Below are 66972 nucleotides of genomic sequence, written 5' to 3'. Positions count from 1 at the left end.
TATGTCATCTGCCACCTCATTTATTTTAATTACATAATTTGTTATATAAATAAAAGAATTTCACACCGCAAAAAGAAAAAAGAAAAAAGAAAAAAAAAGAAATTCTTTTATTTATATAATAAATTATGTAATTAAAATAAATGAGATGGCAGATGACATAGGTTGCCATGTCATGTGCCACATGTGTTGGTATCCAAAAGTTGATAAACAAGTTGGTGCCCGTAGCGTTACTCACATGGGGACATGAAATTTGGAGACAGCACATCCCTCGATTCTGTTTTTCACTTTCCCTATAACTAATTTGGCTGATGTCATGGTCTTTTGTTATAATTTCTCCACTAACATCAAGGGAAAGGGATGCACTCTTGATACCTTGTCAGGTAAACAAAATTTAGAAAACATTGATCTCCTCTTTCTTTTTTTTCGTTTGTTTATAGGTGCTTAGCTATTACATGAGATATTTAGCAGTCTTAGCATTGACTGCATGGAACTTCCAAACAGAAAGAGAGAGAATTGGTGTTCCTTTCCATCCAACAAGAAGGCCTTTTCCTTTAGTATCCAGTGTGCAACAACTCCCACAAGCAAACTGTTTAGCCACAAGGTCTGCTTGGTACAAGGATAACAAGCTGAGCTCTGCTTCCACCATTCCACTTTTTGCAAACAAAGTCCTCCAGGCATCGATTTTCATGCGCCGGATTATCCTCTCTTTGCCTTCGCTCGCAATGATATTTTTTATCTCAAGGCTCAAATATGTTTCCTCCAATTCCATCCTGTAGGCGCTGCCCCTGTCCATGCAGACATCAAGGCACTCAAAATAAGCACTATAGTACAAGAGTGCTTCATTGAAACGGTTCGTGAAAGTTGGTGAGTTGTGATTTGCTTCGATTTCGGTGATCACCATCAGATGGGGATTGAGGTTTCTGAGTACTTTTATTAGAGATTCTGAGCAACTGGGTTGTCTCATTGTGCTGCATAGCAGTAGAGGGCAGTAAACTGCAGCTGCTTCGCCATCCTCTAACTCAAAGGTGTCTTCATTGACATCTTTGATATCTTTCACCATGGCTACTTTGAAGGAAAATGGTAATTTCCAAGCCTCGGCAAACTGTGCCAACCTTCTGCCAGTGTCCTCAATCTTTTCTCTTGATGTCACTCCAACAGCAGTAACTTTTAGCAGCTCGATCGGGCATTCGTATCGAGTTGCAAGAGCTTGCATCAACACTATGCAGTGCCCCCCAGTTCTGATTGCAAGGTCAATGAAGTGAATCTTTTTGGCTGATGCTACACTTTCAACAATTGCTTGTATCCCTGCAAACTCAGTTATTTGATAAAAGGGAACTTCTAGGAAGCATGCCATTAAAGCAGGAGTCGAACTCGCCATTGCTTCTTGGAAATGCATTGCAAGTACATCTCTGCTTTCTGAGCCCTCAGATGCGTTTCTGCCAGTTTCTCTATCAGTCTTCTCCTGAAGAGCTTTGGCAAAATAGTAAACAACTCTTTGAACTGAATTTCCACAGCTGGAAGATAGGAAATGGCATAGGTTCTGTAGTTTTCTTGCACAACCATATTGCTGCTTTGCAACCTTTTCAGCAAAAGCTAAAAGAAGGTGTGCAAGCTCAACATCTTTGGTTTCCTGGTCCGAGAGGCCAAGCGGAGCACTGCCTAAAACACGAGCAGGCATGCAGTCATCAGCGGATCTCCGGGAAGAGAACTGGATGAAGCTTGCTCTTGCTACTCTCATTACTTCAACAGTTGACAAGCCAGGTACACAACTCATGGTTCAAAGTGTATAAAGCTGGGGTTTTTTCTTAATGTTAAAGTGTAAGGGTTCTTCTCAATTCTCATCCTGTGTATATATAAGCTGACCTCTTGGTTGTCGAAAGCTAAGCTATGACTTTTGACATGGTTTGACAAAATTTGTAGGATATTCCTTTCAGGTAAAAACTGTCAACAGCTGTATGGAAAACTGAAATGGTTAAGTAACTTGGTTGGATTGGACAGGTTTACTAAAACAAAATTAGTACAATACAAATTATTCTGGTTTTCACCAAATGATTCTTGTTGATCCACAATAGCCTGGCCACAGTTTAATACATCCAAAAGCTACAGACAATATTATTTTTGCAAGGAATATGGGACGACATAATCCAAGCGGCTGGCTAAATTATTCCTTTTGCTGATATAGTTTTCTCCATACCAGGGATCTGGTATATCTTTAAATAAATTTGCTTAGAATGTCAGCCGGCTTATTATGCAGCAAAAGAATAAGGGAATAAAGATAAAGAATAAGACAAGCTAGAAAACCACACAACAGAGAGAAGAAAGTACAAACTGGAAGCATGTTTTATCTTGTATTTTAACTCTTAGATGAGAAAATGTGATCTGAAGAAAAATGAGAGAGAGAGCTTGGGGAAGAAGAAGAGCTAGCAGAATACTAGCCCAGCTCCCACGCAAAACATACGTATATTGCATCTGACAAAACCGTTAGGAATTAGAACATTCCTATTACATCATTTACATCTCAGCCATTCATTTACTACCCTATGAGATAGAGACACATGGCATGCACAGTTACATCCTAACTGCACAGTTGGACTGTTATCCAACGGCTACATTTTTCAAACTGAAATAATAAACTATCTCAGCAGCAGCACTTATAAACCAACACTCCTTTCTAAGTGTTGTGCTGAGATAACACCTAAAGCCTTCCTTAGATACTCATACCGATCCCTTGCAAGAGGCTTGGTGAATATATCAGCAACTTGTTCTTCAGTCTTGCAATTAAGCAAATCGATCTCACCATTCTGAAGAGCATCTCGAATGAAATGAAACCTGCGGTTGATGTGTCTAGTTTTGTGGTGATGAATTGGATTCTTTGATATAGCAATAGCCGAAGTGTTGTCACACAACAACTGAGTTGGTTCTACCTGTTCTTCACCAAAATCAGATAGCACAAATCTGAGCCAAACACCTTGAGTAGTTGCCTCTGCTGCGCTCATGTATTCTGCCTCTGCTGTGGAAAGAGCAACACTGCTCTGCTTAATTGAGGCCCAAGAAAACACTCCTGACCCCAAATTAAATGCATAGCCTGATGTGCTTCGCATATCATCCTCACTACCACTCCAATCACTGTCACAATAGCCAATTAACACAGCTCCTTTTCCTTTCTCATAAGCAATGCCATAGCTTATAGTACCTTGTATATATCTTAGCACCCGTTTTGCTGTTCCCATATGCTTCTTTGTAGGATTGTGCATGAATCTGGCCAAAAGACTAGATGCAAACATAATATCTGGTCTTGTAGCAGTTAGGTAGAGCAAACTTCCTACCATTTGTCTATACAAAGTCTCATCAGCTAAGTCACTGCCATCCACTTTGGACAACTTCTCATTCACTGCCAAAGGTGTTGCAACCGATTTGCAGTCCTTGAGTCCAAACTTGTCTAGCAAAGTCTTTGCATATTTCTTCTGATGCAAGAAAATGCAAGAGTCAGTTTGTAAAACCCCAAGGCCGAGAAAATGATGAAGCAAACCAAGGTCTGTCATCTCATATTGTCTCATCATCTCATTCTTAAATTCAAGCATCATCTCCTTTGAGCTCCCTGTATAGATAATGTCATCTACATAGAGTGACACAATAAGAATACCACTTGGAGACCTCTTAGTGTATAAAGTAGCTTCACTCAAACTCCTTTGAAAACCAACTTTAGTAAAATAGGAATTTATCTCTTCATACCAAGCTCTTGGAGCTTGTTTCAAGCCATACAAAGCCTTCTTAAGCCTATACACCTTATCTTCACTTCCTTGAATCACAAAACCAAGTGGTTGATCCACATACACCTCTTCACTTAATACTCCATTGAGAAAAGCATATTTCACATCTAATTGGAAAAGCTTCCAATTTTTCTGTGCAGCCAATGCTACCAAAGCTCTCATAGTGTCAAGCCGAGCCACTGGTGCAAAGGTCTCATTGAAGTCTATTCCAGGCTTTTGGGAATATCCCTTTGCAACCAGCCGAGCCTTATTCTTCTGCACAGATCCATCTAGATTTAGTTTAGTCTTATAGATCCATTTGACTCCAATGATTGGTTTATCAAATGGTCTAGCTACAAGCTCCCATGTATTGTTCTTTTCAATCATGGTGATTTCATCTTCCATTGCTTTCTTCCAAGAGTCATCCTTTGCTGCCTCTTCAAAACTTTCTGGTTCTATAATGCACATATTGCATTTTTCATAAATTTCTGCAATGCTCTTGTATTTGAGAGGAGTATGATCAACATCCTGCGGACCTGTGACCCTTTGTTGATCACTGTTTTCAGTGTTTAAACTAGGCACCTCATTCACTTCCAATTGTTCTTCAAATTCACAAGAACTCCCTTCTTCTCCTTGTGCTTCTTCTCAGATTCCAGTGAGCTGAATGTTCACACTAGTTTCCTTCTTTGCATTCCAATCCCAACACACATTTTCACTAAATATTACATCTCTTGAAACAATCACCTTCTCAGTTTCAATGTTGTACAGCCTGTAACCTTTCTCACAGCTGCCATACCCCAAGAAGATACACCTCTTGCTTGCAAGATCTAATTTCTGTCTTTGTTGTTTTGGTACATGAGCATAACACAGTGAGCCAAATACCTTTAGATGCTTAACCCCTGGTTTCCTTCCACTATAGGCTTCAAATGGTGTCTTTTTGCTCAAAGCTTTAGTTGGACACCTATTCAAAATATACACAGATATGTTGACTGCCTCAGCCCAAAAATCAAATGGAATTTTCTTCTCCAACATCAAACACTTAGCCATTTCAACTATAGTCCTATTTTTTCTCTCTGCCACACCATTTTGTTGTGGTGTGTATGGGGTTGTAAGTTGTCTTTCAATTCCTACATCTTCACAGAAACTGTCAAACTCCAATGAAGTGTATTCTCCCCCTCTATCACTTCTCATCTTTTTCAGTTTATAACCACTTTGCAATTCCACAGTGGCCTTGAATTTCTTAAACACGGTTAGAGCTTCAGACTTGTGTCTTAAGAAATAAACCCAACACATCCTTGTGCAATCGTCTATGAAAGTGAGAAAGAACCGATTTCCAGCTTTGGTAACTGTCTGCATAGGACCACAGATGTCACTGTGAATGAGTTCTAGTGGAGTTTGTGCTCTAGTGGTAGCCTCTCTTGGAAATGCTTCTCTACACTGCTTGCCTAAAACACATCCCTCACACACCTCTTTAATCCCTTTAATTTCTGGTAGTCCTACTACCATATCTTGTTCTTTCAACAATTTCAGACTACTCATATTGAGATGTCCAAATCTTCTATGCCAAAGTTCAGTGGAATGATCTACACTTGCTATATAAGCTAAGTGCATCTCAGCCTGCAGTTTCAAGGGAAAGCTTCTATTACCTCTCATTTGTACCTTTGCAACCAGATTTGAATGAGAGCTGTCATTGTAGATTTCCACCTTGTGATCTCCAAATACCAAATAGTAGCCATGCTCTATCATCTGACCCACACTGAGTAAGTTCTCTTTCAGTCCAGGTACCAGCATTATTTCTTTGATATATCTCTTGCCTACTTTGTTTTCAACCACAAGAGTGCCTTTTCCAGTTACATCTACAAGCTGTCCAGTTCCCATTTCAACCTTTGCAGTCACATTTCTGTTAATATCCACTAGCAAGTCCTCTTTTCCTGTCATGTGATTGCTACACCCACTGTCCAAATACCAGATTTCTTCATCTCTTGTTATACCAGCACCAACTGCATTACCAGCATAGAACATAGTTGGTGCAGCTTCCACTTGAGTAGCATAGTTAACCTGCTGTGGTGATTTCTTGCTATAGCAATCCTTTGCAATGTGGCCAAACTTATCACAGTTATAACATTTTGGTTTGCCCTTGAATCGACACTCACCAAAGTGTAACTTACCACAGTGCTTGCAGGGAGTTTTAGTGCCATCACTTGTCTTGTTATCCCATTTCTTGCCTTTGGACTTCCAATTTTTATGCTGCTTATTGTTCTGATCTCCATTTTTAACCTGTTTAGCATCTACACTAAGGCTAGCAAATGCCTTCTCTGTTTTGTTTTCAGAATGTCTATCTAATCTCAACTCAAAACTCTTTAGTGAGGCTACAACCTCCTGCACCTCAATCTCATTCAAGTCTCTCGAGTGTTCAATAACTGAGCAGATAGAGTCATAAGCAGATGGTAGGCTAATCAGCAATTTCTGTACTACTCTTTCTTTAGGCAATATTTCTCCATAGCTACGCATTTGATTAATCACATCAAATAGTTTGGTAATATAGGCAGACAAGGATTCATCATCTCTCATTCTAGTGTACTCAAACTCCCTACGCAGACTCTGTAATTTGACACTTCTTACCTGTTTGTCACCTCGAAATTCCTGCATCAAGAGATCCCAAGCTCCTTTAGAAGTTTCTTCATGGGAGATCCGGGAAAAATCTCATCAGATACTGCCCCTTGAATCAGTCCCAATGCCTTTGCATCTTTCATCAGCTTCTCTGTTTCAGAACCGCTTGAAACATCCCTTTTCATCTTCTGCTCACCAGATTCACCAGCTCCCTTTGAGTCTTCCTTTTCCTTCTTCTTTTCATCAGAGTCATCAGCTCCTTTCGAATCTGACCACTCTAATCCCTTTTCAACCAGATCCCATAATCCATGAGACCTGAAGATGGTTCTCATCTTTATGCTCCAAAACTCATAATTATTTCCATTGAAAATTGGCGCTCTCACCTCGCCTCCAGATCCAGATCCAGCCATGGTAGACGCAGACCTTCACACACTAGTTTCAAAACGCAGCTTCCTTTCTTCACAGATACAAACGCCCAGCTAAGCAATCAAACCTGGCTCTGAGGCCATGTTAGAATACAGAGACTATTATCTTGTATTTTAACTCTTAGATGAGAAAATGTGATCTGAAGAAAAATGAGAGAGAGAGCTTGGGGAAGAAGAAGAGCTAGCAGAATACTAGCCCAGCTCCCACGCAAAACATACGTATATTGCATCTGACAAAACCGTTAGGAATTAGAACATTCCTATTACATCATTTACATCTCAGCCATTCATTTACTACCCTATGAGATAGAGACACATGGCATGCACAGTTACATCCTAACTGCACAGTTGGACTGTTATCCAACGGCTACATTTTTCAAACTGAAATAATAAACTATCTCAGCAGCAGCACTTATAAACCAACAGTTTTCATGAAGCACCACAGCGTGGCATCAAGTTGATGGAAGGGAAATAAAAAAGAAATAGTAGAATTATAATAGTAATAATACAAATCGAGAGCAAATCGACACCATCTAGTTTGAGTAATATGCACAGCACAATACACTCAATACTAGTTTGACACAGAAGACATCAAGAACAAGACTGATGTTCACAATTCTTGCAGGGTAGCTTTCATGATAGTTGAATTTAGATATTAAGTTGTGCAAAAATTTATAGAACAAGTGTGTTATGAACTTATGATCCATGGCTGGAGAAACATGTTTTGTGGTTGCCCTTGTACAGCTCCAGTGTGATGAGGACATATGTCTGTAGTTGAAATCTTTCACTAACAGTTGCCTCTCTTAATGGCTTAGTTTTCTTCACACAGGAATCCATCAGTAGATAAATAATGCAAAGTGATCATCTCCTTGCACAAGGAAGACAATTCACAGAGTGTCATAATTTGGACTTAATCTTAACATATCAAAGTGAAGTTCCTCTTTAGATCATGACCTGATATCATTGAGGCAGGAATTCACTCATGAGAACTTGTGAGACAACGTGAACTTCAAAAGAGTAAACAAAACAGCATGAGAACTTGTGGGACAATATAATCATCACTCATGATTATGCATCATATGTGCCAATCAAACATTTCAGTTGAATAAAGCACAAGGTTAGCAATGGAAATGTGAGGTGGGGCTATGCATGAAGCATGCTTCAATCAGAAACTGGGTTGTGATGAACGCATCGATGATGATTAAAAAAATTAATAATAATAATAACCCATAAAGATCCTGATCATAGTTATAAAACAGAAACTAAAGTTTGAAGCTCAACCAAGAAAAGAATTATATATGAGGGATATAAAACCACATGCCAACTCCATTACTTATTATTATCAAAGAAATTTCCAAAGAGAAAGAGACTGGAGAGGTGTGCCCTTCCATCCAACAAGAAGGCATTTCCCATCCATATTGACTGTGCAAGAACTCCCACAAGAAAAATTCTTAAGCACCAGGTCTACTTGATACAAGGATGATGGGCTCAAATCTATTTCCTCCATTCCATACCGTGCAAAAAATGCCCTCCAAACGTCAATCTTCACATTTCGAATCTTCCTTTCCTCTCCTTCAGCTGCCACAATGTTTCTAAGTCCATTCCCAAAGTACAGTGATTCTAAAATCATTCTGTTTGGATCATTTCGTTCCATACAAGTTTCCACACAGTCGAAGTGTGCACCAAAGAAGAAAAGGGCCTCAATAAAACGGGTCACAAAGACTGGAGAGTTGTGATTTCCCTCAACTTCAGTGACCACTGTTACACATGGACGGATGTTTTTGATTACTCTCATTGCAGATTCCAGTCGATCTGGCTGCGCAACCATGCTCCTCATTGCGAACTCAGAATAGACAGCAACAGTTTCTTCAGAATCTAGCTCAAACATATCTTCTTTGAGATCTAGCATGTCTGGTACCATCACTAATTTGAAAGAAAAGGGTAAGTTCATGCTTTCGGCAAAACTCTCCAACCTCTTACCTGTTTCCTCAATTAAATTTCTGGAACTAGTTCCTATAGCACTTATCTTGAGAAGCTCAACTGGACAATCAGAACGAGATGCTAAGGCTTGCATCAGACCTGTCCATTGCACCCCATTCCTGATTTCCAGATCAATTACATGTACCTTCTTAGCCTCAGCCACATTTTCCACAATGGCTTGAATTCCAGCAAATTGTGCAACTTGGCCGAAAGGAATCTTGATTTGACATGCAAGGGAGGTCTCATTTGGCCTCTTCATTGCCTTATTAACATCAAATGAAGGCTTGTTCCCCAAACCCTTTGGTGTGACTCTTCCAGTTTCGCGATCAATCTTCTCTCGAAGAGCTTCAGAAAAATAGTAAACTACTCGTTCAACTGAATTCCCGGTACTGGAAGACAACAAATCACATCGATTAAGCAATTTGCCTGCACGCTCATACTGCTGATATCCTACTTTCTCAGCAGAAGCAAGAAGGAACTCAACAAGCTCCACATCTCTAGTCTCCTCAACTGAAAGGCCAGAAAAGGAGAATTCATAAGGATGGCTAAGCATGGAAGCAACACCAGACGCTTGGGAAGAAGTCCGAATGAACCTTGCTCCTGCCACCCTCATGATTTCTTCAGTTGATAACTTCCTGCCTGCCACCTGATCTGTGCATGCTGTGTAATTGCTAGACTCAAAAATCCTTTCCCCATTCAACCGTTTAAACCCGCTGCCGTAGTTGTTCAAGAGATCAAGCCCTGCTAAGGAGGAGAAATCTCGCTTCTCTTTCTTGGGTTCAACATGTGGAACCAAAGTTGGGATATCTTCAAGCTTTCCAATCTCCTCTAAGCATGCTTGAAATGGTGGAAAGAGAGCATCAAACTGCATGGCATCAAATAATCCATAGTCTGAAACCAATGGTTGCTGCTCTTCTTGTTGTTGAAACTTGGGGAAAAGGAGCTCTGAGGAGTAGTGATTATTGCCATAAAATCCATAATCAGAACCAAGGGAACCAAATCCTCCTGAGTCCCCCCAATTGTCAGCTTCATAAGAATGAACTTGTTTCCCAATTTTTTTCACCTCTTCCATTATAATATCAGAACCTTTATCAGTGGAGCTAAGTTTATCCCGAACTCCACCGAAATTGAACTCCCCGAAAGAAAACATAGCATTCGTCATCTCGAAAGGGAAACTAACACACACACAATTTGGGCTCCAGGTTCAGATATTGAGCAATAATTCAAGATAGACATGAACAAAATTAAACATCTTCTGAGTTTCTTATTCCAAGTTGGTTATATATGACAATCACTTTGTAAATAGAATTATATTACTCCTTTTGACAGAGTCGCACATGGCTCATCATCAAGTACAGAACAACGATATTGATGTTTTTGATGCTATCAAGATGGCCTGCATCCCATAATCCAAATATATGAATGCCATTTGGATCAATTAACAACAATAAAAGTATAATATAATTCCTTTCAGGATCCAAACGAGGTGTCAATGACAGCCCCCAATCATCAAAACAATTATTATACAAAGTTCATCAAAACAATTATTATACAAAGTTCCCAAACAATATATCTCCTAAGAAATTCAGCCAAGAGAGATGAAACAAAAGGAAGACTATAGAATATTATTATAATCAAGGGCGAAGAAGATAATGCATTACAGGTAAGTTAGTTGGGAGCTTACAAAGCAGCCTGCCATGTACAAAGCTTGTTGTGCTTTCAATCCAAAGAGCTGAGGAGGCTCTGAGAGCGACAGCCGACAGAAGTTGGATGTTACTGTGTTTATATTTTACCTGTCATTAGCTTATAACAGTACCTTGTATGATTCGAGAGCAACAGCGATGGATTCTACACATTTTTGCACAGACCTAATAGCTGGTGCAGACCGTGGCCGGGCAGGCATGCACGCCTTGATGAGCTCCAGCGGCTGACCAAAGCAACCCCAGTTGGGTACAGGCGAATAGCATGGAACGCAACACAAGTAGCCGTTTAGCCCTTCAAATTTGTATGTGTATATACATAAACCATCAAATCAAAGTATATATTTATATGTCAAAGAGAAAACGTACTCTTTCTCTTCAAAATGTTCAATATCAACCACCAATTCTCTATGAATGCAAAGCTTAACAAAAGAAAGAAAGAAAAGAAGAAAAAGGAACATTAACCAACATGAGCATCAAGTATGAGTGAGAAGCAGTTTCGTCTTGTGATATAGTCGATTATAGGTAAGATTCTATAATCAAGTTCTTTTACTTTTGTGTTGGGAAGGGGGAATTTATAATGTTGGGCTTAAACTTCTTGATTTTGGAGTATCAAAATCATCACCTGAAATAAATTGAAAGGGAAAAAATTTAACAATACCCCTTAACTCCGGACCTTGTGCCACTTTGTTCGTCCGAACTTTTAATTTGATTTTGAGTCTCCCTAAACTTGCATTACGTACCAATGTCCCTCCAACCTGCGGGAATTGTCATTCACAATAAATAACTTAAATTAAGGGCATAGACACCAATTGAGCAGGCTTGGACTTGAAGATTTCTGAAGTTGAGGCCCTGTATGGCATAAGGCCGAGTGGTGTGCGATGGATTTAATTTACCCAATTAATCCAACAAGTCACTTTACCATAAACAAAGTTAGCTCCACAGTATCCAGTAATATTATGACACGTAACCAAACGCACATCAGAAGACGTGGCGAAGAACGAACAAAAATCAGCGAGTGCTATCTCAATCACACCTATAAACACCGGCAGGTCTCTTTCCTCTCTCCGCTTCGTATCATAATTGTAAATTTAAAGTTTTGTTAACCGGAAGAGGTGGTTGTGGATCGGTTCAGATCTGCGCAGATCGAACAAAATCGAATCGAATCGAATCGGATCGGATCGGAGGGTGATGGCGGAGGACAAGTACAACCTGAAGAACCCAGCGGTGAAGCGGATTCTACAGGAGGTTAAGGAGATGCAATCCAATCCCTCCGACGATTTCATGAGCCTCCCCCTCGAGGTTATTTTTACTTTTCCCATGCCCTTGCATTTTTATTTTATGTAATTGATCTTTGACTCAAGGTTTAATTTCACTTTGATGGGTAAGTTAAGATTTTGATAGATGAATTTCAATTCTATTTGAATTTTGAGTATTGGGTTCGAGCTGAATGGGATTTTTAGCATTCGAATTTGTTCTAAGATAATTTGTTGTGGTTTTTTGAAGAAGACATTGGGCATAATTGGTCACTTCGTTTCTTCGCTTTTCCGCTATTGGAATTGGGCATGTTGTTTGGCCAAAATGCTAATTATCAATCTGTCGATATCTGTAGTTGTTAGCTCATTGGTATTTGTTTTCAGGAGAACATATTTGACTGGCAATTTGCAATCAGAGGCCCTAGTGAAACCGAATTTGAGGGTGGGATTTATCATGGGCGGATCCAGTTGCCGGCGGAATACCCATTCAAGCCTCCTTCATTTATGTTGTTGACGGTAATAGGTTCTTGCTTTTTGAGGTTTATGGGCTCTTTTGCTGATTGGGTTAGTTTTCATTATTAGGGTGTTGGCTTATTTACTTTACTTGCAGCCAAATGGTCGCTTCGAAACCCAAACCAAGATTTGCTTAAGCATATCGAATCATCATCCCGAGCACTGGCAGCCATCATGGAGCGGTGAGTTTCATTCTTTCTGAGGGATTGTGTATGCTATTAGTAGTGTATAATGCAGACAAACTTTCATATGATGTTCAAATTTGGAAGCTGATTACTAGGTAGCTAAATGTGGTTCACTCATGCCGGATAGGTTTAGCAATTTTCCAATATGCATTTAGTAAGGGGCATCCAAGCTTAGCCCAATCATGCACACCTGAACTCATAACATTTTAATAGATAGATACACCACTAAACCATGATTGGCTTGAAATGGAGTTGGAACTGGACTGCTTAGTCCAATGACCAAATCACTATAAGTCCATGCCGCAACCTGAACTAATTGTCTTGGCTTCATCCATTGTTTTCTATAATGTGACGTGTTTTGATCTCTTCCTATTTTTATTCTTAGTGTGTATTTATTCAGTTATTGACATTTTAATCGGGATTGGGAATATGGTCTGCGTGCTAATGGGAAAGACAGCCGAAATTTGAGTTGTGACATTTTATTTTCATCTTGCTAATGTACTGTTGCTGTTTGCAGTGCGAACTGCTTTAGTTGCACTTATTGCATTTATGCCCACCAACCCAAATGGTGCATTGGGTTCAGTAGAATACAAGAAGGAAGAAAGGCGTTCCCTGGCCATCAAATCTCGTGCAGCAGCCCCAAGATATGGCACTGTTGAACGTCAGAAGCTAATTGATGAGGTACATACCTACTGAAAGTTTCATTGCAATCAACATAGACTAGCATTTCATGACGAAAACTTGCTAACGGATATGTTAATTTCACAGATTCATGAATGTATGCTAAGCAAGGTACCACCTGTTCCTCAACTGAGCCCCTCACAGGATTCCAAAGAGCATCCTTCAAACAGGGAAGGCGAGGTTCAGGTGAGTTCCCAAAATGATGGAGCCACACCTGCTGGGGAAGCTGCTGCAGAAGGGTCTCCAAACCCAGCAGTAGGGGACAGGATTGTTGAAGAAGTACAGGAAGCCCCTTTGAATGGTAACCGAGGCCCTGAAGTAGCAAGGACATTGAATGCAGCTCCTTCCGGTGGATCAAGTCAGCTGCTACAAAGGCAAGAAATGAAAGTACAAAAACCGGCCGATGATCGCTTGTTCACATGGGCTGCTGTTGGACTTACCATTGCAATTATGGTTCTTCTATTTAAGAAGTTTATGAAATCTAGCGGACACGGTGCTGTTTTCATGGATGGATCTTAGATTTAGAGATGATTGGTACTGCCTTGGTAACAGAAGATGCCTTTGCCTTATAGTAGCTAAAAGACTTCTGTTTAAAGTTTTACATCTATTTGGAGAATTTGTGATCTATTATCTATTATGATCGTCTTATTGTATACAATTGTAAGTAAACTTAACCTGTTTTGCATTTGTAAGCTTGGTCATCCCAGAAACATATTCATGTCACAGAAATTGACAAATCTTCAATATATGAAAGTCTCTTTGATATATGAAAATTCTGGTGACCGGTGACCACCTTTATGCATACGATGCATTTATTCATTTTGGCCAGACCTTGTAGTTAAGGTTACTTTCGATTTCCCGAGTCTTTTTTGCTTTAGAAAGATTATCCTTGTCTTTGTTTATGTCTCGGGTTGGAACAATTTATTATAATTCGTCCCTGCCTACGGATCAATCGAAATTTTTCATCTTATTTATTTTCAATTAACGTACTCATTTTCTCCAGTAACAAAACAACTAGCACAAGACTTTGTTATAAGGGCATGGGAAGTCAAAACGTTAACACGGTGGCCATGTTTTTGTTTGGCAACAGAGGTCCACGTGGATTTTTGGTGGTGCATATGCAGTCAGAAAATAGCATTATTTGATTTAAACATGTTTCCCTCGCGCCAAAATTAGCACAAGCCACTAATTATAATGCAGCATTGAAACACATCCGTTTTTCATATAACTACTCTAATTAATTGCACTTACAGCATAATTTGCTTATCCTAACAAAACATTAGTGGTTAGTGGACAATTTGAAGGGGATGATCTAGCGCAATTCCAGCATGACTTCAAAATGATGAGTTTCCATTATCCGTCTGCCTACATCAAACATATTAATTGGTTCAAAATGATGGGCAGGGGGAGATGATATCAGCAAGCAATTAGAGGCTGCATCATTTCTTGTATTGCCCTGTAACAATGAAGACTGCACAGAGGAAGCTTCGACTTGGAATCCCGATACTTGTATGCATTCGTGCAATTTGGACCCGCACATTTTTCACGTGGGGGAGGATAGCTAAATAACACAAATCCCCAAATCATCAAATTTACGTGCCAGTTACATGAAGCAAAAGCAACATTTAAAGATTTTAAAAAAAAAAACTGGGGATGGTAAGAAGGAAGCAAATGCAGTACCTGCAGGGCACTGGACTGAATATACCCGGCAGACCAATATCATCAGAAAATGTAACGATCGTTCCGTTAGGACCGATGACCCATCGGACAGTGTTCGGTGCCAGTGTGACAGCACTGCCAGTCCTTCCCTGCATAATATTATAGTCAACACTGCATCATAACAAATTCAAACAGCCATGAGAAAAAGAAGACAAATATTCAATAATTTCCAAATACCTGAATCAATTCATCCCTTTGCTGCTTCAGTTTTTCTTCCTTCTTCTTCTTCTTCGAATCTTGACCAAGTATCTTTCTGATTGCCTCAGCCTAAAAATTAGAAGTGAGACTGTTTCTACATTTGTCACCTGAGATAATATTATAAAACCTGATATAAAGGCCAAACCTCAGCTTCCCTAGCTGCCTTCTCTGACTGTACTTTACGTCTCTGTGTAGCCTCAGCTTTCTTTAATTGTCGTTCCACTTCAGAGACTTTCTCCTTTCCTGCGGTCAACCAGCCAACAGAAAAACTGAAAACAAGTTTAGTACACATATGCATATAAATATAACCAGAATTACGCAATAAACAAAGAGAGAAGATGCGCACTTTTAGATGGGGCAGGAAGCAAATCAGTTGCAAGTTCATGAAAACCTGAACCAGCACCAGTTAAAATATCTTTTCCGGACTGGAGGGCACGGTTACGTGTAGTTGGGGGTGATTCTTTCCACCCTTCTGGAGGTAAACAAAGAGATCCCTTTTTCAGCTTCTTCCCATTTGGTTCAGGCTCATCATCAGATGCCAGTTCTTCCTCTTCTTCCAAATAGTCTTTGTCCTTGTACTTTTTCTCTGATCTTGACTTGTTTCTCCTATCTTTTCCCAATCTTGATGATTTATATTCTCCATTAGCATCTCCATGAAAGTCATCATTCATTTGAATTCTCTCTGAACGAGCAACCTTAGAATCACTTAGTCTTCCAAGGAATCGGATTTCCTCATCTTCATCATCATCCTCATCCGCATCTAAGACACATCTCTTAGGAACCCGCTTGCTCTTACGAACTGGTTCATTATCCATTGGAGCACTTTCCTTAAAGATTTTTCCTTTTGAAGAATACTCCTTTCTAGAACTAGAATCAACTTTCAAGTGGTCTTTTCGTTTAACTCCAAAGCCATTTCCCCCATCAGAACAGAAGGGACCTCCGCCTACATCATCCTGCATCAACAATATTACTAAACAAGCTCTCATCTGGGTGAAAAGTAAAATGACAAGGCATCCATATTTTGGAAACATGAAAAACGGAACAAGTCACATACAATTCCTTCTAAAAATGGGGGTATTTCTTTCTATAAAGTAACTTGTGAAACCAAAATAGCCATCATTGGACTACAAACGTTTTAAAGAGTTCATTGTCATTACAGTTGTGATTACACAGAAGAAAAATCAAATTCATTGGAAAATCAGACAGGTTAAAAAAATAAATTCCACTTATACAGGTGGTCCAAAATGAGACATATTAACAGTTGCAATAATTACAAGAATCAGAGTGAGGAACCTGAGGAAGGGGCTTCAGTTGGGGTGTGAAGGCATCGATCGAGCTTGAAGATTTAGCGATGGAAGAGCCACCACCACAGCCAAAATCTGCTGTATACTTGGTGTGGATTGTATGAGTAACACCTCCAAGCTTAAGCTTTAACTTCTTCAGCTTGTTCCCCCTTCCCAATCCATCAAAAAGAACTACTTTCTCCTTATTATTCTGATCCTTATCAATGTTTCCAAAGGGTGGAAAAATATTAGAGCTCTGTGAAAATATGGGGGGATCTAAGCGAGGTTTTTGTGCTACAACACTCCTCTTCTTCCTCACAATGCAACATCCAGGTGAAAGCCCAGCTCCAACGAAACTTTCCATTTACGCGCAAATAGCTGCAGTGCTCTTATGCTTTTACCTCAAATATAAAAATAAATAAATAAACAAATCCCTGAGTAAGAAATAAATAAATATGATAGCACAAATCTAATGGCACCAACAAGTGGTTTATGACAGAAAACGAAAACCAGCAACATACTGAAGCTTAAATATTTTCATTGCCGTGGTTTCGCCATGGATTTTTAAGTTCTTAGAGACAACATTTTCGTTTCTAAGCAACCAAACGGAAAATTAAGGCCGCACCAACGTCCACTCTTACTCTACTTTCAAGCTAAGAAGAAGAACCAAAAAAAAAGGTACCTCCTTACAATTTAGCTTCTTTTCTTGAGTTGGTGTTTCAGATTTTCTGTCAAACCATTCTCCGTGGAAACGAACAGAGAATTGAAAAAGAAATGTGGAAACTGGAAACGAAGACGACATGAAAAGCACTTACTTACATTGAAGAAGGCAGGGAGTAGCACGAAGCATAAGCGATGAAGCGAATAGAAACCCTAGGTTGCTGCAAAGGAAGACTCCAGGAGTTAATGCTCCGAGTGTGAGAGAGTGGAGTTTGCCATTTTGGGACTAGTTTTGGTAAAGCATGAAAATGGAACTCCATTATCTGCTTCATTTTCCTCCATTTTTGTTTTTCCTTCATTTAATTAGTGCAGATTTTTAAGCAGGTCATATGTTGATGAACCAGTCATGGGCTTGTGGACAGGCCTCAAGCCCAAACAGAAAAGGTTGTTGACGATAAATAACAACCAAAGGTTTGAGACACCATTTCTTCTTGATTATTTGAAGTCCATATGATCTTAAATTTATAAAGTAGTGAAATATATGTGGATTTGATGAACCGATTAGTATTTCAAAAATCTCATAACACAGTCTTATAATAAGGGAAACCGTTATTCGCCATTCTAGAAAAGTCATCATGCATTCCTTCAAATGTAATTTCTTCCTTTTATTTTTACAAGACTTTAGAGTGCCAATAAAAGCTCCCTAATACAAATTCAAATATTCAAAATCCTTGGTTTGAATGCAAAGATGCAAATTTATGAGTATTTGCATAACATTCTTTCATAACCAAGTATATATATGTCTATACAAGTAATTCCAAATGATACATGCTGGTACTTGTTTAACATATTCCTACATCTACTCTTCCCAATTGTCTAGCTATATATATTTTATGTTTCTCTTTTACAAATTAAAAGAGACAGCACAAAAGCAAAATGGAAGCAATTGAAGATTTATATATCATGATCACTTGATCAAGGAAGCAATGGCAAGGCAATTGCTGGCCATCTTGTGAAGCTTGTCATCATAATCCCCTAACGGAGAATTCTCTCCTTCAAACCCATCCCCGCATGTCACAGCATCTGTCACCACCCCGCTGAGCATGCTATTGATCGTGCCAATGTCACGGCTCTGGATTGCATCCATTGCACTCTGAAGGCCATCCAAGGCATCACCGTACATGTCCTTGCAATCACTGAGCGCAGCGGCTGTGCCACGGGCAATGTTATTCATCAGCACAAGTTTTGAGGCCGCGGCTAGCGACAACTTGGCATGCGTCGTGGCTGCCTTGATTGTCATCTCAAGCACAGCTACAGGGTCCAGCTTGGGTACTAATGGTAGGAAAGGGGCCACAGATGAGACGCACATATCAGGGTAGTCAGTGTTTTTGCATATTTGTTGGATTGCTGGGTTAGGTGGGACAAAAGATGAAGCTGATTTGGGATATGTAGATTGTGTGAAGAGGTTGCTGCGCGGGCTGTCTTTGGGATTATCAGAAGGGTGGCGAAGAAAGGATGTGGAGGAAGGTGAAGGAGACATAGAATTGCCAGCAGGAGGTGGTTTTTCTGGAGGCTGTGAAGAAGGGTTTGGGGCTGATGCAGTACGGCTTGGTGGAGGACCTGTTGGGCGCCATGAAGGGAAGAATTGACCCGGCTGTGGCTTAGTAGGGGACATAGCCGGCTGCGAGTTTGAAGGAGAATTTGGTGATGTAGAGGGAATAGTTAGGTACCTTAAATTTAAATTCCGAGGCTTGCAAACGGCTTGTGCAAAGTTGAAGCAAAAGAGGAAGAAAAATAAGATGATGAGAGGTGATTGAGTATAGTACTTTGGCTCCATTGTTGTTTCTGAGTTGTTTGCAGGGTGGGAGAAACTAAAAGAGAAGAAAATGAAGGAATGAGAGCTTTTGAAAGGAGATTTATGTTGGGAGTTGGTTTGGTTGGTCATTCATGCAGAGGACTCCCATTAGCTTGGTTTGCGGATTTTTTGGCTATGAATGGGATTCACTTCTTTTAGCTCATTCCTTTTTTCTTTTTCTTTTTTTCACCATTAGCTTTAGAATGAGAGGACTGCAATTCAATCTCCTATAATAGGTGGATGGTCTCTCTCTCTCTCTCTCTCTCTCTCTCTCTCTCTCCGCATACCGCAAAACCTGATAAAGGCTAATCTTCTAAATGATCTATAGTTTAAGCTCTTCAAATAAAAATAGAAAGTGGACATTCTAAAATAAAGGGAGAAATTAATGTTGACGGTTGAGCAAACACGGATTGGTCATCTTTGGCCTTTCTTGGTATTGCTTAATATTAATCAGAGCATGGAATGGATTGTCAATCCAAAAGTTTTAGTTTTTTTTATACAAAGGATATAAATTCTCTTAGCCACTTGAGCTACAAGCACTTGCACACATAGGTAAATACCCTCTCTTCCAAAAGCAAAAGACTCTTCCCCTGAAGTTCCAACCCAGGTGCATGGCAATGGAGAAACCTTGTATACAAGTTAATTAGCCCTTGAATTCTAAGAACAAAATCACCAATATCGGCCACATGCTGAACTCATATATACGCTATACGCATACACAAACTCCAGCATATACATACATGGAATCTGTCCAACTTCAAGATACAGTAACAAACAGTTGAAAACATAATTTTAACTAAATCTTAGGCAAACTAAAAACGGCTTGCAGTTGCAGGAAAGGAAGCAATTGAACCAGAGGCAGCATTGCACTTATTTACCAAGCAAGGCATTGGGGGACAAAGGATTTAGCTTTCCTGGTCCGCATTGTTCTTCACTACAGTAACTGGACAGGAAGCATTATTTACCACATGGTTGCTGACACTGCCCATGATGACTCTGCAAAACAACAAACACATCCAGATCCAATCAAAACACAAAAGAAATTAGATGAGGATTTTTTTATTTTAATTATCCAAAGTGGTTTGATTCACAAACCCACGTTTCATAACAGTACAAACAGTATAACTGTGAAGAAAAGTCTATGGTAGCCATTAGATTATTATTTGCCATCATGGGCCCCAAGAAGTCAATAGGAACTTGATAACCAAAGAAAGCAGCCAAGCACGAACTGGAAAGCAATGGCAGCCTCCCTCAACCAAACTCAAAAATTCCAAAACAACAAACATGTGGTTGTAACACAAACTCAAATTCATGCATCAAGAAATAATTGATTTGAGTTTGTGATTGGTACCTCTTGAGCTTGCCAAGGCCTCTGTTTCCAATAACAAGGAGGCTCAAGGGAATCTTGTCAATAGCCTCAATGATCTTCTCACGCGCATCGCCCCAGTAGATCTTCATCACCACCGTAATCTGCTCCAAATCACAAGGTCACAAAACACCACTTCATTATTCAATTGTGCAAGAACATCATTGAAACAGAGCTCAATTAGTATGATGAGCTGAATAATTAATAAAACCAAGTTGCAGCCAACCTCTTTCTGCTTAGCCGCAGTGTTGGCGATGTCCAAGGTTTCAGGGTCAGGATTCACTTTATACTTCTTCATAACGTTGGCATCAGAGAACTCAACCACAGGGATCAAAGCTGCAAAGTGAGTCAATTTATCATGCATCCACTCATAACAAACAAAATCCAGAAATCAAAATTAAAACTTTAAACCAAATAAGCAAAAGAAACAGAAAAGTTTCAAACTTTAACCAGGAAATCTTGATCAGAGCTGACAATTAACAGAGGAGAGAGAGTTAATTATAAAAGACCTATAGATTTATATGACACGGAGAGAGAGAGAGAGAGAGAGAGAGAGGGCATACGGGAACCGGTGACTCCCCAGAGCTGCATCTCGCCTTGCTCATAGTTCTCTTCAGGACGAACGACGACCAGGATGAGGAAATCGCCCTGCCGGGCAACGTTGTCCACTGCCCATTTCAGGGCTGCCCGGCTGCCAGCCGAGAAATCCACCGCCACTCCAATTCTCCTTTCTCCCATCTTTCTCCGTGTTTGTGGGATTTTCTTTATCTGAAAAGTTGGTCAGAAGAAAGAACACCGAAAGTTCAAAGGGTGAGAAAGAAGAGCTCTTTATGCAATTGGCTATGGCCACCAACATGATAGAAAGTTCAAAGGGTGTGTAGTGATGTGATGTGCCACTTGTTGTGATATTTTGTTAGTTTATGTGAACCGTTGGATGGTTCTCCGGGTGGGGTCCTGAGGCTAGTGATGACCATCCGACGGTGGATGTTTAGGAGATGTGGTGCTCATGTGATGGATAGGAGGTTTAAGTCTTTGCTTTGAATTATTAGCATAAGACACGACAGAGTAATGCCCGGGTCAAATATGCAGAAGGGTACGTGTGATGCTCTGCGTGTCACTCTGTCTGTCGGGTCTGTTGGCCCCAAAATGCGAGAAAAAAAATAAATGAAAATCCAGACAGTTGAAAAAATAAAACGCTTTATTAGATGGGATGGCTTTATTCCCTTCATGAGGTTGAGATTGAAGGCAAGATACAACTTGATCTAAAGACTTTACCGACTGCTCTTTTTTTTCTTTTTTTTTTCTTTTTTTGGGGCCAAATTTGATGTTTGATTATAATGTGTATAGCGAAATTTATGTGGAAAGCATTTGCATAGCATTTATTTATTTCATTTGTTAGAGGCATGATGAGTAATGTAATTAGTAAATATGATACAATTACATTATATTTTTTTGTAAATGCTATGTTATTTAAAGTTATAATGCATTATTTATTGTTCAGGATATATTAAAGAAATACTGAACCCAAAATCAATCATTGTGAAATCATATTATTAATTGTGTATTGAACAATCATATAATATATAAATTTGGTTTCATCAAGTGTGTATAGATTAGGGGTTGTTTGTTCTAAACATGGTGGAGAGCAAAGGAGAGTATGGAAAAGCAAGCTCCAACAAAGGTGAGAAGAAGAAGCAAAATTGCAACAACAAACACCATAACTGAAGTCGGAGTTTTGAGATGTGTGTCCAAATTCTGCCGCTTTTCATGCCAACTTTTGCTCTTGTACTCAGCCACATCTTGAAAAAGCCTCCCATAGTAGAAATCCATCAGCTTGATCTCCTTGCAAAGCTTCTCGAACATTTGAAAAACCTCTTTATCCTTCTTGTCATCGTGGATGAGAATCTGTCTCCGCCGAAGTAATTTCACATCCTTCTCGGAGGTGATGAGGCACCCCATGAGGAAGGCATAAGATGTGACATGCTGTATGGTATCATCAAGCTGACGCTGCTCAAGTGCAATGAGGTTCCTAAGAAGTGTTTCTGTGCAATGATGGACTTCAAGAGGTGGGATTTTGAAAACACCATGAGCAAACTTGATGTCCAAGAAACTTTGGCTTGTAGCCGTCTTGAATTTAATGCCAGCACTTTTAAGCTTTTTGGCACAATCCAAATGTTTTTGAGGCACATTTTCTTTCAGATGCAATTTCGGATTTGTTGGGAGGATACAATGCCGAATTAGATCAAGTAAATGATACCCTTCTTGATTGAATTTGTCTTTGATAACATGCTCATCATCTCCTGGTATTATTCTTCTGTAGAACCGGGACGCGAGCTCATTGAGTGGCTCGTTGCATTTTGGAGGAAGTGGTACTAATTGAAATAGCCTTTGAACAACAAAGAAAGGAATTTGGTTTTCTAGTAATGCCATGTCACATCTCAGTTCGAAAAGCATCCCAGGCTTGGTGAATATAGGGTCTCTCCGGGACCTAAGGCTCTTGTAGGCAAACTTCAGAAATAGCTCAATGATGAAGCAGCCATCAATTAGCAACAATTGAACAAAGTCATCACTGCTGCTGATATCAATCTCTCCCTCATAGCATCTTCGTGCTTTGTGCTCCAACTCTCGAAGAGCTTTCACGCAGATGTTCAAGGTTGCTTCTAAATTCGGTTTTCGATTGAGGAGTGCATAACAATAGCGCCACTTATCATCTTGCGGCACTCTAGTCTGTTTTGCACGGTGCAAAGGACCAATGGAAACATGATCAGGAGTATATTTCTTTTCGTTATGCTCGCCAAGTTCCTGGGGGACTCTGAAGATACAGACTGATACAGCAATGTTTTCCATCTTTTCCTTGATAGAAGATACAAGTTCATCATGCTCAGGAGTGATTTCAATCGAGACATGGTCTCCTAATTTTGGCTGTCTCCCTGATATCTGGTTGTTTTCCATCTTTCAAAGAGAAGTTGTGGTTTGTTCTATGCAAAAAGAAAAGCCCTCAATTTGAGTATCGGGAACTCTCAACAGAAAATGCAATGCCATTCTTCTCTAGATCAATACAAGCATGATACAGAACTAGAGTCTCATATGTGAACTATTCATGTTAACTTTTCTCTTTCTCCGGGGAGAAAAAGGTTTTTAACAAATTCCTTCACTTTGGTTTCACAATGTTGGTATAAAACCTTGAAATAGCACAACAATTAGGCAAAAATGGGTAAGGAGGGTCTGGTATTGTTTATCAGATAAGATTGAGAAGCAGCAAACATAAGATATCTTAATTTAATTGTAACCCGCGTAGTGCCAGTTTAGCATTGCTTATTTGGAGTGAGAAGTGAATTTTTTTTTTAAATTTGGGAAGCCCAACCAGTTTGGTAAACTATAAGAAAATCACTTATTGTTAAAAATTGATGTGAGAGAAAGCTATAAGGAAAAGCAGCTAATGAGGTGCTTTCATTTTTTGATTATGTAGGAATCAGTTTTGAAGAGGTATTGGGTTTAATGATTATGCAGCAATCATTTTCTGATTATGCTAAAATCAGCACCAACAACACTTTTAACAAAAAGTTTACCAAACGCTAAACTGTTTTCTCTCATAGCAAATCTGACAACGATTATTTTCATAGCACAGCAATGCCAAACTGGCCCGTAGTAAATGTGGTAAAGTCTTGGATTTGTTCTTCGAAATATTTAGTTATATACCCATTCTTAGCACTAGTGATATAGATAAACCTTACACTATTTAATTTCTATAAACAAACCCAAAGAATGACAGCTGGCCCTATTGAATTTAATTTTGGTTATTAAATTACTTTGATGCCCTATTGCGTGTTTTGGGTTTATGAAGTTTTTGAGTTGGGCTTATTTTAATAAATTGATAGCAATGTTGTAATTTTTAGGAAGTTCAAAACCTCTTTATTATGTTGTAAATGAGCTTTGAGTGTATTTCTAAAGTCCATCTCATGTAGAATTTTTTTAAAAAAAAAAATTTGGGCCCTATATTAAGTATAATAGTGATCTCCCTTGTTGTTCCCCTGCCTTCCCAGCTTACAAGATATGAGTAAAACTGGAAAATATTGGGAAATGATTTACAACCTAAGCATGGAAAATCACAACATTTTTTTACACAGTAAATTGAGTAAGACTAACTTGAAAAGCTAAAGTCAGGAAAACCCATTTTCTTGATATATAAAATGAGTGTTTCTCTGACCTGCAGGCAGAACAGATGCCACAGCAGAAACTATTATATTTGGCTCTTACCACTTGGATAGAATAATTCCAATATAATGTACCTTGTTCATATAGATATACATTCATGGCAAACATTTCTAAGACAGAATATACAGAGAAAATAATAGCAGAATGGTTCAGGAATCAGTGTACCTTGCTGTAATCAACAGGAAAATGTAGCTGAGCTGCTCAGATGGGGCTATTTTGCCCAGTCGTTAGCATTTCCATTGTTTTCACAACAAAACTTGATGAGCATTTCATGGTTGCAGGAAACCAAGGAGCTACTTATATGTAAGCCCAAAACTTTCACAACTAATAAAAGAAGACTCAGCTTGTGGAGGACCAAAATCTGGGTAGAAATTTTTGGTCTGACGGTACAGGAATCTATGTTAACTTGAGCAGTTTGTCAAACAGAATGCAATAAATTACAAGGAACTGCACTCCGCAGAGCAGTATTCCTTCTGAAAAAAGAATTATGGAAACCAAAGCATAGCTTTGTCCGAAGGTAAAGCTAAATATAATTGCTTAAAAGTAAATTTAAGTATTAGTTATAGTAAATTCACTGTGGCTTTAAATATGAACGCATCATCGAGGTCTCTCTCTACTTTGTTAGCTTTTTGTTTTGGCTTATTGTCATGAGACTATTGAGGAGAAACACTTGTATGAATCGGGAATAACAATATTTTGCTATTCTTAATCAATTACGACATGTTACGCGTGACAACTTTTTAACATGACAATTTGTAACAATATAATTAATGAATAAATAGTTCTTGTAATCTGATGAATTTCCGTTCACCTTACGTATAAAATTTTTAGTGGTATTTTTCTGTGTGAGAAGATATCAATTCCAGTATATAGATTCTTACCCAAAAAAACAAAATCCAGTATGTAGATTTTAGATATCACGTGCCATGCCATGGGATGTCACGTGATTGATCGGATATACACGAGAAGTTGTAAAACTAAACAAACTACCCCTCGTTTCTCTCCCTCACTTCAGTTCAGTCTCAATCTTCACTCGAAACTTTACATCATTATCTGAGGAGATTGTCTTCAAGATGCCATCTTGGCCGTCCATATTAAATTTCTCGACGAAGAAAGTGGAATACCCAATAAAAAAGTAGAGTAAAGTCCGAGAATCTGTTTCCATTGCTTTTGTTTTTATTCAGTTTTCATTTTTGTTTTCTTTGAAAACAGAAGAAAGAAACAAAAAACGCAACTTTACCCATCAGTCTTCTCTTGAGCATTGTCTCTGATTCTTATTTGCAAGAACACTATAGGGGTTCAGCAGAAAAAAGGTTTTTGATTTGTGTTCTGCTTCGAAACGATGGCGTTTTGGTGGCCTCTGCTCGTCCTCGGATTCGCTTACGCCATTTGCAAATTCCTCTTTATGCTCATTCCCCCTAATGTGCCTTCCATCGAAGTCGACGCTTCTGATGGTACCTCTCTCTCTCTCTCTCTCGCCATTTATATGTTTCTTTTGTATTGGTGATTGATTGGCGCGGTTTAATCAATGGCAGTGTTGGATGATGATGGGAACCAGACGCAGGAGAATGGTTTCATATATGTGAGTTTTTCTCAAAGCTTTTGTCTTTTGGTTGTAGTTTTTATTAAAATTTGTATCTTTTTGTAAGCATTTCTCTTCAATTCTTGATTGTAGTTAAATTCTTTGCATTTGTCGATGTTACTTACTTTCTTATCAGTTAAACTTAGCTAATTATAGTTGTGGATGTACTTAAATTGCTTATAATTAGATTCAAATTTGCTTTTCACTTTGTACTGTTTCTTGCTAGTTTATGGGTGCTTAAGGTTATTACATTGTTTGAGTTGTATGAATGTGATTATGTGCAGCATCCAATTGGCTGCCTCTCATTGGTGTTTAATGTGCAGGTACCTCCGAGGGGAAGGACACCGCAAGCTGAGACGAAGGTTCAGTGCTATGAACCTGCAACCATGAAATACTTGGGATATTTCCCTGCACTGACACCAGATGAGGTTAGTCATGTTATGCATGTTTGGATTTGGGGATTGGTGAATTGAATGTGTAGGAAACTGTTGCATTGTACTCCTCTTTGCTGCATTCTAAATGGATAGGATCTTTGTTCCATTTGGCATTAAGGTGATGAAATTGATTTTGTGCCTACATAGCACCTGGTTTGGCACTTTGGCACAGAGCTCAAATGATATATCACAACTATTGGGAAATTCGCTTTGTAAATGTGTATTCTCAGGTCAAGGAGCGGGTAGCACAAGCAAGGAAGGCACAGAAAATATGGGCAAAGAGTAGCTTCAAGCAAAGACGCCAGTTTCTCCGGATTCTTCTAAAGTATATAATTGAACACCAAGAGCTTATATGTGAGTAAGTACTCTATTCTCTCTCTCTCTCTCTCTCTCTCTCTCTCTCTCTCTCTCTCTCTCTCTCTCTCTCTATGCATGAGCCTGTGCATGCTAATTTGAAATCTACTTTTCATCCTTACTGTGATCTGAAGTATTATGTAGGGTTTATCTTTTGTTAAAAAAGTTAGTAATCTATTTACATGGATTCAACCTTTATCGTCTTTTTCTATATTATTTTGTGTACTTACATATACCATTTTCGTTAGAATATCTTCACGTGATACGGGGAAGACAATGGTAGATGCATCTCTAGGGGAAATAATGACAACATGTGAGAAGATCACATGGCTCCTTTCAGAGGGTGAGCGTTGGCTAAAGCCTGAATACAGGTATTTGCTTGTTCCTTATTGCATTTTCTATATCTTATGTAATCACTATTAATTCAACTGACATAACAAGGTGTTGTGACGTATATCTTGTTGTCTTGATATATCTCAGTGGCAATCTACATTTTAATATTTGCATTGCTTGAGCTCTTCTACTGTACTCTTTTCTGGATATGCACCCTATCATTAAATAAGTTTTACCGTTTCCTATCCAATTTTTGGTTTTCTTTCCCGATAAAGAGTGTTTACCTTTCCTTACTTTTCTCAATACTGTATTGTGATTATATTGTTCATGAACAAAATTTCAGATGTTCTGGAAGGTCAATGCTTCACAAGAAATCCAAAGTGGAATTCCACCCGCTTGGCGTTATTGGTGCCATTGTGTCATGGAATTATCCATTTCATAATATCTTTAATCCAATGCTGGCAGCAGTTTTTTCTGGAAATAGTATTGTGATTAAGGTAGTTAATGTTGGAATGTCACTGTTGTTTACTTTAATCACTATCTGTACTTTGTGTCTTTCGTCAGAATCAGACACCATTGCACCTGTTTTATATCCGTAGTAACTTATTCCTTTCAGTTTTGGTAGCTGTTGTTGGTTGTGTGGATTGAGGCTATGTATCATTAAAAAACTGGCTTCTAAGGATTTGTTGTAAAGCTTGTTTTGTTAATTTGTCAGAAAACCATAAACTTCTAATTGTAGGTTTCAGAACATGCAAGTTGGTCTGGTTGTTTCTACTTCCGAATAATCCAATCAGCCCTTGCTGCTGTAGGAGCACCTGAAAATCTTGTTGACGTAATAACTGGGTATTTAATTTTTTATTTTTTATTCTTTTTTGGGTGGGATTTCTCTCTAGTCTTGTTTATTTTTCTCCCTATAATCAATCCTTTTTCCTCACTAGGTTCGCTGAAACTGGAGAAGCGCTGGTTTCTTCTGTTGACAAGATAATATTTGTCGGATCACCTGGTGTGGGTAAGATGGTATGGTCTTCTTTTGGCTGATTGGTTAGATTTCTTGTTTTTGTTTAATTCCTGAAACATGCTTCTTACTTCCAAACTTCTAATCCTTCTTTCGCTCTAATAGCTCTCAAATTATTAGTTAATTTGTTTCTTTTGCTCCAAATGTTCTGAAAGTTAAACCCTAAAACCTGACTGTGCAACCCTAGATTAATAGCCCTGGCCTAATAGGGAAAAAAAAAAATTAAGAAAAAAAAAAAAAAAAAAAAAAAAAAAAAAAAAAGGCCATTTGATCTAAGCTCTCACTTTCCTCGTAAAATTTTGATAAGTTTTGAAGAGTTTATAAAATTCTGGTTAAATCATACATTAGAAATGATTTTAACTGAATTTTTCTATATTTCATCTATTACACAAGTTTTATTTCAGTAGTAAATTCGGATACATCATGTCATTTTTGAAATTATTATGTCTGCAGATAATGAGAAATGCTGCTGAGATGCTTATACCAGTTACACTAGAACTTGGTGGAAAAGATGCATTTATTGTTTGTGAAGATGCAGATGTGGAACATGTATGAATTTTTCCCACCTTTACTAGTGTTTTATGATGTCTACCATGCTTGGACATTCAATTGGAGAATGACATTTTGAATTAGATTTTTTTTTTTTTTTTTTTGTATTCTTTAACACTATGTGACCTAATAGGAGACTAAACTACTCAATTTAGGTTGCCCAAATTGCTGTGAGAGCTGTTCTTCAGTCAAGTGGACAGAACTGTGCTGGGGCTGAGAGATTTTATGTTCACGAGGACATTTATTCTTCATTCGTCAGCCAAGTTTCCAAGATTGTAAAATCTGTTACTGCTGTAAGTATGCCCCTTCATCATGTTTTTTATTATAAGGAAGATGAATCTAACTACTTAATGTTTAAAATTCATGATTCTTTCATTTATCTTATTTTCTAGGGTCCACCACTTGCTGGAAAGTATGATATGGGAGCTATATGTTTGCAAGAGCACTCTGAAAGGCTTCAAAACCTTGTAAATGATGCCTTAGACAAAGGAGCAAAATTTGTTGTTCGGGGAAGTGTTGGCCATATTGGTGAAGGCGCAGTTGATCAGTTTTTCCCACCTACTGTAATAGAAAATGTAAATCACACGATGAAGTTGATGCAAGAGGAGGTAGCGAAAGTCGTATAGTTTGTTCTACATAGCATTTTCACATGTACCTTTAATCTTTAATTAGTTACATGGAGAATTTCTTTCTACATTTTTGCAGGCATTTGGACCAATCATGCCAATAATGAAATTTAGCACTGATGAGGAGGCTGTCAAGCTTGCTAATGACTCAAAATATGGACTTGGCTGTGCTGTTTTTTCTGGCAGCCAGCGTCGTGCAAAAGAGATAGCTTCCCAGATACATTGTGGAGTTGCTGCAATCAATGATTTCGCATCAACATACATGTGTCAGGTAATAATTTTTTAAAGTGGTCGGCAGTTAATAATGTGTCTTGTTTCTCCTTTTTCTTTTTTTCTTTTTTTTTCTTCTTTCTCTGGGTCCTTTAAAGTCTTATTGGGCCTGTGGGTTATAGAACTGGAGGTAGCCCTCTCCGATATTATAAAACCCCTCCAACATTGGTGAAGGTGGGAGTCTATCTCAGGGCTCATGCAACTTTACTCATATTTTTTGGATAGACAAGAGACTTTACTGACTTAACTAGATGATACATTGTTTCTTCGTTTAATAGTGAACTATGAATAATTTCCTGCTTTAGAGATAGCAGAAAGGCTGGATGTGAACTTATTCTAAAAAATTAATGTGATCATTGATTTGTTTTTCTTTTTAAGAAGAGAAAGAAAATGCTTTCATTGATTAGATTAGACAGTTTTTCTTTTCTGAGGTCTGAGTTTAGACAATTCAGCGATACAATATGAAGCTGATATCATATATCTCAAAGGAATGCTTTCCATTCATGAATATTCTTCAGAACACAAAAGAATTTTACCGCCTTATATTATCTCTTTAGTTCAAGCGTATCCTCGTTGAAACATCACGCATTATTATTTCTTTTAATGAAAGATTTTATATCATGGTGACATTGTTAATCCAATGAACTAAAGATGTCTCATGAATTTCCAGTCCCTGCCATTTGGCGGTGTAAAAGACAGTGGATTTGGAAGATTTGCTGGTGTAGAAGGATTGCGAGCTTGTTGTCTTGTAAAGTCGGTTGTTGAGGATAGATGGTGGCCGTACATTAAAACCAAGATACCAAAGCCTATTCAGGTCAGATTTCAAAACTAAACTGTAATATCATCTCATCTCTCTCTGTGTCTCTGAAATTCTACAAATCTGACTGATTTTCTTGCTTGACCAACTGTAGTATCCTGTTGGAGATAATGGTTTTGAGTTCCAGGAGTCACTAGTTGAAGCACTCTACGGCATGAACATTTGGGACCGTTTGCGAGCATTGGTTAATGTTCTAAAGATTCTTACAGAGCAAAACTCTCCTGCTAACAGTAAGAGAAGAGATGACTGAGTAGATCACATGAGGATTGGAACATTTTCATCAGTTAACCGAGATCCAATATATTGTGGATTTTGACTTCCCATAGATCTCAGAATCATGGCTATTGTTGAGCATCAACCTAATTGCTTCTGTTTTTCCTTCTGGTTCTTTTTTAGTTACAGAATGCTTCTGCTTTGAATGTCTTGTCCAATCCTTTCAAGGAAATTCTGATTTTGAATATAGAAACAGAGTTTGTTTGAAGCAATGATCGCGGCTGGTATTTTGGGTCTCTCTAAGACTTGTAGAAATACTGATTTTGTATATTCTTTTGAACAACTATCGGGTCTTGGGGTTCCCGGTTGGTATTTTTCTGTTTGGGATTAGACGTTTTAGTTTGGGGTTTGGGTCTTGTGGTTAGAGTTTTGTGTTGGCCAAAACTCGAACCTCAAACTGGTAAACCTCGAAGTCATGCCGTGAAACTCGAAAACGCAAACCCAAAATGTCAATCCCAAAAGCTCTAATGCTTAACTCGAAACTCCAAATTCCAAACCCAAAATCTAGAGATGTTTGCTCTCTTGAATAATTAACAACATTCCAAGCAACCAAAATAAGAATATACAAATACAATGATAATAGCATTGGTATGTTGATCAGCCAAGGCTGTTTTTGGAACGTTGGCCTAGTAATGAACCCTAGAATTCTCTTGGATCAACAAACACATTACCTAGTTGTCCCTTCAGCAGCAGTTCATCTTTTTCATCAGCGTGGCTAATCAAGCTTTTCGCATACCATACATCATTGATACATGACATATTGGAATCCTTGGGGACATGCTTTATGAGAGGATCACACAACCCCAGCTCAGTTAAAATCAACTTGCTGTCCTTCACATTTTGTCCCAACCGTGATGCGAAGTTCCACACAGATTTCATGAGCTCCCCGAGCTTCTCTCCCTCTCCATGAATCCCGTAGAGAAACAGAAACCCGAAGGAGCTCTGCATGGAGACACGGACAGGCAATTTTAGGCAGGACAATATTTTCTCCCTTGCATGGCTTAGGGTAGCATGAAAAGACCTTAGTGGATGAGACTTTCTTATATGAAGCTTGTAAGCTTCACATGTATTCCATATGCTAAAGATTACCCAAGAGCTTTGAGTTTTACTGGTGATGTCCTTACCATTTTCCTCGGTGTTTAAGTTGATCCAACCATGTTCTTTGAAATAGCAGACCCAAGTGCCGAGGCTCAGCTTCTCCTTCAAGATCACATCGATGTCTGTCGGATACATGTCTTTGCCTCTTAGCTTATTTTTGTACAAGAAAATTGCTTGGTCTATGTGCAGCTTCTCTATTTTTATCTCTTGGGGAAGCAGATCATCAATAGGGGAACAAATTGGCTGAACAAATATGACTAGTGAGCTGAGGTTCACATAATTGCATTTGAAAGTGAAGAGATTTGTAGAGGCGATGTTGCTCTTTTCGGTTGCCAGGAATGTGTACTGTGCTCCCTTCCTCAGCAGCCACTCCTCCACTGAGTTCATGAGTTTCAATCCAATTCCCATCTGCCTAAACCAGACAAACATATAAAAGTTAATCCATCATAAAAGAAATTCTTTATATTTATACTTGAGACCGCTAGAACTTATTAATCTCATGCTTATTTAGATAATTTAGCTTTTCCAATATGCTGCAACTCAGTTCAGAAAGAGTCAGAGCTTTTACACTCAATTGCAGCAGATTGTATTGGCAATTCAGAAATGAAAACTTGTTGCTCAGAGAAGAAGATTTCTTCCAAACTCCATTCTATCTGATAAACAAAGTGTAGAAATACCGGTGTGAAGGAGAGACGCGAAGGCCTAGTATGCAACCTATCTCATAGCTTGCCCCAAAACCAGTGCCTACATGCTTCATGCATCCTCGAACCACTCCAACAAGCTCCCCATTTTCGAGCAGCTCTGCTACCTGTAGGCCATTTTAATGCAATGATCATTATACATTAATAAAGTCCAGAGGGGGACACGGGTTTCCACATAGAAAAGCAGTACAAAAATAATATAGAAATCATGCAAATGTTATTGCTTATTGGAGGAGACATAAAAATGATTATGAGATATGAAAAAGTGACCCTAACCCACCAGCATAACATGAAGGGGGTAGAACCTAATCCTACAACAAGGGTCACCCATCATGTTAGTGAAAATGGAGACCCCCCTTTTAGACCCTAGCTCACAGTTCCTCTCTAGCTTCCCCACCACTTCTCTATCTGTGTCTGCATTGAATTCCCTTATAAGAACCTTGTTCTCTGTACTGTCAACCATGTCTTTTTTTTTTTTTCTTTCTTGCTAAAAGAAGCAAAGTTATAAGATTTGAAGTGGAGAACAATCTTCAATTTGGTTTGCTGCCACAAGTGCCTCTTATTGCATTCTTATATGCTAGGCTAGGCTAGCTACCTATGTTATAATTTGTTTTTTTCTTTTCTTTTCTTTCTCTTTTTTCATTTTTTGTGGCTGGTTACTTCTGTCAGCAGTCTCAGTACCATAAATCACATTGGACCAGAACTTGATGCATTCATAATTCATAAATAAATAAAATACTATTCTTGTGCTATCTACACGAGCTGCACCAGAAAAATGGAACAATGATATTGCAAAGCGATTCAGGGAATATTTGTAATCATTTCTGTAGATCTGTGTATTTTGCTGTACATTTGTGTGCTCATTTGTTAGTTTCAGATGAGGTGCTAGCTGTTGTTTGAAACTAGTCTTCCCATTCATTATTGTGGGCTCAGTGTCCTTTAACCTTTGCTTCAACAATTACAGCATACATTATGTATGCATATATATATCTAACATGGGACAGTACCTGGTAACTGGGGGTTCCAGTTTGAAAGTAAAAGAAGAAATTAACTTTCTGACAGGACCTCTAGGACTAAAAACAGCAAGTGCAAGAATTATTACTTGAGCTTTCAACATGATAATGAGTAGGGGGTCAGATTTCCTTTAACTGTACACCACAATCACAAACCAAAGTGTGAATCGGTGCCAGAAGAGTTCCAGAAATATGTCTTTGAAGTTGTGAATGGGCTTGTTTTCAGTACAAGTGTACATGACCAAGCCTCACTTAGTTTCACATGGTCACACTCTTGGTTTTGGTGCTTCCCATAATTGATTACACAGCAACATTCTCATGTATTAGTGCAACCCCACCTCTACTTTCACCACCACCTAGCTTACAAGGTTTTTTTTTTTGTTCGAAGGGTTTAGCAACATTTTCGTATTGTTCAGTTTTACACACTGTTAAATTGTTAACTCCATCTATATGTTACTCAGTTGAAATAATTTTATTTTTAATTTTTGTCATTTCATATTCACATACCAGTTTGACATATCAGTTAAAGATGCTTTAACACATCTCTAAACTTATGCCAATTTGAAACACCATGTAGGATTTGACTACTCAGTTGAAATAATTTTATCTTTAATCTTATCATTTCATGTTCACATGCCAATTTCACATATCAATTAAAGATGCTTTAACACATCTCTAATCTTATGCCAATTTGAAACACCATTTTCTATACGTGCCAGAGATTCATGAGCACAAAAGCTTATAACTTTTTTTATTCACATGTTCAAATAATTTGTGATGCACAAACATAAGTAAATAGATTAATATAAAAGTAAATTAAAGTAAAAAGACAAGATATTTACTTAGGGTTATTGTTGAGGCCCAAAAAATTCAAGGTTGGGCCCAAATATATTTCTAACCCAGTACAACACCTGACTTAGAAAGGAACCCAACTTGGGTACGCAAGAGTTCGTCATATACACTTGCACACGTGCCACGCCAAGCAAATAAGAAACACGCCACGGTACAAGCTTAAGTGGATCCAAGCCACGCAAATGCTTAGGGCTTGCTGAGCGGGTTGTGGTATGGATGGTAACGAGTTTTCATGATGCCCATTGATGAGCTGAGAAATGGAAGTTTTGGGCTGCTTGGAAGCCCCGAAACTCAAGCCCATTTCTTGAGCCCAAATATGTAGGTAAGCATAAATGAGAGAAAAAAGCTCAATACTCTAGGAAAAATAGCCCAATACTCTAGGAAATTAACCCATTCCCTTAATGGGTTAACCCATCACCTTAGAAAGGCCCACGCAACAAAGGAAAATATATGCAGCCTCTAGCACTTAGCTGGAGACAAAACCATGACAAAAGCTAAAGGCCACTCACGTCTGTAAGCTGCTGGGAATCTCCAGCACATGGCCAAAGACAAATCCCAACACAAGCCATTCAAAAAACCAAAGGATACTTGAGCAAAACACATTTTAGACCAACGCCATTTCCCATTTATTTCTCCTACTAGCTCTTGCCATGAAATAAGGGAGGAAAAAAGGTGAGGTAGTAGCCAAACATAGGAGTTTAACATTGAAGCAGCTATAGGAAGGCCTTAGAGCTCCGAAAAATCTTGTCTTTGTGTGTTTGGACAGAGGAAGGTTTCACAAAAGAGGTTGAATCGAAGGAAGAGAAAAGAAATGGAGGAGAAGACTTAGCAAAATTGGAGAAAACCAACTAGGGTTTTCTTGGGAAAAAGGAGCTTCCAGCGCCTATAAAAGGGAGGCACCTTCTACCCAGCAAAACAACTCACAAAAAGGCAAGCAACCCTATCCAGAGAGAGCAAGCATCACCTCTCATCCTGGAACCTTTCAAATTCGAGCCCTATTAGGCTCCATCTCTTCATATTTTCTCTTCTTTCAAGATTCCAGAGTCTGACCAAGCTTTTGTCAGGCTGCCAGACAATTGCTCAAACCACCCACTTCTCTCTCTCTCTCTCTCTCTCTCTCTCTCTCTCTCCCCCCCCCTAACGAATCCCATTAAAATCCATTCCCCCTTACTTTAAACCTCTGTTTCTTATATGAAATCACAGCTCTTTCTCTCTCTCATGCTAAACTCATGAATGCTCAGCTCACATGCTACAAGCTTTTCATGCTAAGCCAAGAATTTATCTGTAAGCGACTATTGTTTTTGTTGGTGAAGATAACCAGGGTGCTTCCTAAGGCTTCACTACCATTTTGAAGCATTCTTGGGGTCTAATTCTCGAACTCCCTACAGTTATTTACTCAAATGGTCCTCAAACTTAAACACGAGTTGCATTTTGGTCCCTCAATATGTATTCAATTTAGATTTTAAAAGAATTTGAAGAAGTTTAAAAGTTCAGGTGTATTCAATCACGATTTTATAAAGGTTTATCCAATTATGTGTATTCAATTCAGACTTTTAAACTCCACTCAAATTTGGATGTATTCAATCACGACTTTAAAAGACTTCGTAAAAATTTGGGTGTATTAAAAAACTCATTGATTTTAAAGGAAATACAAAAAGTGGTGGATTTCGTTTGATCATATAATAATTTTAGGCCATGAAAAATCTTTGTTTCCCCCCTAGAGATTTTGATAGATATATTATTTTTATTCTTAAGATCTAATTTCACCATTTCTACTACCACCATCTTATCATGGCTATCACCACCGCCGCTGCACCACCACCACCACCACCATAGTCATCATCATCGCGGCCACCACCATCGCCATCACCACCTCCTAAACCCTTTGGTTTTTTAGTGATATAAACTCCATTAAAATCAATAATAAAACTCTAACAAACACAGTTAAAATCTATACACGAATTCAGTCAAAATCTATGTGGAGTTTGTAGAATTCAGTCAAACTCAATTAAATTCAATTAAACTCCATCAACTTTGTAACTCTTTAAAATCATTTAAAATCTAAATTGAATACACCCTCCTAAATTATTCGTTCAAATAGTCCATCAACTTTTTATTAATCAGCACATTGGTCCTACCATTACACTCCATCAATATTGCCATTAATTTGAGGTTTAAAATCATCAATTTATACTAAAAAATTAATTAATTAATTAAAACAGAGATAGAGGGAGGACGCAGAGGGGTGGGGCAGTGGGTATGGGCTTGGGGCTAGTGGTAGGGGTGGCTCTGCCTTTTTCTCTTCTCGCATCAATTTCTTCATTCTCTTAATTAAGAACATATAAATAAATAAAAAACAAGTGATAAATAAATCAAGAAATATCCCCTTCATCTCATCCCACATCTATCCTACAGAGCAACAAAAGAGAAACTACTTTTTTCTTTTTCCATTTTTGCAACTCCAGCGAGAGGAATCCAATAGCATAAATTGATTAAGGCATCCATGTGCCTTCTCCCTCAATCCTCCGCTCCCATTTCTTACAATTTAGCGGTGCAACAAGTCGGCTCCACCATTGTAACCTGTCACGGAGCTCAATGCGTGCTGCCACTTTGGCTATCGAAGTCGGAGAAGTCATGTCTGAACGAAGCCGCAATCGATGTCATCTCTCCCACATCGACTGGTTGTCATTTGGTTGTACAGGGAGGGAAGAAGAAGAAGAAGAAAAATGGAAACGAAAACTACACTATGAAAAAGTCACATTTACCTTTCCTATTCTCCTCACATGCAGTTCACATCACTACTCGGGCTAGGCCAGATCATGGGTGGGCCTTGTCGGACTGGAGGTTTCAAAACCTAAACTCAAGCCCTACCCAACCTTAGAACGAACCGGGCCAAACGAGCCTGATTATTAGAATGTGGCTGAACTTTGGTCCATCAAGTCTCGAACTACCCACTTTGACTCTCGTGGACCGTGGGCCAAATGATGACCCTTAGTCCAAAGGGTACCAAACAAATTTTCAAATATATTAGCCATTTTTTATTGTTTCATTTTGGTTACATCTAAGTAAGCATCATCGAATCTTTGGTGCTTACGATTTGTATGATCGTAAAACTCTTGGCATTGCAACATGAATACATGACGATGTGAGTGTGACAGGTAAATGTCATGCCACTGCACCTCGGAAGGATGACATGATCAACTCATGACAATAGCCTAAAAAAAGATACAAACTCTTTATATGCTATCCAATTCACATTGATGTATGTACTCAAAATGTTCTAATTTGCTTGTTTGATTTGTATTGGTGAGCTGATTTATTTGTGGGGTCTTACAGCCCCTTCATGACAAAGAAACGTAAAGAATGTTCTAATTTGTATAAAATTGGAAATTTTAGAATATGCATGAGACTGCCAAGAGTTGCATGTACTTAAAATGTTCTTATTTGTAAAGTATAAATAGATTTATTTTGCTTCCAAGGGCAAAGAAACTGGTGGGAATGGGAATTTTACTGCAACAAATTTTAGTTCTTACCAATGATCATGGGCTTCTATGTGTTGCAGCCTATTTGGTCCACTGAGAGAAGGCTTTGTGAACCTTACTTCCGCTTGTGTGATTTCTTGAAGCCCAATGCATGTACACAAATTACGATTTTGTACATGGGATGGAGTGTGGTGTTCTCCCAGAAACTACTAACATTTTGCCTATCACTTTCGCTAAAAAATAATAATAATAATAAAATAAAAACATTTTGCCTATCACCCAAAATATGGAAGGGTATACTGAAAAATAAAAAATAAAAAATAAAAAAATAAAAAAACATAATATCTACTCTTTCTCTTGGGATCTCTACTATGCTACACATGAACCTAGTAAGTATGACATTCAACCTAAACACTACAAGTTCCTAAGATAAGATGATGTGTACTTTAGTTGAACCTAAACAAAACAACAAACCAACCCACCACAACCATCATCCCAAATGCCAACATAAACACTATAATTAGCTCCCAAATTTAGTCTCTTTTTTTCCAACCATCTCAATATCTCTCACCCATTCCCACCATATTCTGGTATATTTCTCTCTTTCTTTCTTTCTTTGTTTTTTGTTGGTAAGGTAGGTCGCCCAAACACAGAAAGTAACCGAATGTGGCCTAGTCACGCATTTGAGTCTCAAAAATAGCAATTTGCATAGGACTCTCCTACGATCACATCCTTCCATGATTCCATTTCCTTCTGGATAAATAAAAATCCCTTTCTAATTCTGTCACGCAATTCCATCCCCATAAGTTTTTCATCTTCAACAAAAAGTCTTCTCTCTTTTTCTTCGCAACCCCCAAAGTCTCTATCTTTCTATATCGCTCGCTCCGTCTCTCTCGGCGCAATCCAACCACTCTGGTCTATGGTGGTTGGCTTTCAGATGACGATCCATTGCAAATTAGTATCTGGGTGGGATTCTGAAACGTCATTCTCACACTGATCTGGGTAAGAGAAAAAAAAAAAATCATAAACAGAGAGGGAGGGAGAGAGAGAGACAGCGAGTGAGTGTGCATTAAAAAGAAGACAATGGAGGTTGAGAGGATTAGGCAGCTTTTACTTCTTTGGTGTAGAAAATCCTTCGTGGCCCTCACGGGTGGTAATCACACAGCCGCTAGGTTCTGTGCCCGCTAAATCGCAAAATGTTCTTAGTTGTTTTACCTTCGATTCCTTCTTGAATACATTGCAAAATTTGCAATCTTCAGACTTTTTTCGCATCTGGGTACCCGCCAAATCGGCTCTTCGAACTTTTCTTCTTGACCTGCAGATCGGATCTCGCGTTTTCACAGAGCTTTTATCGGATTTTTTTTTTACGAAAGTGTTGAAAAGGAAACAGAGAAATGGAATTGGCTGGTGGATATACAGCCAAGGACCAGAGCAAGGTGAAGCACCTTCATGGAGGAAGGATAGGATTGGATTCCGAGACTCATTTGGTGATCAAGCTTCCTGATTCCAAGGTATTGCGCATTATTTCAAGGTCTGTTTTTTTGGGTTTGGTTATTCTCACACTGCCCTGCATTGGGTCCCTTTTGAGGGGAGTAAGTGTTTCTGAATTAAAATATGATACTCAATCTGAAAATTTCAATTTTGAGCAATTGGGTGAGCTTTTCCATGATTTAGCTGGTGAAGGCCTTCGCAGAAAAAGTGACAAAGCTCTCATTGTGAGCCCGGTCAATGTTGGTATGATTCACAATCTTCATCCTTTTGATTATAATGTATTTGACATTGTTATGGATTCGGATTTGGAGCGAAAAAGCTCATTCTTGGACGAGTCTTGGGATTTTGTTTTCGCATTCAACTTGGTTGATGCTAAATTTGTAGATCGCATTTTGAAGATTGGTGGCATTGTGGCTGTTCCATTAAGCAATGACCCTTCAAATGCTTTTAAACCGAAACCCAATTACAAGATCGTGTATCTTCGTCGATATGCTTCCACCTTTGTGGCAATGAGGAAAACCAGCCCGTCTTATGATTTGGCGGTGAAGTCTAGGCGGCTTTGCCAATTCGAAACTAAGGCCAAGAAGACAGTGGTTAAGGGTCTAGAAGATGTGGTGCTTGAGCCACCGAGACGTGTGTTGGCTAAATCAAATGAGTACTTGAAGAAGATCAAGTTCCTTCCTAACTTGATGGGTGATTCTCTTCAAGGTTATGACCGCCGAGTGTTTGTTAATGTGGACTTAAATGAGGACAACAGCGGCGTGACTGAATGGTTTCAGCAAAACTTTCCAAAAATGGATAAATAATTTGAAGTTTACAACCTCGTAGTAGAGCCTGAAGAAGCTTCAAGCACAGTGGTGGCACTGCCACGAAATGATTTATCGGATTGGCTAAAGGAAAATGTGAGGGAAGAGGACTATGTTGTGATGAAAGCAGAAGCAGAAATGGTTGTGGAAATGATAAAGAAGAAGACAATCTGCTTGGTAGATGAATTGTTTTTGGAGTGCAATAATGGATGGTGGCAGAAAAATGGAAAGACGTATGGGAGCAAAAGGGCTTGCTTATTGGGAATGCATTGCTTTGTATGGAAGGGTGAGGGATCTAGGAGTTGCTGTACACCAGTGGTTTCTTTGAGAAAGATAAATTGATATCAGTATAAAAAGTTTGCTGCTTTCTTCTGTCTGTGAATATTATAAGAGAGTGATATTTGGGTTGGTTTTTTGACTTGTGGTAGATGAAGTAGTTTGTTTATGTTTTTTGTTGGTCTTGTATGAAGCTTTTGTTTCTTTAGGTGTTAGTTGAAAGGGAGAAAGACTTTGATTGTCCTTTTGACAAGTGGTGTTGTCTCTATTTATTTGAATAATAATAATAATGCGTATTTGAATTTCGAGGTGTTGAAAATTGAGGTATTCACACTACCGGAGATCACATATTGTCAATGCATATTGCAATGCAAAAGAAAGGAAACGCCCTACCAAGGTAATTAGGTGCAAAGGGATGCTAACAATGCTAAGAACTTGATGTATTTAGTGTTCAAATGTGTCTCATTTGGGGTTTGAAAAAGGTGGAACATTTGGAATCCAAGACAAGAGTACGGGGTGAATTTACCCTTTTGTTTTAAATTAAAAAAAAAAAAACAATAATCTTAAGATTATATTCATGATGGTGAACACCAAGTTGGTTTGATGTTAAGCGAGCTAAACAACATTTTAAGTATGAATAAGCGAATCTGAAAATTAAAAAAAAGACTTATAATAAGTGAATTTTAAGTTAACATTCTTCTTCTTTGTTATATTTGAGGGAATCGAACTCTTAACCTATCTAGTGTTCACAAATTTCATACTACTAGTTAGACTAACATCAAGAGCTTGAATAACTATCTTATAAGTAATGTTTCTTGACTAATTCGCTTTCTTTTGGTTAGGAAAAAAATGGGGAAGGAAGAGGAAGAAAGAAAAATATTAATTAAAAAAATAAAAGAGAAATGACATATCCCGTCCAGGTGGGAAAATTGACGGGTTTAAAGGATAGAGCCAAAACCCGCGACCGGGTGCCACAAACCGAACGTCAAGCTCCCAAAAATCAACACGCTAATCCAATCACGACCGTCCATCACGTGATTTGGGCAGAAGAGCTAGAGCTCTGCTCTCCGGCGAATAATCTCACGTGGGCTCCACCCCCCACCATTTTTAAAATTAAACATTCGAAAAATTTGAAAATGGGTCCAAATCCAATCCAACCGAGAAGAAGATCGACCAGACTGGCGTTAAACTGAAATCACCCACCAACCGTACTCTCTCTGATCCAACTTCTCAACGTCACTGAAACCATAAACCAAAACCACTCCGTCGATCTTGAATCACAGCAGATTCAGAGCCCAAAGCCCGAAGGTAGTTCCTCACCAATTTCATTTCTTTTTCTAGGGTTTCGCTTCCAATTATTTTGGGGATCGAGGCGCATCATCCAGTTTTATTTATTGTTTTGAATTTAGTGGTTACAGTTGAAGTCGAAGGTCATGGCTCGTATAAAGCCACAGGCGCTGTTAATTCAGAGCAAAAAGAAGAAGGGCCCAACTCGAATCAGTATCACTACCATAGTTATGTGCAATTTAATCATCGCTTTGATCGCCTTGTCCTTAGTTGCCACTTATCGCTATTGGTCTAGAAGGTAGCATTTCTTTTTTCTATCTGTTGTAGTTTTCATATCCTTCGTGATTTTTGAATTGTAGTGCCAATTTGGATGATTTCAGCCTCTTATTTTGTTGTGCGCTTATTTGCTCGTAGGTCGCTGGACCAATCTGGGTCGGACTTATCTACTCTAGAGGTATTTATGTGAAATGAGTTTTTTCTTTCTTTCTTTTTCATTTGTGTAATTATTAATCTTCCTGTTTTGCAGTAATTATGAGTAAATGCATATTTGACTAAACTTATTAATCTTTATTGTCTAGGATATTGGTGGGTTAGTAAAGAAGTACGATCTTCCCGGTTATGCTGTAAGTGTCTTTGTTGCCAACTTGCTTTTTTGTGTTAATGTGAACTGCAACTGCGACTGCTAGAACTACGAGGGTGTGCTTTTGGTTGTGGTGGTGTGGTTAAATTAGTTATGACGTCAATGTTTATCGATCAGTTTATGGCTCTGAATGAGCACATTGAGCAGTGTTTTGCTTTGTGTTTTAGATTTTATCTTGTTATATTTGGAATACACAAATAATCGAGCAACTATTACTACCGTGCAAGAAGTCACTTCATGTAATCGGAAGCAAATTTCCACGCCAGTTTTGAGAGTTTTACAGAAGGTTCATTTATGGGAAAATTTAATGCATAAGGATTGCTGCTCTGGTTTCGTTTGGAGACATTTTATTCCTATTTTTCTGCTGATGTTTATGTTTAGTGGTTTAATTCGATGTAACACCTAACACTCCTATCTGCTTCTCTATATTGTTAGTTATTCACTCTCTTTCTTCTCCCCTCCCGTGTTTTTTTATTATATAGATTCTAAATACGTCAAAAGGTCCTATCACAGTGGAACTTTTCAAGGATGGTTCTCCAGAGGTTGTGGATAGATTTCTTGACTTATGGTGAGTATTCAACAGTGCATATAAATCTTACATACATACATGCTCTAGTTATCGAAAATCATCTCTCTCTCTCTCTCTCTCTCTCTCTCTCTCTCTCTCTCTATTTGAGTCCTTTTTCTTAAAGATTGAGAGAACAAAGTCAAAATTAGGGGATGGGGTGGATCTTAGTGCATAGCTGTTACCAAATTACCAATAGCCAAACCAACAATAAGTTTCCATTAATTTGGGTTCTTATTGAATTTCCTTGTAATAAAAGTTCTCTATCCTATGTGTTAATCATTTAGATATTCTTATATTTTTATAAGCCATTGTCATATATTTTGTTGTAGCTCCTTTGTGAAAGGGTTCACCAACGAGTGAAAGGGTTCTGTGTTATTCTAGAAGCTTGGTGATGCAGATACCTGGTTGACTTATATCTTGACAACATTTAAGTCCTAAACGTAGGCTTGATTAGTACAGTAATTGCAAATAAAATCAGAACTTTGACAATTGGAAAGCATCCAACGTACTGACTAGCAGTAACATCTACAAATAGACGTGCTTGGTTTGTGTGTTTGGTAATATTGTGTTATGCTCGCAAGACACTTCTAAGTCATTAGTTTTGCAGTCAAAAGGGGCACTTTCAGGGGATGCCCTTCAGTCATGTGATCAAACACTATGTTATTAAAGGGGGAGGTTCCCAAGGACTTGGAGCAGCTGAAGATTGGATATCAAAAGGGAAGCTTCGTAGTCAACTAGTTATGAGGTTAGCTTTAAAAAAAAATTGAATTGGTTGGTATTTCATCCATTGTCACAAAACTGATAGCTTTATTCCTACCTGTGAGAAACATGAAGACCAAAGCATGAAGCTTTTATGCTTGGAACTACAAAGAATAGACTAGATGACAAAGGATTTGAGCTTGTTATCACAACTGCACCAATACCAGATTTAAATGATAAGCTGATTGTGTTTGGACGGGTCATTAAGGGAGAGGATGTGGTGCAGGTATATATATTTTTGCATCTTGAGTAATATTTTGTTATGCCTAGACTTGGATAATATCTAATGTATAATTCTTTGCATATGATCTTCCATTCAGGAAATTGAAGAGGTCGATACAGATGAACATTATCGGCCTAAATCTTCTGTAGGGATCACTGGCGTGATTCTGAAACGTGAGATTTAAGGGCAATTCAATACAATCTAATGTGAAGTATTCCTGCATAGTATAGTTGCTGGTTTGAGTATTTTCTTGCCGGACTACCCTTGCAATGTACAACAGTACATCTTAGGTTTCAGATTTTCCCCGCCAATTTTCTCTTCTTCTACTCTCTTGATTTGGTTTGTGATTTAGTGGGGGAGGGGGGAGTTTTGATACTCATTTTAGGTGTAGGTTCCACATCTGGGGTGGACAAAATACGACAATTAAGCTAATTTGATATGCACTTTTGTTGTCGCAATCATTGTGTTATGATTATTTGATATGATTCATTTTGTTCTTTTTATGGCATTTCCACTCTTAAAATTATTCTTAGACAATGTCATGGATTGTTGTCGCCATCACAGAATCATGGAGGTTAAGGTTTCGATTTGCACAGTTTGGTAACCGAGTTGATATTTCATCTTGTTAGATGTCTGAATGGGTTACCTTATACTTCCAAACGATTTCCCAGCTTCTTGCTTTGCCCCTTTTATTTTATGTTTATCCAAAACGTGCAAACTAATTAATAAAGTTAATTATGTCTAAAACCTAATTTTTCTTTTATTTTATGTCATCCACGTGCTTGCCTAAAAGTCTTGGTTGAAATTTCTCTCATGTAATTGGATTTGGTGATCAACTTTGTTTATGCATCTATGGGGGAGAAAGAAGGGGCTTTTATTTTTTTTTATTTTTTATAATCACAATTGGTCCTTGAACTTTTTAAAAGTCTTCATTTTAGTCTTTCAAATCTCAAAGCAATTCATGACTCATGAGGTCCTTCATCTTTTGGTATGCACATTAATTTGGTTTTACTGTTTCATTCTGACAAAATTTTCACTAAAATTAATAAAATGTCATTACGTGACCAATTTTAAACAAGAATTTTCATCAAAATTTAGCTTATCATAAAACCTCATATTATTGCTCAACGAAGGCATCTGCTCTCCATTTTAGGGTTAGTCTTGTTAAGCAAAATTAGTGAGTTGTACTTTGTGTCATGGGTGGATAAGTTGTATTATGACACAAACATACCTTTAAAGTTGGCCACGTGCTATCACATTACCCCACACTATCAATTGGGAGATTCGTTATTATACCCAATAAAATAGTCCAAATTATAAAACAAATATCTATAAGAAATGGATTTTAAAAATACACCCAAAACTCATTTATAACATAACAAAAAGGCTTTTAACTTTTTATAAATTACAAAATTGCTATTGATTTTTTAAAACAAACCCAACTCCAAAACCTCATAAAAAAGCCCAAAACACTCAATAGAGCATCAAAGTAATAAATCAAAATTAAATTCAATAGGGTCAGCTGTCATTTTTTGGGTTTGTTTATAAAAATTAAATGGTGTAAGGTTTGTATATATTATTAGTACTAAGAATGGGCATATGACTATATATCTCTTATCAATTTTTACAAAGATCTTCAACTAAATGCGACAAGAGTGATCAAATTTATGTGTGGACCAAAAGATTAAGGACTACATTATAGAGTCATTCTATAGTGAGGGCCTTATATATAGTTCTTAGATGAGATCCTATTTCTGAAGCGTTGAATCAAACTAACAACTTTAATCCAACGACTAAACAATTTAATTAAACGGTTAAAAAATAAGATCTCACAAAAGGGCCTCACTATAGAATACTTGCTGCATTGCCAGGCACATACTAATCATTAAGTATTCGGCCCAGTCCACCACCGGTGCTCAATTTTCAAAACCCGCGCCAAAAAGCTGTACGAGTTCTCTTCCCTCCCCTTTAAAATCCCAAAATGTGTATTATATTGTTACACAGTGCAGATTGGTAGGGCTTGTGAACTCCGTGGAAATGAACTCGCTCGACTCGGTCATGGACATTGATCAGCCAAAAAATCAAGAAGATCCGTTTCTCAAATTCATTGATTACGCGAGGTTCGCTCTCTCGCCTGAACCAGACGAAAATTTGGATCCGAATGAAAACGGGGCGGAAACCAGTACTGGACCCAGCTGGAACTGGATAGCCTCTCGGATTCTCAAGACTTGTAGGGCCTACTCCAGCGGCGTCACTGCCGCGATTCTACTCTCTGATATATCTCAGGTACCGTTTTTAATCAAATTCGTCTCTGTTTGGTTGCTGAGAAAATGTGAGAAAATAAAAGAAAGGAACCTGATTTGAATTGTGTTGGTTTTTGCTAGGCGTGGAGTGAGCAACATAGGGACAGGCCTCCAAAGAAAATGCCGGAATGTTTGAAGCAGTCGAGAAAGAAGTACAAGAGAAGGAAGCTTCCGAACACCGTGACCATTGACTCCATTTATGAAAAGAATTTCTTGTCTTTGAATAGTGTTTTGGAAGCCGTAATTGTGGAAGCTTTTGTTCTCCCAGGTAGACTTTCATTTTGAAAATTTGGAGCTTTAACGTAATTGTTATTTTCTTTATCGGTGATATTAATTGCTTCTCTTTTCTCAGGTACCAGCATCTCTATGCTTTCCTTAGGAGATTATTGGAGCTCCAATACTATTGACATTTATCTCCACCAAAGGTATATGTTGTTCTTGGTGTGTGTTGCTTTTATGTGTATTTACAACTACATTTAAGTTTCTTCTGAAACCAATAGCATGAGATTTTATCTGTGCAGATACTGTGACTTGACTCGTAATGGACTTCTCAAGAAAGGGAGGGAGATCTTTCTCACTGGGTGCTATCTTCGTCCTGCAACTAAAGGAGGATCCGCTTATATGCGGCTGTTGCCAACAGAATATCTGACCATATTGTTAGATGAGGTAATTTTCAGATTTGACTACTACCCGCCTTGAGATTAGGAAAAGGATTTGGGGTGTGTCTTTTTACTTTTCTTCTTACAAGTCTTTTTTGCTTTCATTAACGTAGGCTGAAGATGGTGATTTAATGCTGATAGGAACTAAGTTTTGTTCAGATCCATTCTGTTCAATTTCTCTTGATGCCGCTTATAAAGACGTTTGTTATTCGTTGTATGCAAGGTAAGATAAATTGTTTCTAATAACAAATTTTAAGTAGGCGAGATATTTTATAAATATTAATTATTTTCGGATGTCCTAATGAGGTGGGGATGTGATAATCAACTGAGATCCTATAAACATGATATATCATATGGATGTGTCTTGAAATTAGAAGTTCATAACTGGAATAATGCTGATTAGTGAGGTTGAATTTTCCCTGGGGTTGAAGTGGTTACCTTGCTTTCCCTATTTATGTGTAGAATTGAAATTATTGGGCCACTGGAAGTACATGGTACTTTACAGAGTAAACAAATTACTCTTGTTGACAATGATGGTGTGAAGCTACAATTTCTGCTGTGGGGTGATCAGGTTGTCTTGGCCAATCTTTTGAGGTAAACTCTAGAACCATTTTTCATTTTTTAGATACTTTCTTCCATTGTATGTTCATAGTTCAATTTCTTCAGCGTGGGAAGTATGCTTGCACTGGATAGACCATATATCGCTAGTTCCGTAGACAGAGGTATTGAAACGAGTAATGAAGTTTGCCTTGAATTTGGTAGTACAACGCAATTGTTTTTGGTGCCTCTGATTCAACATGAAGAGCAAGTAAGTCATATATCACAGTTTGGATAATTGGGTTATCATTTAAGATATGGAGTTAAGTTTCTGTATAAATCAGGTATCTGTAGCACTGACACCAAATCAATATCAAGGGTCAAGACTGCAGAGCACAATAGATCCCAGTCAGGCTCCACAAGTTTCTCAAGTTTCCTTGCCCTGTGATTCACATGGGTCCATTGACTTCAGTAGTTATCCTTTTCAAGTGAGTTTCCTTCCATTACACTTCCTTATTGTGTGCACACTATTTAGTAATGTCTATAATTTAATTTGTGTTAGAAGCTATGAGTACCATGATTCTAAAGGGATGCATTATCATTAATTTCTTGAATATGGATTATTGATTGAATTTTGAAGCTTTGAGCACCAGAGAATCAACTTATGCACTGATTCCATGAACATCTGTCCAAGTCATATTATGTAGTAGGTTATTGTCATTCTTCAGCAATCACGCACTAATGCCCTTATGCAATTATTTAAAAAATTCCTTTCTTATCTACTTGCTATGCAATCATCCAAGTTTGTGTGAAATCAACTGCCTGAATGATTCATACCCGAGTCTCCTGTTAGCATTTGCATATCGTTGTTTTTATTAATATCTCTTACTCCTGTGAAGTTTGCAGTCATTTGTGACTGACCTTCATGACAAGATGACTGGTGTCAGCCTTTACGGTGTTGTTACCAATATTACCAGAGAAAGAAGTACCACAGAAGCTATCTTCTCCTTGAGAGTTGAAGATGCCACTGGAGCAATTTGGGCAAAGTTACATTTTGTGAAGAGTTGGTAAGGATAATAAGTTAATTTGGTACAATTGGTTTTATGACCCATTCCCCGACTATAAATTTCACATTTTTAATAATATTTTTAATAATATAATTTTGCTTCAAAATGTGTATTTCCTAGGTCATTAAGAAGATTAAGCATTGGTCACACAGTGTACATATCAGGCCTGACATGCTCTATGACAAAGTGGAGGGGGTGAGCTTATTCAAGCATTTTCAATTAGTCATTTTCTAATGTCAATACGTGGGTGGTTCAAGCAAGTTCCAATGTTCTCGACCAGTCATTTTCAGTTATAGTTCAGATACTTTCTGGTTTGTTCCTAGTTATGTGGTTTGTAAGTCTGATTTGGAATTTATAAGGGTTCCACGAAAACATTTTTTGCTTGACAGCCTGGAAGCATTATGGTTCGAGAATACTGCTGGAGCTTCTTTCTTCAACCTCAGTTCCTTGCCAGCGTTGCTAAACTCATCTTGTCTTCATAAATTGTCAAGCCTCTCTGATCTATCAAGCCAGACTAGCTGTATGCAGGTATGGGTTTCCAATAGATTTTTGTTGTGAACAGTTATCATGATAAAATCATTTGTCTGTTTCTTCCATGATTCCTTTATCTATGCTTCTGCTTTTTATGCTGTAATCTAATATGTTCACTTGCAAAAGGGAAAAAAAGAAAGAAGTTATCATGTTCCGCTTCTCTCTGGATGTGCAAACGTTTGCCACTTTATCATAACCCTGTTTCCAAAATATTATTTAGAATTGAGGAAGAATAGTAGGCCTGATTTTTTGTGTGCTCCTGACAGCTTACACGCACCCAATCACTCACACATACCTAGTAAAACAATAATCCTGAAATCAAAAGGAATTATACTGCTGCAACTTTATGGCACAGAATTACCATGTCTTCCTTCTCTGCAAGTTTGTCTGTCACGATGTGTATTGTGGTAAAACTCTCTTTCGCATTCGTTTTGGTGGAAAGTGTGGGGGAGGGCATGAAGGAGCCATGTTTTCTATTCCTTGCAATAGGTGTTGTGCTTTTATATCAGTTATCTACTACACTGGATATGTCTCGCATTTTATAGCCTGTAAGTTGGGATATCTGTTCTTCTATAATTATATACTATCATGTGGACAGATAGTTCAGGTTTGGCTGAAAATGAAGATGGTTCATGTCAGTAAAAGATTTTCGCATGCCATATGTGGCCATTTTGTTACCGAGCAGCCCAATGATGTTCTGGAATGCAGCTTCTGTAACACCAGTTGTGGTGCTGAAGTTATCCATACTTTCTACCTGAAAATTACTCTTGCAGACGAGAGTGGGGAAGTTTCTGCATGGTGCACTGGTCACACTGCTACAGAGTTGCTGCAAATATCTCCTGATGAATTCTTTGAACTGCCTGAGGTAATATATGAAATCAACTGATTTTTCTAGCTACATGGAAGTAGGTCAAAATGAATGCATGTACAATTTAGACGTTATCATTAGCCATATTACAATCTAATTATGAGGATCTCCGTTGTGTTGCTTAATTTTTTAGATCTGCAACGGTATTTTGCTGCGAAGATGCTTCTACTTGTTTGTGTATTTCATGTCCTTTTTAGTCTAACTTTTGATTTGTATTCCAGGATGATCAAGCTATGTATCCTACTTCATTGGAGAAACAGAGATTCACGGTTGCAATTGTTAATTGTAAGCAGCAGGGCTGTGGACCCAATGATGCTCTTCGTATGCTAGAGACTGAAGGGATCTCATGGGAGATAACTGGAGCATTGAAGAGTGAATAATGATGGCTTGCAAATGTAATACTCAGTAGGCAGCTCAAATTATTATTTATGCGTAAAAAAAAAAAAAAAAGGTAAAATATATGGTTTATCAGTCCAGATACAGTAGAAATTCATATTTCATTCGAACAAAACAAATCCAGTAGTGATTTACAACTTTAAATCCTATTATTCAATGTTTTGATCACAACTCCAATCAACAGCAGCATTTGAAAAAAAAAAAAATTATAAATAAAAAAACCCCCAATCATCCACAAAAGAATCATAAGGACACTCCTCTCGGACTCCATAACAATGATGAGATGAAATGTACTGAAAACGTTGGCAACAGTTAAAAAGGAGCAGGCTTGCCAGTCCTGACTTGAGATGAATTTGAAAAGCCAAGTCTCCAAGTTCCTTGCATTGCTTCTTAATAATTGATTTATCTGCAATCCCAATCTCCAAGCCCTATGGCCAACAGACGAACCACAGCTACCAAATCATCAGGCCTAGTACCGTCCTCAGCATAACTGGAATATTTGGGATTTGGAGAGCAATTGGATAGCAATTGGGAGTTTCCTTGGGTTTAGGGTGTAGGGTTTTTGCGCTTCTTGGCGGCGACTCGAGTGCCGGACATGACAGCGTTGAAGGCAGATGGGCGAGAGCACATGGCGGTGGCGGGATTGGGGGAGAGGGAAGTCAGAGAAAGTGGTTTGAGTTTTTTGGTTATTTTTGGCGGGACAAAATATAGGGAGTCCAGCGAGGAAAATAATGCAATAAATAAAACAAATAATAAGTGGCTGTGTGCTAGGGTTTTAGGGGTTCAGGGTTTTTTTGTTTTTTTGTTTTTGTTTTGGTCAAAAGGGATTCAGGGTTTATGAGGGGTTTTTGTCACATTTTTAGCATTTCAAGCTCGGGACTTTTTCAGACCAAAAACAAAAGCTCGAGACTTTTATACATCGGAGCCATCCAAAGCTCCTTATCATTTCGTTACCAATGGAGGTTCCCTATCACTAGCAAGCAAAACCCTAGGAGAATTTCCCCTCTTAACTTCCAGGGTTTATAGTCAATGGAGGATTTCGACGATGATTTCGGGGAGCTATATGCTGGTGTTGAACCGCAAGCCAACTCAGCCATCAATGGCGTTCCGAACTTTGCTCACCTTTACACAGAGCCAGAAGAAGATATAAATGATGATGATGATGATCACAAGGCGAAGAACGCTAGGCCTGGTTCTGAGGAGCAATTTGTCTCTGATTCTAAGAAACCCGATTCTGTCTGCGAGGAGTTGGGTGAGAAAGTTTCTGGTTTGGAGGCGAATGAAGACTACAGTGGAAGTGACAGTGAGGATGACTTGAAAATAGTTTTGAATTATGAGGACTGTGAGGGTCAAATGTTTCCAGTTGCAGGCCGAGGGAGCATGAAGAATGATGAGGATGAGGGTGATGATGGTTTTGTGGCTACAAAAGAGTACAAGGTATTCTAATTGTGCCAGACAAATTTAATTTTAAAATTTTCTGAACTAATTTGAAACCAGTAATTTTCATTCATTGGTTAGTTATAGAAACTTAAGTATTCAGGAGAAAGATGACAGTGCCCTGTAAAATAAATATATAATTGGAATGTTTCCGGTTACAGAACTGAATATGGATAGATGATGAATACTATGTTTGATTTTCTAAGTATTTCCACTCCAACACTGATATTTTTCGATGCGAAATGTTATGTTTCTTTAGCTGTTGTCTTGTTGCCTACTACTTTTCTAACTGAGAGATGCTTGCTGATTTGTGCAGTATGTAAGGACTCAAGGATATACTTGTCCAAGCAATGGAAAAGCCAATGAGGCTGTGGGCTTGGTGTCTTCCATGTTGGTTAGAGGAGACCATGATAATAATAATATGCGCAATCAACGTAAGGGGTCAAGCTCTCACATTGCTTGTGTTCGTGATACACCCCATCCCGTGCTGACTCCAAATAGATATGGTTTCAGGCTTCCTTGGTATAGGTTAGTAAATTACAAACAAAATTAAATCTGCACAAACCCAATTTCTGTAATGGTTAACCCGTCGATATGTCAAGTTTCATGAAATCGAATACCAAAAAAGACAACAACAAAATTGAGAAGAACTCTGGCTCTGTAGAGAATACTAGAATTTATCTTTTTCTCAATAAATTTTTTTAGAGTAGTACTGTCCAAAGTTTGACACAAAGCATCCTTATTTTCTTTCTTCCAGGACCATACTTGATGTAAATGTTGAATCATTTGAGGAGAAGCCATGGAGGTATCCTGGAGTTGATTTAACAGATTACTTCAACTTTGGTTTGAATGAGGACAGTTGGAAACAGTACTGCAACTCCCTGGTAAATGAAATGGTGCCTTACTTATCATCGAAAACAAATTTATCATATAAAAAAATTTCTCTAGGCTAGTCTTCTAGATCCCATTTGGATGTTATGGCAGGTTTAAATGGTCTGGCCTTATGACCAAACGGGTTCTCAATGGTTTTCTTTGACACAGCAATTTGTAAATACAATCCTAATAATAATGCATTGCAGGAACAACTTCGGCTGACATCCATGCAGTTCGGGATCCCTGTCCCAGGCTCCTCAAAACTCTTTCAGGTTATTTATTTAAATCTTTTGGGATTCTTAATATATCACCACAACCGTTCAAATTTTTGGTGTTTACATGTCCACCCGTATCTTGCTTACTAGGCTAAAGAAGCTGGATCTGAGTATGATAAATTTGCTCAGGAAACTATTTCTAAAGATATGAATCATGCTGGCCCAAGGAAACATGGTCCTCCATCAAGATTTTTTGATTCCAGAGTGAGACAGTTGGAACTAGTATGTCAGAATTTAATACTATTCTGTGATTATTGTATTCAGAAACTAGTTTGAGATAATTATAACTTGTTGGCTTTTGATGTTTCAGCCGAAAGGCAGAGCAATTCAGATTGAAGATAGTATTATTGAACGCCAACCATCTTTTGATAGTAGGCATCCACGTAGTTTAGATTCTGATGTTGTGATACAGGTGTGTTGTCACTTTGAATTGTCTTGTGGAATTTTTGCTTCTACCTTATATTATGCTATTAATAATCAGTGTCACATGATTGGGTAGATTACTGTGCAGGGCCCCACTGAGGAAACCTCTGATTCTGGTGAGGCACAGGGCTGTACAAATGGGACTGTACATGAGGCATCTGCAATTGGGAAATTTGTTATTCCCTCTTCTAATTTTGCCAAAGAAGACAATTTATCTGTACGAAGTCTCAAAGGAAACTCGAGAAGATTAGACAGGTCTGTATTCTTGTTTGATGTAGGGCCCTAAATATTCCAGTTATTATAAAATTTCTTATGGCACATGTAATGCATATATCTTTCCTTGATATCATCAGGTGTTCCCAGCAGATCAGTCCCATGGCAATAGATTCTGATAATCACAGAAATAACCAGGCCTTTGATCAGGACGGGTATGACCATAAGCAAGTGAATGCTATCTCATTGGAAACCATTGAAATTGAAAATCAAACAACAGAGAGTGTTGGCAGGAATGCTGTCTGTGCTGATCAAAGCATGATGGAAGCACAATTATCACTTGGTGATGATGTTCAACTTAGCCCCACTTCATCCTGTTTTGTAAGTGATTCTGAAGCATCCAATAATAGTGATCATTTTGATCCAGAAGATATCCATACTCCTGTAAGGTCAACAGTGAATCCACACATTGAACTATGCAAGTCTGTCAGATCATCTTGTAAGAACTCGAAAGGCGTAGTCATCAAGAGAAAAGTAGTTGATGTCAAAGATTATCCTGCACGTGGAAGTCCTGCTCCAAAGAAGCGCAAGCATCAGGATAGGAGGCTTGACAGTGTTGTTGAACCAAATGTTCACAGAAAAGATGATCATGATGCATCCCCCACCTTGGAAACAGATGACCTGTATGACAAGGATCACTATGTGAATTCTCGCAGACAGAAAAAAAGGCTGCAAGATTTCAGCTGTAGTCACAGAGAAGATATTTCAGATTATAAAGAATCAAGCCATTATGGTATTAGATATACTGATAACCATGTTCAGACAGCTAATACAAATTATTGGAATAGAAAAGGTAGTCAGAAGTTCCAAGACATGCTAGATCCATATGTCAGCAAAACCTGGAATGAAAGGGAGTATTCTTGTGAAGAGCGGGATGCAGATTGGCATCATTTTGGAAGAACACAATTCACTAAGGAGAGGAGTCCTCTCACCAACAGGGAGTCCAGGGGGTTGCATTCTAGGTACTCCTCCCACACTGCTGAAGAAAGGGATGCTCCATGTAGAAGGAATAGCAGCAAACTGCAGAAAATACCAAACCCTAGTGGTGGTTTTAATTATAAATGCGAAGATGACTTTGTGGGAGAAAAATTTGGGAGATGCGTCTCATTCACTGATCAAAAAAGGAAATTTCCACAGGTTAGGAGAGAATTAAAAAACTCTAGGGGAAGGGGTGGACATGTTGACGGTCCCGTTTTGTATTGGGATGATTCATGCTCTGGGAAAACTAAAGATCAATATTGCAGACACGGAGAAAATCGTTATTTGTCCCATCAGTCTTACACAGCTGATGAAGAAAGGTGGAATGACTCCCTATCACCAAGAAATGATGTTTCCTACTCAAGAGCAACTGATGAAAGATATTGGAGGCATGCGAGAAAAATATACTCTGCTGAAGCCAAAGAGAGTAACTGGTTTGATAGTCATAATACTGATGAAATTGATGATATCATTTATCCTAATGATCATTTAAGGTGGAGAAGATCTAACTGGCGATCTGAAGTGCTGCACTGGACAGAGGATCAGTTAACTGTCAGGGATCATGGTGACAAATTGTATTCTAAGAAGGGATCTGTTTCTTATCAGAAATATGTAAGGAATGAAACATTTCATGTTAAATCTTGTTCTTCTCATGATGCTATGCATATTGATGATATGCTACCAGAGCAACATAGATTGAAAATGATGAGAAAACGAAGTAGTGCTAAGTGTATGAATAGAAGTTCTATGATGGGTAAGCATGAGCAGACGATCATGAGGTGCAGAGATTCGACTGACTTGATTGTTGGGGAAGGCAAGGTAAAGTTAAGGGAACAAAGGATGAAACCTATTATCACTGTACTTGTATATATGAGTGCTCGACATGAGTTCAACAAGCCTTATTTATTCTTTTCAATTCTATCCTGTTGCATGTTTTCCGTTTCTCCTTTTCCTTTTTATATAATATTTTCACTTTCCCCTCGCCAGGTAATGTGTTTTGTGAAGCTCTTTAACAATTTCTACTTCGTTTATATGTTCTTGAGTGTTAAGAGTTATATTTAGATCAACATAAGGCCTTATTAGGTCCAGGGTGTGAAGCATGTAATGAGGGGGAAAATGTTCCCTGTCGATCATCGATCCATTAATTTAAGTTCTTCTAGCATCGCCCCTAGTAGCGGAGTTGGTTCATTCACCTTCTGCTGCATGTGTTGAATCATCTACTTTACCCATTTAGTGATTGATATATTATATATGAGTGACATTTCCTTGTGACTATACACTGCAGTCCTCTGGAAGATGCTCCAAAGGCAGAACTTTGATGCGCAATGATAGGCGTGAAAATATGGACCTAGAGATTGGTGGGGCACGGACAACTTTAGTGGGTTCTAGTGAATCTGAGAAAAGGGCAGTCCAATTTAGCATCCCAAAAGTTCGACGCAACCAAAACAATGAGAACAGGCTTGAAGTGTTTCCAGTTACAGGTCAAAATGATGATTTGGATATGGAGGATGGCCAGATTGGAACAGAAGAACTGACCACAGCACATCCCGTACAGAGAAAACATGCTTCTGAATATGCAGCACCAGCTCACAATGTAAAAAGGAGACCGTTTAATAATGGGAGTGCTTCCCATGGGAATAAGGTTGTAGAAGGATATGACAACCAAAGGATTCTTGAGACAATGGCAAAAATGGAGAAACGTGGGGAGCGCTTTAAGGAGTCAATCACCTTGAAAAAAGAGCCGGACAAATTGTCCAAGCCTGAGGTTGATCTTCTAGCTGAAACCGCTGAAACAAAGCAACATAGGCCAGCCCGAAAGAGGCGGTGGGGCGGTTTATAGGTTGTTTAAGAGCAATGACATGTCTTTTTTTTGTTTTTCTATATATAGATTTTTATTATAGTAGTCTCAGATTTGATCTCATGGCTTGAAGTCTTCCTCAGAGTGACTTAAGCTATTTGAGGCAGATCAATAAAAGCTTAAACACAGCAGTTTGAGATATAGAATCAGGTTAGAGTTTTTGTTATTTTTCCCTTCTTTCAGAGAAATTGGAGGAAAGATTTGATATTCAAGTGACCTATTACCTATTCCTACCTGCAAAAGACTTCATTGCGATAACAATCTTCAATGCAGATTCAAGTTTGAGAAATAAGGGTGCTTGTGTTGCAGCAAATGGACAAGAATCATGCTCAAGAAGATTGGTTGAATTTGTACCATTTTTGCCAGAATTCGGACTCATTTAATTCACTCATATCCTGGTGTTGCCTGTATGCATATTTTTTTATCCGGTTTTTTAAAAGAAAATTATAATATTGATATGGTATACGAGTCAACTGATTTGACTGCATATTTTATTCTGTCCAAAAATCTCCGAAATTGTTGTGAGCTTCTGTCCTGATATACTGAGGCTTCGGATTGAATAGATTATTTTTGGTCTGATAAACTATCTGATCTTGATGAACTACCAATAAGGAGCTTCCACATGGCATAACAACCCGCCCTCTCTAGAACCACAAAAGAAAAAGAAGCAAAAAAAACAAGAGTGAAAACGTGGCAAAGTGTACGCCAATTATCCTCTCAATTGAAGGAAAAATGTCCTTCGGTGAATGACCGTTAGTTTTGAGTACGCTCTATTCAATTGACTAAAATATCCTCTCCAAATGAGAGCATTTATGAAAAATGTTTTACTTGTTATAAAATAAACTGGGATATGTGCGAATTTTAAGCTGTACGTAAAGTAGATGAGACACAGCATTTAACGAGGTTCGGCTATGCCTACGTCCTCGGAGAGCAGCAGCAATAACTTTTTCACTATATAAAATAATAGGGCTACAACTTTAGAGTTTACAATATGTGTGGCTCACTTAATTTTCTCTCTTGGAGAATTTCTCTCTGCTCTCTTTCCTCTCTACTCACTCACCCTCTTTCTTCCTTCTCTTCCTTTTCTCTGCCTGACTCTCATTCTTCTCTCAATTGGAGGTGTCTATGCAAAGGCACAATAATGTCTTATTTATAGGCTAAGGAAATGATGCCCGTGAATGTGCAATAAACTCATGCACCAAAGTCTACAAACAAATAGTAAGTGGGCTCCACTACTTTATACTTTACAACACTCCCCCTTGGAGACCACAAATAATATGTCAGTTGCTTCATCAGACTTTGCTTGGAGAAAACCTAGTGAGGTAGAAAACTGATGGAAGGAAGAAAGAAGAGTACAACAATCTGTATAGCATACTTCTGGATGCTCCCCCTGATTAATATCTCCCCCTGATGTCTTCATGACTATCTTTTGGAGTGAGAATCTTTCGGAGTGAGTGGAGGATGTAGCCATTAACAATTCTCGTAGTTGAGTAAGTAAATATATTTCCAGTGAGCTATCTCTATGTAAATCATAGAAATTTTTAGATTCTGCATATCTAACAACACTTGGGCTATTTGTAAGTTTACTTGAAAAGAATATGCCCGTATATGGTTTTATGCAGAGATAGCATCAAATATGTCTTACATCATCCCAAAATGATGGTGATGGAGTTGAGCCCTATCTGGAAAATATGATGTCCGGTCCAATATACTTCCGAAAAATCCTTAAAGTGTCCAACGGATAATCCTCATAAAAATGCTTCAATACTTTCTTAGTATAAGCAAGAATCTCATTGGCATAATGCTCGATCTTTAAGTCAAGACAAATATTTCTTGAACTCTTCAGAAGCTTTAATGTGTTGCAAACACATTATAATCAATATACTCACTGAGGCAATTTATGCACATTAACATTGAGTACAGATTTTGTGCTTCAGGCACATGTCATTCAGGGACTTGCTTCATGCAATTTCAATCCTTTCAAGGATTTTGTTTAAAGGGATTAAACTTTATGACACATTATATAGCTTTAACCCAGCTATTTATACATCTTTAGGGAATCGCTTCTGGCAATATGCTCCGTGCATTTAATAACCCTTAAAGATAACATGTTGGTCTCCGTAAATGTGCAATAAAGGGGCACAATTGAATCTATAAATATGGAGAAAACCCAACATTCCTTGTTTATGCCAAAAACATTGTGTCATACAAAGTAGGTATATTCCCTTTTATTCCGAACACCCAAGTATAACTTTCAATATTAACAAATTTTGGGGTTCGTATTGTGGGTTTGTTCTTTCACGTTCATTCTTATCTATAATGGAATTACCTCATTCCATTTTGGCCAATGATATTGTCGACATTTAATAATTGAACGTGGTTCCAATCAACACAGCCAATTGATGATTTGAGTAGCTACTCCAAAATCAAAATTTGTCATTCATCAATTCATGATCCCACCATTCTCATGTGCATGCACATGCATCAATTATAAGCATTTCTTTGCCTTTGGGTACCCAAGCCACTTCAGGGGGCTTTTATTATGTGAGAATGTGGATTATAACCTCCAATGGAGCGTTATTTTATAGTAGGGCATGGATAATCTCCATTTAGGGAGTTGGAACATTTAGAACCCATATATCTGTCATGCTGCAGGCATGCCACAGATTAATACATACATGTCAATTAATTTCTGGGACTTTAACCCATATTATGGGACTTTAACCCATATAATTTGCTACGCATTAGGCGTGCACAATATCAATATTGACATGTTAAAGGATTGTCCTTTTGGGACTTCAATCCATATCATTTGCTACGCAACAGACGTGCATCATATTGATCACTGCTATACCCATATTTTGTTCTTATGGGACTTTAATCTGTGCAGTGTATTATCAATGTATCCAACTTGCAATCTGTAAAATTTGCATTAATAATTCATGGATACATACAAGCCATTCTTTTTGAATGGACTTATCTCCCCATTTGGTTACCTTTCAAGATAAAATATCAAATAAGTATATAAGCATAAAATAACACAAGTATTGCTTACATCCTTAGGTGGGAGAAACTTTTCTCAAGTATCATTCAAGCTTGTATCGGCCCAGTAAATGTAGTGCTTGATGATCTAGTTATATCCTGCAAGAGCAAAATCACAATTCTTTTCTCTGTCAAAAACAAATAACTCTCAGAGTTAGGATCACTTCATGGATTCTTTCTTCAGATGTTCATTCTAAAGAAATAAAATCTCTTATGAACAGAGAGTTACAAAAAGAGAAAAAATGCAAAAAATTGTGATATTGATTGCAAGATAAGGTAAGCAATCAAGGAAGGAAGCTGGTGGGAGCAGACAACAAGCTCAGTAATCAAGGAAGGAAGCTGGTGGGAGCAGACAACAAGCTCTCATTTCTCCTAGTCTAGAAGGACCTCAGGAGATTAGAGCATAAGGTCGCCTTCACAGTTCCCTGATGTAGCGGAAACGTGATCAGGGATAGTCTCGCTTCCTGAATGGATGATCAGAGATAGTCTTGCTTCTCGGGCATATTGAGTGCTCAGTGATAAGAAAAACAAGTAGATATCGCATCACTAGGTATGGAGAAAACTGGATATCTTCTGCAAAGAAAATTTCGTTAGTAACACATTTATACACAAATACAATGAATAGGTAGAACCGGTGAATTTCAAATTAACCATAGGAAAATTGCGAGATTCTCGGGGTACTTTTGAAAAAGTAGTTCCGTGAAATCCGTAAAGCAAGATCGGCTTTGACGAAAATAATACTTGAAAACGCCGAAAGTGCCGACAGGCATTATTAGAGGCCGCGTGAAGTTTTGGAATCTGGGAAAGAAAAAGATAATATGGGGATCCGAGAAGATATTAGGATCCTGGAAATGTTGCCACATTTTCGTCTATAGATATTGCCTTTGCAAAACTTGATTGGAGCAACTGCGTTTCAACTCAACTTCCTTCATTTTCTGAAACTTTAGTTTTTTTTTGTAAGACTTTCTTCGAAACCTTCTTAAAATGGCTTCCTCTTCTTCCTGCCCAAATTATTTCAATTTAAATGATGCTCCCACAACAACCAATGACGCCAAAGTTTGGCGTCCATCCTTTGTATCCCAAAATCGTCATCTCACAGTTAATGATTCTATGATGATGAATGATGCTACTGCTGTCATAGTAGCTAGGAATTTCATTACTCCAATGGATGAAATATTGTTAACAGGGAGGTCTGAGGAAGAGGCTATTGATGACTCAATGGCTTTTAGCATTCAGAGTGCTGCTTCTGTTTCTAACATGGCTGATCGTTTGCGTGCTAGAGCAAACGAGGTTCAGAAGCTAACAACTGAAAATTAGTCTCTTCAAAGAATGCTTCATGAGTCTCAACAGGAGGTTGAGAAACTTAAAGGAGAGAATAATGCCTTGTTGAAACTGGTGAGTTCGTATTCTGTTGATACACTGAGAAGGCTAGACATGCTGCAGGTCTCCAATGAAAGAATTTTGGGAGACCACGAGAGGCTCATGGCTAAGCTTAAGAGGCGCCGTCCTCTTCCTTCAGAGGCTTCTAGAACATAATGTAATTTTATAGATTTTACAGGGCCTGCACCTTCATTGCAGTGGAAAAAATCTATCTGTTGTATGCCCCTTTCCTGTTATAATAATAATTGCGCACATTCTTAAACTTGCACATGTGGTTTTTACGTCTTTTCAAAATGACGGTTTGGAACCTTGTGCCTTATAGGTTCAAATAACCACATCAAATCTCTCAAATTACATATTTCCATGCATGTGAGCCCAGAACTTTTGGTCTGGGTTAAACACAAACTCATAATTTATTCGCCCTTTTCAAATGGACATGAAATATGGATTGAGTAAAAGCCACGATAATATCGCAATATAGTAGTGAAGAGCATTAACTACTATATACCCACAACTTCAAGTTCAGGATCTCTCATATATTTGGATCCATGGGCTTCCGGCCCAGATATAACAAAATATGTGGGGAGCCTCAATTCATCATTTAAGGTTTATAATGATATTATCCATTTCACGGTGTATTCTTAACAACCGGAATTCACAAAATATATTTCTTCCTTGAGGTGTCGATTATAACAAAATCGAACTTTATTAAATTCATCATATTCTTATGCCAAAGAAATATGTGGTGTACCACAATTTGCAATAATACCTCAAGGGTTGTCCATTTAACTGTTGGAACTTTAGGTTCTCAACAATGTTAGATTTTGAACTTCAGGCCAAAATCACATATTCTCATGGTATGGATATTCAATCCCCTTAGATTTTGAACTTCGGGCCAAAATCACATATTCTCATGGTATGGACATTTTTACAATTTTTTGTACATATTTCGGGACTTCAAGTCCTTACATAATTGTCCATATTTTGAGGAACTTCTGGCATCTCATTTAATTGCTCATCCATGAGTTTAAGGAACTGCAGGTTTCCTTTTGTATATAGTGACGGTTTACCCAAAATGGTTAATATTTATGCATACGTCACTATTCATGTGAATAGTACTATTCATCAAGTCATGAATACATATCTATTCATGTGTACAGTACATCTGCCAGTACAGTTATCATTCATGTGTACGGCACTTTTAACCAATACGGTACTGTTACATCATCAAGGAACTCTAGGTCCTTATTTACATGTCAAGGATCAAGGATCTTCAAGTCCGATCTCTTATTTACAAATATAGTACCGGAGAGACTGCCAGCTCTCATATCAATATCATCATCAAGGATCTTCAAGTCCTGATGTAATTGTATGATGAGGATCAAGGAACTTCTGGTCCTGATCTGCATACTATAAAAACTCATCATACAGCACAATTAATCCATAAAATAAATTGCTGGTAAATAAATTACTGGTATGGACGATAAAACCGCACCATACTTTAAATAAATGTAAATGTGCGGTAAAATAAATTCATAAATTAAATTGCTTGATGTATGGACGTTAATCCCGCACCATACCTTAAATAAAATTAAATGTGCTGTAAAGTAAATTCATAAAGTATGAGGGTTAATTCCACATCATACTTTAAGTAAAAGTAAATTTGCGATAAAGTAAATGTGCTTGTATGGGCACTAATTCTGCTCCATACATTTAAATAAAAGTAAAGGCGTGGACGATAAACCCACACCACCCTTTTAAATAAATACTGTTGTATGAATAATAAACCTACATTATACAGTAAATAAATTGTATGGGTAATGAACTTGCACCATACAGTAAATAAAATAGTTGTGGGGATAAAAACCACCACTGAAAATATAGAAGGTGAAACCGTCCATTAAAGCTAATAATAGAATTATTGTATATATAAATTAAAGGCAATTGTTGGTGGGTTATTATCAACACCACGATCAGATAATATTATATTATATTGTTATCGTTTGTGGAAGATAGCACGCTTGTCTCCCCAAATCAAATGTTTTTCTCCTATAATCTGCACACACATGCACCAATATTGATATTAAATAGTATAAAATAATAATAATTGAAAAGATAGGGAGCTTATTTGCTAGCTTCCTTATTTGTCATACGGGGGCTTTTCAAATGGGGAAATGATGGCACATGCCACTTTGTCAAAAGGCTAGAGATAAAAAGATGAAGTAGGTGCCAACACTTGAGTGACCTACCCCTAAAGCAATTTGGAATCTAACTTGGTGGGCATGTGCAGCTATCTTTGTGAAAAAAAAAAAAAAACTTTGGGCATCTACATCCACAAACATTATCTTCTTTCCCTGCCACCCCCTTATAAAATTCAAACCATCAAACCTGGGCAAGTCATAAGAGGCGGCCTCCAGAGCATACTTGAGGAACTACTTATCTGATGGGCCATAATAGATGCAGTCAAACTCAGGATCTATGAAGGGATAGATATGTTGAGCATGATGAATAGTAATAATAATAAATAAACAATATAAAGAAAACAGAGTGCTTATCTCCTGGGATCATCAAAACATATCCCACGTTGAGAGCTTTTCGTGCTGATAACGTGTTATAAAATGGACTGGGATATGTGCGAATTTTGAGCTGCACGTAAAGTAGATGAGACACAGCATTTAACGAGGTTCGGCTATGCCTACGTCCTCGGAGAGCAGCAGCAATAACTTTTTCACTATATAAAATAATAGGGCTACAACTTTAGAGTTTACAATATGTGTGGCTCACTGAATTTTCTCTCTTGGAGAATTTCTCTCTGCTCTCTTTCCTCTCCACTCACTCACCCTCTTTCTTCCTTCTCTTCCTCTTCTCTGCCTGACTCCCATTCTTCTCTCAATTGGAGGTGTACATGCAAAGGCACAATAATGTCTTATTTATAGGCTAAGGAAATGATGCCCGTGAATGTGCAATAAACTCATGCACCAAAGTCTACAAACAAATAGTAAGTGGGCTCCACTACTTTATACTTTACAACCTAAATAAATAAATAAAACTACATCTTACTCTCAAATAATTGGTATAAAAAAACTTCTAGTTAAAACTTTCATATAAAACTTAGTAAATATCGTGCCTACTTAATAATTTAAAAAAAAAGATAAAAATAAAAAATGACGTTAACTTGCAGACTAGATGTATCAGGTTCGAACCCTATGACCTCTTAATTGTGTATGTGTGAGAAACCCCTCTCCCCTCTAGTTTAGACTATCACTTGTACTTAAATAAATAAATAAATAAGACAAAAGCACATATTATTAATCAAAGGAAAAAAAAATTCTCATATCATACATTAATATCTATGGACTACTTATTATGGAGCTTTTTTTTTTTTTCCCTAAATCCCAGTTTATTTATGAGAGATTAGGGGCCCAAATTATAAAAATACCCCATATGAAATGGACTTTAGAAACACACCCAAAACTCATTTACAACATAACAAAAAAGCTTTTAACTTCTTATAAATTACAAAACTGCCATCAATTTCTTCAAATAAGCCCAATTCCAAAATCTCATAAAAATACCCAAAACAGTCAATAAGGCATCAAAGTAATTTAATAATCATTATTAAATTCAATAAGGCTAACTGTCATTTTTTGAGTTTTTTTTAGAGATATTTAGTGATATACCCATTTCTAGCACTAATATTATAAATAAACCCTACACAATTGAATTCCTATAAACAAACCCAAAAAAAACTCAAAAAATGATAGCTAGCTTTATTGAATTTAATATTGATTATTAAATTACTTTGATGCCCTATTGAGTGCTTTGGGTATTTTTATGAGATTTTGGGTTTGGGCTTGTTTTAAGAAATTGATGGCAGTTTTGTAATTTATAAGAAGTTAAAAGCTTTTTTGTTATGTTGTAAATGGGCTTTGGGTGTGTTTCTAAAGTCCATTTTATAATGGGTATTTTTATAATTTGGGCCCCCATATTGGGTATAATAGTGAATCTCCCTTTTTTTTAAGTTTATTTATAGAAATTCAATTGTGTAGAGTTTTATTTGTAATATTAATGCTAAGAATGGATATATTACTAAATATCTCTTTATTTATTTGTACGTGTTTATTGCTATGCTCACAAAACAAATAGAAGAGAAATGTGTAGGGTCCAAAAGTGCACACGTCCTAAAGTTTTTTTGTAAATCATTGAAAAGCAAAAATGGGAGAGCTGTAAGGCTATAATGGTAATTGGACAAGCAGTGGTTCTTCCTCTACCCGCCTCACATTCGTTTCAACATGGATCATACAATACAGTTTAATCCGTTAAACACAGAGAGAAATGCACCTTCTCTCTTCTCCCCCTCCTCCCTCAAACCCCAACTTCACTGTCTTCTCCTGCACCTCCCAAAACCCTAACAACCACTCCAAGTTTGCCTTCAAAATCCCCACTTTGCCCCTCCACTCTTCCCCTTATTCCCTCTCAGCCCCTCCACGCTGCTCCATCCGGGACTCCTCCGTACCAGTCCTCGACCAGACCACACTCCCCTCTTCCGACTCCTCCAACGACGCCGTTTCGAAAGAACAGAGCCAAAGCAATGCCGTGCTGCCCGAGGCAGAGTCGTCAAAAAGAGTGCTCGTGGTTCGCCGGCCGGCCATGGAAGTCTCCGGCGACGGCGACGGCGACGGTGGTGAGGAGGCACCGACGGCCCTCGATGCAGGGCTTGCCGAGTTGGCGAAGAAGATGCCGATATTCGAGCCGGAACAGAAGGCTGAATCGGGTGTGAAAGAGAAGCCATTGTCGGTGAACTTGGACTTGGCGTTGTATAGAGCTAAGATCTTGACCAGAAACTATCGATACGCTGAAGCAGAGAAATTACTTGAAAAGGTATATAATCTTCCAATATCAATTATCAATTGTGTTTGCGGTTATGCATGTCTGAATTTTTTGAAGTGTTTAAAAATTAAAATTAGTAGTATTCTGTTTCACTGAGAGTGGTTTTGTTTGCAACAACAGTGTATATATTATTGGCCTGAAGATGGAAGAGCGTACGTGGCGCTGGGGAAGGCCTTAAGCAAACAATCGAAGACGGCCGAAGCTCGAGCTGTGTATGAGAAAGGCTGCCAAGCTACTCAAGGAGAAAATCCATACATTTGGCAGGTTTGGTTTTCTCTGTTTTTCAAATTGAACTTTGTGCAACTGGTTAACTGTTATGAAAAATTGAAATTTTAAAGTGTGGGGCAGGCCTTGTTAATATGAGTACTAATTATTTTAAGATTTGGTATTGGAAAATGGAAATATCTTCTTCCATTGATGCCCAAAATGGTGAATCATTAGTTCTGGTTGATGCTTTTTAACCATGAACAAATCAGGCTTTCTGTTGTTTGTTATAGAAGTCCGAAAGAAAGTACCTTGTTGGGAAGTCATATGTGGGAATAGTTCTTGTTAGGACTGATTGATTGATTGATTTCATTGAGGTGGTCGTTTACAGTGCTGGGCTGTTTTGGAAAATAAGATGGGAAATACAAGGAGAGCAAGGGAATTATTTGATGCGGCCACGGTTGCTGATAAGAGGCACATTGCTGCCTGGCATGGGTGGGGAGTTCTAGAGCTAAAGCAGGGAAATATAAAAAAGGCAAGGCATCTGCTTGCTAAAGGTCTAAAATTTTGTGGAGGGAATGAGTACGTGTACCAGACACTTGCATTGCTGGAAGCTAAAGCGAATCGCTATGAGCAGGCTCGATATTTGTTCAGGCAGGCCACCAAGAGCAATCCCAAAAGCTGTGCCAGTTGGCTTGTAAGTCATCATTCTCCTGCACGTAGGCCTCTCTGTTACAAGTTAACTTTCCATGTCTTTCTGGCTGTTGAAATGTCTTTTTCCTGGTAGTAATTTGTCCAATTCTTATGATTCAGGCATGGGCTCAATTGGAGATGCAACAGGAGAACAATCGTGCTGCCAGGCAACTCTTTGAGGTGATTGTTTATTTTACTGTGATCATGCATGACTATCAGTTTCCATTTCCTTGTAGATTAGGACTTTGCTGCAGCTCTTTTCTTAGAATGTTTCAGTTACTAAATTGGATATGTTTAGTTTATTTTGTTTTATTTTCTGTATTTACAGCGTTGATTGTGATGTTTTCCACCTCTATTTGTAGAAAGCGATACAGGCAAGCCCCAAGAATAGGTTTGCATGGCATGTTTGGGGAATGTTTGAAGCTAATATTGGTGACGTTG

General features: G+C 38.1%; 13 protein-coding genes across 21 annotated transcripts in view; 7 read left to right on the top strand and 6 right to left on the bottom strand.

Annotated features, from left to right (window-relative positions):
- Window positions 1-8126: 8126 nt before the first annotated feature.
- On the bottom strand, window positions 8127-9926 carry LOC117616687 (DELLA protein RGL1-like). The gene has a single exon (XM_034346077.1). The coding sequence runs from the start codon at window positions 9924-9926 to the stop codon at window positions 8127-8129; it is 1800 nt and encodes a 599-aa protein (XP_034201968.1).
- A 1548-nt stretch (window positions 9927-11474) lies between these two features.
- LOC117614051 (ubiquitin-conjugating enzyme E2 32) lies at window positions 11475-13955 on the top strand. The gene is made up of 5 exons (XM_034342728.1): window positions 11475-11766; window positions 12105-12236; window positions 12331-12415; window positions 12936-13099; window positions 13187-13955. Exons 1-5 carry the CDS (start codon window positions 11656-11658, stop codon window positions 13616-13618), a joined length of 924 nt encoding a protein of 307 aa, XP_034198619.1. The 5' UTR covers window positions 11475-11655; the 3' UTR covers window positions 13619-13955.
- A 284-nt stretch (window positions 13956-14239) lies between these two features.
- On the bottom strand, window positions 14240-17305 carry LOC117616805. Of its 3 annotated transcripts, none has more exons than XM_034346231.1 (7): window positions 17115-17305; window positions 16310-16700; window positions 15363-15969; window positions 15162-15259; window positions 14996-15085; window positions 14780-14907; window positions 14240-14660 (listed from the first exon to the last, which is right to left on the bottom strand). In XM_034346231.1, the coding sequence occupies exons 2-7, from the start codon at window positions 16661-16663 to the stop codon at window positions 14516-14518; spliced, it is 1422 nt and encodes a 473-aa protein (XP_034202122.1). In that variant the 5' UTR covers window positions 16664-16700; window positions 17115-17305; the 3' UTR covers window positions 14240-14515. The 3 variants fall into 3 exon arrangements, with proteins under 3 accessions (XP_034202122.1, XP_034202121.1, XP_034202120.1); XM_034346230.1 differs by having other exon boundaries at window positions 16310-16693; XM_034346229.1 differs by having other exon boundaries at window positions 16310-16693; window positions 17119-17305.
- Window positions 17306-17678: 373 nt separating this feature from the next.
- On the bottom strand, window positions 17679-18934 carry LOC117614383 (pectinesterase inhibitor 10). The gene has a single exon (XM_034343185.1). The coding sequence runs from the start codon at window positions 18902-18904 to the stop codon at window positions 17927-17929; it is 978 nt and encodes a 325-aa protein (XP_034199076.1). The 5' UTR covers window positions 18905-18934; the 3' UTR covers window positions 17679-17926.
- A 347-nt stretch (window positions 18935-19281) lies between these two features.
- LOC117636851 (universal stress protein PHOS32) lies at window positions 19282-21047 on the bottom strand. Its single transcript, XM_034371558.1, has 4 exons — window positions 20744-21047; window positions 20407-20516; window positions 20166-20284; window positions 19282-19810 (listed from the first exon to the last, which is right to left on the bottom strand). Exons 1-4 carry the CDS (start codon window positions 20916-20918, stop codon window positions 19720-19722), a joined length of 495 nt encoding a protein of 164 aa, XP_034227449.1. The 5' UTR covers window positions 20919-21047; the 3' UTR covers window positions 19282-19719.
- Window positions 21048-21809: 762 nt separating this feature from the next.
- On the bottom strand, window positions 21810-24607 carry LOC117617233 (UPF0481 protein At3g47200-like). Its single transcript, XM_034346530.1, has 2 exons — window positions 24561-24607; window positions 21810-23158 (listed from the first exon to the last, which is right to left on the bottom strand). The coding sequence occupies exon 2, from the start codon at window positions 23130-23132 to the stop codon at window positions 21810-21812; it is 1323 nt and encodes a 440-aa protein (XP_034202421.1). The 5' UTR covers window positions 23133-23158; window positions 24561-24607.
- Window positions 24608-25406: 799 nt separating this feature from the next.
- Window positions 25407-30884, top strand: LOC117615857 (aldehyde dehydrogenase 22A1). Its single transcript, XM_034345020.1, has 14 exons — window positions 25407-25849; window positions 25931-25977; window positions 26301-26405; window positions 26642-26769; window positions 27014-27136; window positions 27442-27595; window positions 27838-27941; window positions 28037-28115; window positions 28567-28662; window positions 28818-28955; window positions 29055-29270; window positions 29368-29559; window positions 30229-30372; window positions 30470-30884. The coding sequence occupies exons 1-14, from the start codon at window positions 25738-25740 to the stop codon at window positions 30623-30625; spliced, it is 1794 nt and encodes a 597-aa protein (XP_034200911.1). The 5' UTR covers window positions 25407-25737; the 3' UTR covers window positions 30626-30884.
- Window positions 30885-31287: 403 nt separating this feature from the next.
- On the bottom strand, window positions 31288-32910 carry LOC117615859 (probable N-acetyltransferase HLS1-like). Its single transcript, XM_034345021.1, has 3 exons — window positions 32728-32910; window positions 32424-32554; window positions 31288-32158 (listed from the first exon to the last, which is right to left on the bottom strand). Exons 1-3 carry the CDS (start codon window positions 32908-32910, stop codon window positions 31288-31290), a joined length of 1185 nt encoding a protein of 394 aa, XP_034200912.1.
- A 5439-nt stretch (window positions 32911-38349) lies between these two features.
- LOC117616194 lies at window positions 38350-40670 on the top strand. The gene is made up of 2 exons (XM_034345436.1): window positions 38350-39528; window positions 39670-40670. Exons 1-2 carry the CDS (start codon window positions 39189-39191, stop codon window positions 40089-40091), a joined length of 762 nt encoding a protein of 253 aa, XP_034201327.1. The 5' UTR covers window positions 38350-39188; the 3' UTR covers window positions 40092-40670.
- Window positions 40671-41407: 737 nt separating this feature from the next.
- LOC117616133 (peptidyl-prolyl cis-trans isomerase CYP21-4) lies at window positions 41408-44352 on the top strand. Of its 2 annotated transcripts, none has more exons than XM_034345352.1 (8): window positions 41408-41675; window positions 41777-41952; window positions 42069-42108; window positions 42233-42277; window positions 42777-42862; window positions 43470-43607; window positions 43697-43847; window positions 43942-44352. In XM_034345352.1, the coding sequence occupies exons 2-8, from the start codon at window positions 41801-41803 to the stop codon at window positions 44026-44028; spliced, it is 699 nt and encodes a 232-aa protein (XP_034201243.1). In that variant the 5' UTR covers window positions 41408-41675; window positions 41777-41800; the 3' UTR covers window positions 44029-44352. The 2 variants fall into 2 exon arrangements, with proteins under 2 accessions (XP_034201243.1, XP_034201244.1); XM_034345353.1 differs by having other exon boundaries at window positions 41414-41675; window positions 41786-41952.
- Window positions 44353-45724: 1372 nt separating this feature from the next.
- LOC117615001 lies at window positions 45725-50298 on the top strand. 2 transcript variants are annotated; one of them, XM_034343960.1, is made up of 13 exons: window positions 45725-46130; window positions 46229-46415; window positions 46500-46572; window positions 46669-46813; window positions 46920-47029; window positions 47269-47400; window positions 47473-47614; window positions 47688-47831; window positions 48250-48410; window positions 48531-48605; window positions 48800-48938; window positions 49540-49806; window positions 50031-50298. In XM_034343960.1, exons 1-13 carry the CDS (start codon window positions 45882-45884, stop codon window positions 50187-50189), a joined length of 1983 nt encoding a protein of 660 aa, XP_034199851.1. In that variant the 5' UTR covers window positions 45725-45881; the 3' UTR covers window positions 50190-50298. The 2 variants fall into 2 exon arrangements, with proteins under 2 accessions (XP_034199851.1, XP_034199850.1); XM_034343959.1 differs by having other exon boundaries at window positions 48770-48938.
- A 694-nt stretch (window positions 50299-50992) lies between these two features.
- LOC117621482 (FIP1[III]-like protein) lies at window positions 50993-56799 on the top strand. 5 transcript variants are annotated; one of them, XM_034352016.1, is made up of 9 exons: window positions 50993-51642; window positions 51959-52170; window positions 52400-52526; window positions 52722-52787; window positions 52920-53012; window positions 53101-53202; window positions 53290-53468; window positions 53567-55283; window positions 55750-56799. In XM_034352016.1, exons 1-9 carry the CDS (start codon window positions 51235-51237, stop codon window positions 56302-56304), a joined length of 3459 nt encoding a protein of 1152 aa, XP_034207907.1. In that variant the 5' UTR covers window positions 50993-51234; the 3' UTR covers window positions 56305-56799. The 5 variants fall into 5 exon arrangements, with proteins under 5 accessions (XP_034207907.1, XP_034207898.1, XP_034207889.1 ...); XM_034352007.1 differs by having other exon boundaries at window positions 52881-52994; XM_034351998.1 differs by having other exon boundaries at window positions 52881-53012; window positions 53302-53468.
- An 8255-nt stretch (window positions 56800-65054) lies between these two features.
- LOC117615365 (protein high chlorophyll fluorescent 107) overlaps window positions 65055-66972 on the top strand; it is a 7407-nt gene continuing 5489 nt past the window's right edge. Inside the window, exons 1-5 of the mRNA XM_034344439.1 lie at window positions 65055-65625; window positions 65755-65898; window positions 66230-66535; window positions 66652-66711; window positions 66894-66972. The exon at window positions 66894-66972 is cut by the window's right edge and continues 148 nt beyond it. Coding sequence (XP_034200330.1) covers window positions 65080-65625; window positions 65755-65898; window positions 66230-66535; window positions 66652-66711; window positions 66894-66972 — 1135 coding nt within the window. The 5' untranslated portion in view covers window positions 65055-65079. The remainder of the gene's footprint in view (window positions 65626-65754; window positions 65899-66229; window positions 66536-66651; window positions 66712-66893) is intronic.

This window comes from Prunus dulcis, chromosome 1 (assembly GCF_902201215.1).
Source record: "Prunus dulcis chromosome 1, ALMONDv2, whole genome shotgun sequence".
Classification (NCBI taxonomy): Eukaryota; Viridiplantae; Streptophyta; class Magnoliopsida; order Rosales; family Rosaceae; genus Prunus; species Prunus dulcis.
The sequence above is the reverse complement of the archived record's forward strand: the minus strand, read 5'-3'. Positions and strand labels throughout refer to the sequence as shown.

Excerpts from the sequence above, each read along its gene's own strand:
- LOC117614051 (XM_034342728.1), top strand. The coding sequence starts at position 11,656 with ATGGCGGAGGACAAGTACAACCTGAAGAACCCAGCGGTGAAGCGGATT. Across the intron at positions 11,767-12,104 it reads TCATGAGCCTCCCCCTCGAG|GAGAACATATTTGACTGGCA; the intron begins GTTATTTTTACT and ends ATTTGTTTTCAG. Across the intron at positions 13,100-13,186 it reads GTCAGAAGCTAATTGATGAG|ATTCATGAATGTATGCTAAG; the intron begins GTACATACCTAC and ends TTAATTTCACAG.
- LOC117616805 (XM_034346231.1), bottom strand. The coding sequence starts at position 16,663 with ATGGAAAGTTTCGTTGGAGCTGGGCTTTCACCTGGATGTTGCATTGTG. Across the intron at positions 15,260-15,362 it reads GCTTCCTGCCCCATCTAAAA|GAAAGGAGAAAGTCTCTGAA; the intron begins GTGCGCATCTTC and ends GGTTGACCGCAG. Across the intron at positions 14,661-14,779 it reads TTCAGTCCAGTGCCCTGCAG|CTATCCTCCCCCACGTGAAA; the intron begins GTACTGCATTTG and ends TGTGTTATTTAG.
- LOC117616133 (XM_034345352.1), top strand. The coding sequence starts at position 41,801 with ATGGCTCGTATAAAGCCACAGGCGCTGTTAATTCAGAGCAAAAAGAAG. Across the intron at positions 41,953-42,068 it reads TATCGCTATTGGTCTAGAAG|GTCGCTGGACCAATCTGGGT; the intron begins GTAGCATTTCTT and ends ATTTGCTCGTAG. Across the intron at positions 42,863-43,469 it reads GATAGATTTCTTGACTTATG|TCAAAAGGGGCACTTTCAGG; the intron begins GTGAGTATTCAA and ends TTAGTTTTGCAG.
- LOC117621482 (XM_034351988.1), top strand. The coding sequence starts at position 51,235 with ATGGAGGATTTCGACGATGATTTCGGGGAGCTATATGCTGGTGTTGAA. Across the intron at positions 53,469-53,566 it reads AACTCGAGAAGATTAGACAG|GTGTTCCCAGCAGATCAGTC; the intron begins GTCTGTATTCTT and ends TGATATCATCAG. Across the intron at positions 55,284-55,749 it reads TGATTGTTGGGGAAGGCAAG|TCCTCTGGAAGATGCTCCAA; the intron begins GTAAAGTTAAGG and ends TATACACTGCAG.
- LOC117614383 (XM_034343185.1), bottom strand. The coding sequence starts at position 18,904 with ATGACCAACCAAACCAACTCCCAACATAAATCTCCTTTCAAAAGCTCT.
- LOC117636851 (XM_034371558.1), bottom strand. The coding sequence starts at position 20,918 with ATGGGAGAAAGGAGAATTGGAGTGGCGGTGGATTTCTCGGCTGGCAGC. Across the intron at positions 20,285-20,406 it reads CTGCGGCTAAGCAGAAAGAG|ATTACGGTGGTGATGAAGAT; the intron begins GTTGGCTGCAAC and ends GATTTGGAGCAG. Across the intron at positions 19,811-20,165 it reads GGCCTTGGCAAGCTCAAGAG|AGTCATCATGGGCAGTGTCA; the intron begins GTACCAATCACA and ends GTTGTTTTGCAG.
- LOC117615859 (XM_034345021.1), bottom strand. The coding sequence starts at position 32,910 with ATGGTTGACAGTACAGAGAACAAGGTTCTTATAAGGGAATTCAATGCA. Across the intron at positions 32,555-32,727 it reads ACCCCCTTCATGTTATGCTG|GTAGCAGAGCTGCTCGAAAA; the intron begins GTGGGTTAGGGT and ends AATGGCCTACAG. Across the intron at positions 32,159-32,423 it reads CGCGTCTCTCCTTCACACCG|GCAGATGGGAATTGGATTGA; the intron begins GTATTTCTACAC and ends TGTCTGGTTTAG.
- LOC117615857 (XM_034345020.1), top strand. The coding sequence starts at position 25,738 with ATGGCGTTTTGGTGGCCTCTGCTCGTCCTCGGATTCGCTTACGCCATT. Across the intron at positions 25,978-26,300 it reads AGGAGAATGGTTTCATATAT|GTACCTCCGAGGGGAAGGAC; the intron begins GTGAGTTTTTCT and ends TTTAATGTGCAG. Across the intron at positions 26,770-27,013 it reads CACCAAGAGCTTATATGTGA|AATATCTTCACGTGATACGG; the intron begins GTAAGTACTCTA and ends CATTTTCGTTAG.
- LOC117616687 (XM_034346077.1), bottom strand. The coding sequence starts at position 9,926 with ATGACGAATGCTATGTTTTCTTTCGGGGAGTTCAATTTCGGTGGAGTT.
- LOC117615001 (XM_034343959.1), top strand. The coding sequence starts at position 45,882 with ATGAACTCGCTCGACTCGGTCATGGACATTGATCAGCCAAAAAATCAA. Across the intron at positions 47,401-47,472 it reads GTCTTGGCCAATCTTTTGAG|CGTGGGAAGTATGCTTGCAC; the intron begins GTAAACTCTAGA and ends CAATTTCTTCAG. Across the intron at positions 49,807-50,030 it reads AATTCTTTGAACTGCCTGAG|GATGATCAAGCTATGTATCC; the intron begins GTAATATATGAA and ends TTTGTATTCCAG.
- LOC117616194 (XM_034345436.1), top strand. The coding sequence starts at position 39,189 with ATGGAATTGGCTGGTGGATATACAGCCAAGGACCAGAGCAAGGTGAAG. Across the intron at positions 39,529-39,669 it reads TGTGAGCCCGGTCAATGTTG|ATCGCATTTTGAAGATTGGT; the intron begins GTATGATTCACA and ends CTAAATTTGTAG.
- LOC117617233 (XM_034346530.1), bottom strand. The coding sequence starts at position 23,132 with ATGGAAAACAACCAGATATCAGGGAGACAGCCAAAATTAGGAGACCAT.